Source organism: Sminthopsis crassicaudata, chromosome 5, assembly GCF_048593235.1.
Source record: "Sminthopsis crassicaudata isolate SCR6 chromosome 5, ASM4859323v1, whole genome shotgun sequence".
NCBI lineage: Eukaryota > Metazoa > Chordata > Mammalia > Dasyuromorphia > Dasyuridae > Sminthopsis > Sminthopsis crassicaudata.
The window spans coordinates 44,136,459-44,188,312 of NC_133621.1; the positions used below are offsets into that span (position 1 = coordinate 44,136,459).

Consider the following 51,854-nt stretch of genomic DNA (forward strand, 5'->3'; position numbering starts at 1 on the left):
CAGAAAAAACTAATCACCAAACATCAATCAGATTTGATCATAACCTTCGTTTCCCCAAGCATCATTCCCTACCTCTACAAAGAAGTGAGGGAGGAACATTTTCAAATCTCTTCTTTAAGGTCATTATAATTACACAGTATCCAGTTTCCATTTTTGTTTTTGTTATCCTTTCAGTTTACATTGTTGCAGTTATTGGGAATATTGCTTTTCTGGTTCTGCTTACTTCATTTGTTATCAGTTTATATATGTCTTACCATGCTTCTCAGCAAACTTCATATTCATTGTTCCATGTGGCACAGCAATATTCTACTTCATTCTTGTACTACCTTGTTTGATCAATCTCCCCCCAATAGAATCTCTTTGCATCCAGATCTGGGCTATTTCCCCTTGGATTTTAGCCAAGACTGGTCTCAGTTTAGCATTAATCTCAGGCATTAGTCTGGGAACTACTTCTCTCCCTACAGGCCTCTGATCTCCACTATGAACAGAATGTCCCCAGGTGACGTGTGTCCTTGATTGCACACACAGTACCTTGGAGCCCCATTCCTCTAGGATCACACACAAAACATCTCTGGGCCAATTCAGGCCCTGATCATGAGGTAAAAGAACATGAAATTCTCAAAAGTCAGCTGCAAGGGAGAGAGCAGACCGGTCCAGGAGATTTGCCAAAACCCGACTCAGTCAAAAGTACAGTCAACCAATCAGCAAATATTTATCAAGTGCCTATTTTGTACCAAGCATTGTCTTAGCCTGAGGCTGTCAGTACAAAGAAGTAATATCAATTCATCTTCAATGAACCCCTAAGTTCAGTTCTGCAGACTCTAGTGCCAGGAAATATTAAACTGGTATTCAGTAGAGAATGAACATACTCCTGGATCTTATTGCAAGTGGATAAGCAGATCTCCGTTGTTCCCTCCTCCACCCATTAATAAGGGGAACTCTCTTCCAGAAATGGCAGAAATGGCACACTTCAGGCAGAATTCAAATAGTACCATATGGGCAAGCCAAGGCTTCTAGAGGCTAGCTGCTTGCAAGTGCCTCTAAAGTAGAGTGTACACCCATCAGAACTACTAGTATTGCATCAGGACCCAATGCACGCTAACTGCAGAGAAAGAAGGAAGAAGGGCTCTGAGATGAGTTGTCAGTTCTGAACAGTTATTTTTGAGTTGCGGTTTCACTTGGGATGTGGGCATTTAAGTGTATTTAAACTTCTAATAAGTGCTTTGTACTAGACAATAAGCTGTCATTTTTTTTTTTAAATTTTGGGGGGGGATTTATGCTGGGAAGTGATTTCAGACTTTAAAGATATTTTAAAATGAAAATTTATTTTCACTGTAGACTTCTGAAAGGTTTTTTGAATGTAAAAATTAATTTATGTTTTAGAGTGGCAGGGGAGGTAGAGAATTGTGGATAAAGAGGTGGCTTCTAAGTCAGGAAGTCTGATTCTAGTTGACTATAGGTCCAGGATGGGCAGATCATTTAACCTCTTAGTGCCTCTCCCCCTGCAACTGTCTAAAACTAGAATCTCAGTAAATAATGTGTGTGTGTGTGTGTGTGTGTGTGTGTGTGTGTGTGTGTGTGTGTGTGTGGCAAATGGGATTAAGTGACTTGTCCAGAGTCACACAGCTAGTAAATGTTAAGTACCTGAAGTCACATTTGAACTGAGGTTCCCCTAACTTCAGAGTTGGTACTCTATCCATCAATAAAATAAATATCAAGTGCTGGGTACCACAAAGAAAGTCAAAGGACAATCTCCGACATCAAGGAATTTATAATCTAATGGATTAGCATTCTTAACAAAAGAACCAAAAAATCCTTTGAAACTGTAAAAGTACCTGATAGCTAGTACAAGATCAAAGGGAAAATGTATTGGATGTTCAGTGCTTTCAAATGGTGTAACAGAGAGGAGAGTGTAGGTAGAGACCATCTAAGTTCAACTTAGAACTGCCCATTGTGGTTCAGGTTGACCTTGTGGGAGCTTCTGGGGCTTCCCGCTGGCCATTCAGTGGTTCTGCAAGTGGTTCCAGTCAAGTGGAACACTTGATGTTGTTCTGTCATATAGCAAGCCCTAAGTGGTTTCTTGGTCCTCCCTGTGCTAGCAGGGAGTAAATGGGTTGGGGGGATACCAGGTCAGACTGTTCCATCAATTAAGGGAAGACACATTTGCTTCAGCTCTTGCTTTGACTCATGTCAGGGAGAGTATTTAGTCTCTGGATGCCTCATGAAGGGATGTGGAGATTGGGTGGGCAGCATGGAACACTGGCTCAACTAGGTGAGCTTGTGCTTGGTCCCCTGGCTACTTTGTTTGCTTTTGTTTCCTGAGAAGGTGTTGGATTCTTGGAGTGCACTCGGTCTTGGAAGTGTCTTTGTAAGTACGAGAGATCCTGGCTTTCAAATCCCAGATGAATCCTCTTATCACCAAGCACTTGCTATTCTGAGCAAAGTTTGGTTATAAGACAGAAATCTGAACATTTTTTAAAAGGTTCTGGATGCTCTCTGTAGCCAGGGAAAGAAGTGATAAATAGAAGTTTGTACAGAATAATCTTACATACACACACACACACACACACACACACACACACAATATCTGATGGTGGCTATCTCTGGGAGAGAGAAGGAAAAAAGGGGGAAAGAAATTTACTTGATAATTTTGTTGTATATTTCAAGGAAACAATAAATTGTATATGGTAGATTTGCAGTTTCATGTGCAATCATCTTTTTATTGTATGATATGGAAGTGCTTGTTTTGTTCTGTGAATCGAAAATAAAACAAATTTTAAATATAAAAATAAAAGGCTTTACTGGTTTTTGCTCTTTCCTTTCCTCCATCCTAAATAATTTCAAGGGGAAAGAAGGGAAATGGTCTCTTCCAGATCACACCTCTCTCTTTCTTCTCCCACTATTTAGGAGTCTGGAGTGTTTTCTCTAGGTGCACCTTATATTCTAAACCATACCCAACCTTGGTTATAACTATGACTTGTTTTATCCTATGGGTAAATTAGTCCTGTTCCACATGAATCATTTCTCTTTACTATTGTAGATAAATACGATCAATAATCAATAAACATCAATTGTTTATAAACATGGTTTATCAATTTTTCTCACAAATAACAAATACAGCTCACAGACTACAAACTAGGTAAATACTAGTTCTGAACTCAGAAAACCCTAGCTATTCCAAACCCAGTTCCTTGTTTTGATTATATTTCGTATATTTTCAGTAGTCACAGACATTCTCCATCCTCCTCCTACCTACACAAATCCATATACAGACATATATCACAAAGAAATTTTCATCATAAGGTATTTTTTAAAAATCAACAAATAAAAACTGCATATAGACAGAAAAACATTTAGATGCTCATCAGAGAGGAAATTAAGTCTTTAATGTCCTTGAGTTGATCTCCAAGAAGTAGCCATCCTTTGAAGCATTAAACCTTTCCATCCAACTCCATCATTGTTCTGTAGCGTGAAGGCCTAGCCTGCTTGTTTAGACTTTGTTCTCAAAATTCAAAAAATAAAATCCCTGCAGGGGCTTCCTTCTGTCCTGTCCCTTAATCATTGCCAGCTTCTCCTTGTTCCCTCAGTTTGGGAGAACTCCACCCCCAACTAGATCAGTTCTGACACATGGTCGTCTCCAGGACTTTCACAATTTTCAGGACACAGAGTTGGGCTTTGAATGCCTTCCCCTCTGACTGTACAGGGATGGGTTTCCTTCAAAGCCCTCTGAAGCATTCAGATTAAACTTGCTTTTTATGCCACAATGATGGGTAGTTCTGAAAAACCCATATTCTCCAATCAATTCAGTTCTATTCAATACTTTTTTTTAAAGTGCTCTGTTTTTGCAAAAGAAAGTGTAGGGAGCTGTATCTGGGGTTATGAACACAAAGGAAACCATCCCCTACCCCCCACAGGAAGTATACATTGTCCAAGTGGCTTCAACATTTACATGTATGAGTAAATACAAAGTTGTTTCAAGAACAAGACCGAATATTAACACCTTGGTGGGGAGGGGACAGAGTGGATCAAGAAAAGCCATATGAAGAAAGTGGTCCATGACCTGTTCTTGGAAGGAAGTTGGAGATTATTCCATAAAGGGGAATAAAGCAGGAGGTGCAATCCAGATAGGGATGCATCTTGCGTAAAAGCAGGGAGGTGGGAGGAAACTATTGTCCACAAAGAAGTGAACTGATTTATTCACAGTCTCACACTTGGTTAGCAGCAGAACCAAGCTTAGAAGGCAGCTTCTTCTGAGGCACATTCTAATGTGTTTACATTATATATGCCTCTTGATACTTGCAATGCAGGTCAGATGAAATTAAAATCAATGGTTAGATCCCCAACTTAAGGACTTTTATACACACCCTTGGGACACTCTGGTTTATGCAATCAGCATTTAGTTTGGGCTAACTCTTCTACCTCCAAAGAAAACATCAGTCAGGGAATGTAGCCAAAAAATTGCAAATGGCCTCATGTGAAGTGAAGGATGGAAGGAAGATAGTATTTAATCCGTATTAGAAGAGACTTGAAAATTGCAAACATCTGTCCTCCTTGTAAACAAAGCATCTTCCCCCTGCTTCCTTCTCCAATCCCTGAAACCCATACAAATATTTTCTTCTGGGTTTTCAGGACCAGTCCACTTCACAAAATATAGTCTGTGGTGGAGGAACGTGAGTGGGGTTGATGTACGGATAATCTGTCCATGTGGTCTTGGGATAAATAGCTATCTTTGCATACCCAGAAATAACTCTTGCATTTCCGAAAGATTTCAGAGAGGTGCTTCTTGAACTTTTCCCCCACAAAAGCATAAATTATAGGGTTGACACAGCAGTGGGTGAAGGAGATGACCTCCGTTATCTGGGTGGCCTGGGTGAGTTTCTGACTCAGGTCACAGCCATCCAGGATGTGCAGGTTGTGTAGGGAATTCAGGAAGAGCATCAAGTTAAAGGGAACCCAGAAAAGGAAAAATGCTACTACTACGATGAGCACCAGCCTGATGGCCTTGATCTTGTGGTGGTTCTGACAGCCCTTCAGGTGCCTCAGGATGTTGGTGTAACAGTAAACAAGGATGCTGAGTGGAATGACAAGGCCCAGGATGTTGATTTCAAAGTAGGTGATGAGTTTCCACTCACTAGTCCTGTCTCCATAGAAGGAGTAGCATTTGAGGGTACCCTCCTCTGAAGATACCTGGTAAAACACCAGCACAGGGGCAGAGACTAAAACAGCCGCCAGCCACACCAGGAGGCTGACGGCCATGCCCTTCTTGGTTGTCCTCACCTTCAAGGCGTAGACTGCATGGACGATGGCCAGATACCGATCCATGCTCATGATGGTGATGAAAAAGATGCTGCTGAAGAAACCAATGTAATAGACCCCCGAGATGATCTTACACATGGTGTTCCCAAAGACCCACTGGTCCAGAGTGTAGTGTGTCAGGAAGGGGAAGGAGAACACGAAGAGCAGGTCAGAGATGGCCAAGTTCAGCAGGTACATGTCAGTCATGCTTCTCAGCTTCTTACAGGATACCAGCACTAGAATGACCAGGATGTTCCCCAGCAGGCCAAAGACAAAGAGGAGGCAGTAGAGCAAAGCAAGAAGCAGAGAGCTGGACTTCTGGGTGAATGCAGTGTGGCAGGGGCTAGCTGGCTCATCGGGATAATAGTCTTCTGTGGTCATGGACACATTTGGCTCCAGGGTGTAATCCATCCCTGCTCAGTCACCTGATCAGACAACACATAATCTTCTTATTAGTTTTCACAAAATACCTCTTTGTCAAATATTTGAAGAATCCCTAGTGGTAGGGTACTTAGAGTTGGGAGCTTTGGATTTGGGCCCCTACCTTAGATATTTAACTATGTGATCCTGGGTAAGGCACTTAACTTTTAAAAATCTCAATTTCCTGATCACAAAAAAATAATTTGCATGATGGCGGTTGGAAGAAAAATGCTTTGTAAACTTTAAAAGTGGTGATGGTGATGATGTAAGAGTACAAGACCTAGCCAGAGGAGCAGAAATAAGCAAAAACATCAGAAGTCCCTTCTGGTATTATTGTCTCTTTTAGGTATACAAAATCCTTAAGGAAATTTGTGTGAACTTGCCCTTAGCTCCTGTAAGAGATTGTAATCTCTCCTTTATAAGATTGTTCATGCCTAGGGCTGATCAACACCTTTTTCACCTCTTTGGTGAGTCAATCCATGGATGGCAGACAAACCCTATTCCCCCATCTATCAGGACCTCCTTTGCTGGTAATTTTCTAAGCATCCTCTTACCTGTCCCCTCACCCCATACCTACACAATAGTTATGTAGAAAAGAGAAAATGTCTTCTAAATCCTTTCATAATTCCTGGCTGATAGCCCATTTGTTCTAAGGCCAGGAAAATTAACCTTGAAGCTTTGATAAATCTCAAAATAGCACTTAGCAATACTGGAAATAAGATTTGAGTTGGTACTATGTATCATGTATTTCTACCATGCTGTCTCAGGCCCCTTAAAACTATTAAAAAAATTCTTCCTGTTAATAAATTGAAAAATTATCAAAATACAATTCAATCCCTATGTTTCCGAAACATCTTTAACTGACTCATATGGGAGGGAATCAGTAGAGTTTGCCGGGAACTATATCTCAAAACCACAATAGATCTTATTGGTGTTCTGTCTTTGTCTTCTCCTTTTCTATAACTGCCGTTGCTAAAGTTTCCTTCTTTGTTATTCCCCTAGAACAAGTGTTTCCCTACTTTTGAGGGCACCCTAATCACTTCTATGCAGTCTTTTCATAAGAGGAGTTTCTTAACATTCAGCAACTTGGTTTTGAAAATTTACTAATTAAATCCATTGTCTGCCACAGAAATAGCAAAATCAGGAACTTGATTACACCATACTAGTAAGAAGCAAACAAATATTCCAAATATTTCCATGGCAGGCTTGGTTCCCAGTTTAACTACTCCCATGATACCTATGATTCTCTAGGATGGTCATGGAATACAGTGGGCAGCTTGAAGTCAGCCAACCAGTCAATTAGGAATCATTTAAACAACTGCTATGTTCTGGATTATGTGCTGGGGTTACAAAAACAAAAGGGAAAGTGGTCCTTTTCCTCCAAGAGTATGTAGAAATACTAAATATATAACAAAATGAATTCAAAGTAGCTTTGGAAAATAGGTTGCTAACAACTGTGATGTATCATGAAAGGTTTCATGGAAAAAGAGTTGAGTTTTGAAGAGTTTTGTAGATTTTGAAAGATAGCTGTGAGAAGGGAGAGCATCTTAGGGATGGGAGCACCACTGGAAAAGAGCTACAGAAAGAGAAGATGGAGAATCAATAATATGGAATAGCAAGTTTGTCAGTATGGCTGGCCCATAGAATGGGTAAAAAGACATAATGTGTAAAAAAAACTGGTAAGGAGTCAAATTTTGAAGAACTTTAAATGCTGGATAAAAGTTTCTGCTTAGTTCTAGAATTAGTAAAGTATCAGTGGAGTTTATTGAATAGGGAGTTGATGTTGTTAGACTTAAACTTTAGGAAAATCCTTTGAAATGGGGAAAGATTGAATCAGGAGGACCAAATATAAAAATTTACTGTAATAGTCTAAATCAGAGATAATGAAGTCCTAAATTAGGGAAGTGGCTATATAAGTGCAGAGAAGGGTACATATCCAAGGGATCTGTTTAGGTAAAAACAAGATTTGGCAACTATATGAGGTGAAGAAGAATGAGCAGTCAATGTCTCCTAGATTATAAATTTTGGTGACAGGAAGGATAATAGTGCCTTTGAAAGTAACAAGGAAGTTTGGAAGAATAGTGAGTTTTGGGAAAAAGGTAATGAGATCTATTTTGGATGAGTTAAGTTTCAGGTATTTATGAGATATCTGGTTAGAAATGGAAATAGAAATACAGTGTCTAGAGTCACTGTACATTTCAATTTACAGCCTCAGATATTTACTGGTTGTGTGACCTTGGGCCAGTCACTTTATTCTTAGTTTCCTCATTTGTAAAATGATCTGGAGAAAGAAATAGCAAATAACTATTATCTTTGCCAAGAAAAAGCCAAATGGGGTTACAAAGAATTAGGCAGCACTAAAACAATGGAACAATAACAATAAGCAGCAGTGGGTATGACCATTCATTTAGACTAAAGATCATTGGATTTTGAGTTGGAAAGGTCTTTGGGATGACAAAGAAAAGCTAGCTTCAGAGTAATAAGCTGTTCAGAACAGTCAGGACCTGGTGGCGGCAACGTATCCTGTCTCTTCAATACTTTGAGTCAGTATTTCCTTTTCTTTTTAGATAATTTATTATATAAAGTATTACACTTTAATACATTTAATCCAACTTGCTCTGCAACAATTCACTTAAATCAATTTAAATGCATTCCCTCAAAATTATCTAACATATTTTCAAAAGAAATCAATGGAAAAAACAGAATATGTAAAGAGACAATACTAAAAAAATTACAAGTCATCATCATTGGGATATAGCCAAAGCATTTTGGGGAGATACATTGTCACCATGTCTTCTTTTGGAGAGAAAGGGAAGAAATGAATTCAATTTATATCTAAAGAAATGGGATAAAGAACAAGGCAAAAGTCAATCTTGTCATCTGAGTTGGGGAGAACCTCAGAAACCATTTAGTTCTATTGTCTCAAGAAGAGTAATGTTCTTTCCAGCATACCAAGATGCTTTTACATGAAGACTGAACGTGAGGGACAATTTATTTGTTTTGTTTTGTTTTTTGTTTGTTTTTTAAGAAAAAAGAAATCATGGAGTTAATACCAGGAATAAATAGAATAGGAAGTAAAACAACAATTTAATAAAATCCTGAATAAATGGTGACTAAAAGCAGGAGATGGTTTAAGGAAAAGACCAACAACTTAACAAACTATTAGCAAACCAAAACAATAGGTGAGGAAAACACACATTAACAAAATTACAAATGAAAAGGAGAGATTGCAACCAACACTAAAGAAAGCACTCCTCTAGAAGTGAGTGGACTTAAAGCATCTAAATGATTATCTATAAAATTTTTGAATTACCAAAACTTATCAACAGGAAATTAATTTAAATAGACCAATCTGACAGAAATCAAGCAAGTTATGAATGATCTTATGCAAAAACAAACAAGCCAAGATGCTGAAGAGAAGCCAAGAAGTTGCTTGAGTTTTCCCCACTTGCTCTAGGAAACAATCAAATCTCTCAAAAAATCTGAAGTGACAGACTTCATGTCAGAAGTAACATCTTCCAAAAAGATGGAGTGAACTTTCCAATCCAAGATAACTTAAAGAGAGTTCAAGAAAGGTCTGTCTTTTTTGCGTAAACAAGAAGCACAGCCTAATACAGAATGTGTCTGGGTAAACCAGTGGGGGCCTTTTAGCCACTCCACAGATCACTGACTGAATAGGCCAGTGGTATAACAGGCTAGCTATAAGGCATCCAGTTTCAGTGCAGCAAGCAAACTTCCAGCCCTCAAGTTCAGGGCACAGCAAGCATGACAAGACCAGGCCATTCTTACACAGGGGGCAAACAAACTATCAGCCTTGGAGACCAGTGACCATATTCCCTAGCTCCCATTTCAAGAATCTTGGAAAAGTACCCCCTATATAGCATGAGCAGAGCTCAACATTTTAAATGAGCCAAAAAAAAAATAGAGCTCGTGCTGATCATAGAAAGCTATTATGGCTATTTGGGAAATCAAAAAACAAACTCAGAAAAGAACAACATTGTCAAAATGCTTATATGCAAAACCTCAAAAAAGAATATGAATTGCTCTTAAGCTCAAAAAATTTTCTTTAACGACTTCAAAAAAGATTTTAAAAATCAAGCAAGAGAAGTAGAGTAAAAATTGGGGAAAGAAATGTGAGTTAAGTAAAAAAAAAATATGAAAAAAAGGAAACAGCTTGGGAAAGGAAGCACAAAAACTGACTGAAGAAAATGACTCTTTACAAACAATTGGGCAAATGGGGAGAAAATATCCATTAAAGAAAACAATTCTTTTAAAAGTAGAATTGGCCAAATGGAGAAGGAGGTGCAAAAGTTAATTGAAAATAATTCCTTAATGATTAGAATTGGTCAAATGGAAGCTAATGACTTTATGAGACATTAAAAATCAGTCAAACAAAATTTTTTAAATGAAAAAATATAAAATACCTCATTGAAAAGAAACTTAACCTGGAAAATAGATCCAGGAGAGATAATTTAAGAATTATTTTACTATCTAAAGCCATAATCAAAAAACAAAACAAACAAACAAAAAAAAAAGAACCTGGATAGTATCTTTCAAGAAATTAATAAGGAAAAGTGCCCTGATATCCTAGAACCAGAGAGTAAAATAGTCACTGATTTCCTGAAAAGACCCCAAAATAAAAACTTCAAGGAATATTTAATCAGTTCTGAAACTATCAAGTTAAGGAGACAATATTTCAAGCAGCCAGAAAGAAACAATTTAAATATATAAAATATAATATAATATATATAAGTATAAAAATAAATATAAAAAAAGGCATTCATTAAGGTTAAGTCTGTTTACATCCCTTCATGGGAAAATGATATTTGTAACTTTTAAAATGATATCTCTAATAAGGCAGTTAAAAGGAGTATACTTGGACAGAGAGGTGATGATTAAAAAAATTAAGGCATGAAAAAAGGATTGTATTGGGAGAAAAGGAAAGGGGGCAAAATGGAGTAATTATATCATATGAAGAGGTATGAAAGACCTATTATAGTAGAGGAAAAGAAAAGAGGGATGTTTGAACCTTACTTTCATTGTATTTGATTCAAAGAGGGAATAATATACACCCTCAGATGAATAGAGAAATCTATCTTACCACATAGGAAAGAATAAAGGGGGAGGGGAAAGAAAAGGAAGGGAGAACTAATAGAAAGGAGAACAGAAATAGGAGGAGAAATAGGAACAAAAAGAAGAGAGAGACTGATAGAAGAGAGGACAGATTAGGGGAGCCATTGGTCAGAAGTAAACTACTGGTGAAAAGAGACAGTGTGGCAAAAACAGAAAAAAGTATAAAAGGGGGCAAAATAGGATGAAGGGAAAACAATAATTATATTCTGAATTTTAATTGGATGAACTCCTCCATAAAACAAAAGTGAATAGCAGAATAGATTAAAAAAAAAACAGACAATACATTGTTTACAAGAAATATATTTGAAGAAATAGTGAGACATACATAGAGTAAAGGTAAAAGCCTGGAGCAGAATATATTATGTTTCAGAAGGAAAAGAAAAAAAGCAGGAGTAGCAATCCTGATCTTACACCAGCAAAAGCAAAAACAAGCCTAATTAAAAGAAAGAAGGAAGGAATCTGCATCTTGCTAAAAAGTACCATAGACAATGAACTAAGATCAGTCCTAAACATAGATGCACCAAGTGGCATAACACTCAAACTCTTAAAAGAGAAATTAAGTAAGTTATAGGAAAAAACACACAGGAAATTATATTAATAGGGGATTGCAACTTTCTCCTCTCAAAACTAGATAAATCTAACTGCAAAACAAACAAGATATAGGTTAAAGAAATAAATAGAATTTTAGGAAAGTTAGATTTGATAGACCTCTGGAGAAAAATCAATGAAGAAATGTATCCTTTCTCAATGGTACATGGCATCTCCACAAAAATTGACTACATATTAAGGCAGAAAAACCTCACAATCAAATACAGAAAGACAGAAATGTCAAATGCATCCTTTTCAGATCATGGGGCAATAAAAATTAAGTATAATAAAGGGTCATGGAAAAATAGATCAAACATTAATTAGAAATCAAATAATCTAATTCTAAATAATGAGTCAGCCAAACAACAAATCATAGAAATAATAATTTTATCCAAGAGAATGACAATAATGAGACAACATACGAAAACTTAAGGAATGCAGCCAAAGTAGTACTTAGGGGAAATTTTACATTTCTAAAAGCTTACATGAATAAAATAGAGAAAGAGCAGATCAATTATTTGAGCATGCAATTTAAAAAGTTAGTAAAAGAACAAATTAAAAATCCCCAATTAAATGCCAAATTAGAAATTCTGAAAATCAAGGGAAAGATTAATAAAATTGAAAGTAAGAAAACTATTGAAAACTAATAAATAAAACTAAGAGCTGGTTTATGGGGGGAAACTCCAATAAAATAGATAAACCTTTGCTTAACTTAATTTAATTTAATTTTATTCTTTGCTGAAGCAATTGGGGTTAAATGACTTGCCCAGGTTCACACAGCTAGGAAGTGTTAAGTGTCTAAGGTCTGATTTGAACTCAGGTCTTCCTGACTTGAGGGCTGCTCCTTTATCCACTGTGCCACCTAGCTGCCCCTGCTTAATTTCATTAAAAAGGAAAAGAAAAGAAAAGAAAAAACAAATTTCTAGTATCAAAAAAGAAAATGGTGAATTCATCACCAATCAAGAGGAAATTAAAGCAATAGTTAGGAACTATTTTGCCCAACTGAATATCAATAAATCTGACAATCTAAGTGAAATGGATGAATATCTATAAAAATATAGGTTGGCCAGATTAACAGAAGAGGAAATAGAATATTTAAATAATCCCATTTTATAAATAAATGAACAAGCCATTAATGAACTCCCTAAGAAAGAATCTTCATGGCCAGATGGATTTACAAGTGAATTCTACCAAACATTTAAAGAACAATTAATTTTAATACCTTAGAAACTATTTGAAAAATAGTAGAGTCCTATCAAATTCCTTTTATGACACAAGCATGATGCTAATGCCTCAACCTGGAAGAGCCCAAACAAAAGAAATTATATACCAATTTTCCCTAATGGATATTGATGCAAATATTTTAAATAAAATATCAGCAAAGAGATTTTAGCAATTTATCATGAGGATCATATACTGTGACAAGGTAGGATTTATACCAGGAATACAGGACTGGTTTAATTTTAAGAAATCTATCAGCATAAATAACCACATGAATAACCAAGCTAATAGAAATCATATGATTATCTCAATAGATGTTGAAAAACCTTTTGACAAAATACAACACCCATTCCTATTAGAAACACTAAGGAACAAAGGAATAATTGAAGTTTTCTTAAAAATGATAAATAATATCTATCTAAAACCATTAGCAAGCATTATCTGTAATGGGGATAAGGTAGAAGCTTTCCCAAAAAGCTCAGGGGTGAAACAAATATGCCCATTGTCACCACTATTATTTAATATCGTACTGGAAATGTTAGCATTAGCTAGCATTAGAAGAAAAAGAAATTGAAGAAATTAGAACAGGCAATAAAGAAACAAAACTATCATTCTTTGCAGATGATATGATGGTATACTTAGAGAATCAAGTAAAAAAAACTATTTAAAAAATTAGTACTTTAGCAAATTTACATTATATAAAATAAACTCACATAAATCATCAACATTTCTATATATTTCCAACAAAGTCAAGCATCAAAATATATAAAGAGAAATTCTATTTAAAATAACTATCAATGATATAAAGTATTTGTGAGTCTACCTGCCAAGATAAATTCAGGAATTATATGAACAAACTCATAAGGATATGTCATTCCCCAATTGTTAAATAATAAAATGATATAAACAAACAATTTTCAGATGGAGAAATTTCATGGATTTATAAGTCATATAAAAAGATACTCCAAATTATTATTGATTAGAGAAATGGAAATCAAAACTGTTCTGAAGGACCACCTTATACCTATCATATTGGCTATGATAGAAAAGAGAAATGATAAATGTTGGAGGGGATGTGGGAAAATTGGTACACATTGTTAGTGGAGTTGTAAACTGACTCAACTACTTTGGAGACCGATTTGAAACTCTGCCCAAAGGAAAATCAAACTGTGCATATCCTTTGATCCAGCAATGTCACTGCTAGATTTGTGTTCCAAAAAAAGATCATAAAAAAGGGAAAAGGACGGAAAAATATTTATGGAAGCTTTTTTGTGGTGGCAAAGAATTAGAAACTGAGGGAATTGACTGAACCAGTTGTGATATATGAATGTAATGAAAATACTAATGTGATATAAGAAATGATGAACAAACAGATTTCAGAAAAACCTGGAAAGGCATATAAACTGAGGCTGAGTGAAGTGATAGAACCAGGAGAACATTGTACGCAGTAATAGCAACATTGTTCAATGATCAACTATGACAGAATTAGCTCTTTTTAATAATGCAGTGATCCAAAACAATTCCAAAAGACTCAGCATGGAAAATGCCATCTGTAATCAGAGAAAGGACTATGGAATCCGAATACAGATTGAAGCAGGCTATTTTCTTGTGTGTGTGTGTGTGTGTGTGTGTGTGTGTGTGTGTGTGTGTGTGTGTGTATTTTGTGGCTTTTTCCTTTTTTACCATCTCTTCACAATATAACTAATGTGGAAATATGTTTACATGATTGTGCATTTATAACTTATATCAGATTTCTTGCTTTCTTGGGGAGAAGGATGGGAGAGCAAGGGGAAGAAAAAATATGAAAATCAAAGTCTTATACCAAAAAAAGAATGTTAAAAGTTATTTTTACATGTAATGAAAAAAAATAAAATACTATTTACCAAAAACTAACAAATAAACACATTAGCGAGATGGTTTTAGAGGAGGAAATTTTTAAACATTATCAGAAGAAATAAGTTCTTTTTCATGGATTATTTATTTAAAAAGAGAGTGATATAGACTAATTAGATAAGAAAAAAGATAACCCAGAAAAAGAAGAGTAAAACAAGTAGATAAAGCCAGTTAGAATCACTTCTAAATAATCCTGGGTATAGTTCCTGAAATCTGGAAGTCTTCCCAATTCTTATATTTAGATTTTTTTTCTAACCTACTCATTGCTGTTGTTTTCAAAAGTATTTGAAATTTTAGTTCAACTGTTTTTTTCAGACATGTCCACTTTTTGGGACCTCATTTGATGTTTTCTTGGCAAAGATGCTAGATTGGTTTATTTCCTTTTCCAACTCATTTTACAGATGAGGAAACTGAGGAAAACAGAATAAAGTGACTTGGCCAGGGTTACACAGCCATAAGTGTCTAGGATAAGATCTGAAATTAGAAAGATGAATCTTACTGACTTGTGGCCCAGCACTCTATCCATTCTACCATCTGCCCCCATACTTGAGATTTGGCTTACCTTAATGGTAGATATCAAAGAAAATTCAGTTCCTTTTATCAACCTCAGTTGAAAACCATGGATCAGTCAGAGATTAAGCTATGTCTGAAAAAAGCCATCTTCCTTAGTAGCAATTGTATAGCTTCATTTCCTTGAAACTAACAGAGACCAGGGACCTAGCAGGTGGAAGTAAAGTAGAATACATTACTCATTGAACCCTTTCTCAAAAGTATGGACATTAACAATTTGGATATCCTCATTAAATCCTGTAGTTAGAACCAATGAGCATGAAACTTTGAAATTCTAGGCCAGATGAGTATCTGGGAAAAAAAGGAAAGCTACATACAATCTCTGATGAGGGAAATATGGTGTTCTCCTAAAACTAAACAAAGAAAACTCTCATAAAGAATCATAGTGAATATAGATGCAAAATACTAAGTAGCAGCTAGCAAACATAGTAATCTATTAAAAGGTGTCATTATGACTAAGTAGAATTTATATACCAGATATATAAGTCTGGCTCAACATCAGGAAAATTATTAACATAAAAACAAAAAATTATATTGATCATTATAGGAAAAAAAGTCTTAAAGGTAGCATCTAATATCTACAAAGACTCTAAAAACAAATAGCAATTGAAATTTTTTTCCTCAACTCAGTAAAACATGTCTATATTAAGTTAACAGCTAATACTATGTACAATGAAGAAATCTATCAAGTATTCTCATAAAAATTAGGTACCAAATAAGGATGGTCACTTTTAATATTTTCATTGACAAAGTATTGAACATGTTGTTCATTTATAGTTAGACAGGAAAAAGATACAGGAAGACAACAGTAGAAATGATGAGGTCAAGTTATCATTATTTGCAGATGACATGATGGGATATATATATATATATATATATATAATTGAACTGATTCAACCCAAAATGAAATGAAATAAATAAATTTAATAATGTTATATATACAAGATTTACCTATATAATTTTATGTTACTTATAACAATGCAGACTTCAAAAACAATTTTAAAAACCCTGACTTATAGTGTTTTTTTTTAAAAAACCAATTATAACCTAAATATTGCCTCAGTTACAAAGAAGGCAATATGCACCTCCCTTATTCAAGGTCAGTGTGTTGTCATGAAATTTAAACACAGAAAATCTGAGCAACTTTGTGGGAATGCTTCTAAAAGTAAGTTCTTTTGATTGTGTTTAGAAGGATTGTATCTTTAATAAGAATGAATGTTGGATTTCTATCAGATATTTTTCTTGCATCTGTTAAATTAAGAAAAAAACACATTTATTCCTCTCACTAAAGGAAAATTACTCCTGACTCTACTATCACAACCTGTGTAATCTGACACAAATCGCTCAACCCACCTGGCCCTCAGTTTCTTCATCTGTAAAAATGAGAGTATTGAACCAGATGATCTCAAAAGTTCATTCTAGTCATTGATCCTCTTATACAGCAAAACCTGAGGCAGACAGACTTATTTCACATACCCACATCATTCTTATAAAAAAAACAAAAAAAAAACAAAACTACTTACCTCCCAAAGGGACACTGTTAATTTCAGCGAGTGACACAGCTGCAGGAGTGATATATCATATATATATATATACATATATATATATGTATGGGACTATTTGCATATATACACCCACAGACAGCTGTCTGTCACATCAAAAAGATAAAAATTAAGTCATTTCCTTTTTTTTTCTTGAACTACAAAAAGTAAGCTTAAAGTACTGAGTTGAGTCTGTGGGCTTGTTTTTCAAGATCTTTTCACACTTTAAAATTCTCTGAATAATGAATTTTCACATGGCTGATTTGAAATATAGTTCACTTACCATGCAAATCAGTGATTCAATTATTTTCAATAAGCTCTGTTAGACTGAATATAAAACTTTATTTACTAAAGTGTTCCCATTCCTATGAACCTAATAAAAGTAAAGAAACTTGTTAGAGATATTGAGAACAATTTTTAATAGTAGGAAAGAAAGTTCAATGATGATGCTATTTTTAGGATATTTACTGTCATTCTCATATTTAAAAAGATCTATTTTAAGTAGCTTCACATACAGTGGTCTGTATTACACTACTAGGGAAATTACTTTATAAAGAAATATAAAAAATAATGCTCTTCAAGACTAGTATAGCAATTCAGACGAGCAAGCCAGTACAAAATCCAGCTAAATCTTCTCTACAACAGTTGAGTCATGAAGAGAACTTCTTCCTCAAGATTTGTGAAGCCCAGTTTCTTAGATTAACAGTTAGAAAGAGGAAAAAGCCCCATTTGTACAAACATTTATAACAGCTTTTCTGTGTGTGGCAGCAACGAACTAGATATTAAGGGAGTTCCCTATCAAGTGGGAAATGATTAAGCAAAATTAATAAGAAATTAAATGAAGGATAAAATTTCAGAGAACCTTGGAAAGATTTGTATGAACTGATGTGGAATGACATGAAGAGATCCTGTGAGACAGTTTGTATAATCATAGAAATATTGCAAAAGTGAAGAACATTAAAGAATGACGGCAATATTAGAGGAAAGAGGAGGATGTTCTCGAGAGATGTTCCTAGGATAAAAATGAGAGAGAGGGAGGAGTTAAGGCTGGGTCCCTAGAGGATACAGTGCCCTAGAAAGTGAGAGGAAAGTCTGGCAGGAGAAAGAGTTTTGGACAAAAGGTGATGAGTTCAATTTAAGATGTATTGAATTTAATATGTGTACAGGATATTCAATTCCAAATGTCTAATAGGTAGATGGATTTAAATTTAAATACAGAACAAGGCATATAATTTTGGACATGCCTTGTTTGACTATACATATTTGATAGAAGGGTTTTTACTTTTACTTTTCTTTTTTCCTCTGGAAAAGGAGAGAGAGAGAGAAAGAGAGAGAGAGAGAGAGAGAGAGAGAGAGAGAGAGAGAGAGAGAGAGAGAGAGAGAGAGAGAGAGAGAGAAGAAATAATTTTTTAAAAATTCTTTGTAATCCTCATCATGCTATAGAGGAAAAAAATTAACTTTTAGCTTTCCTCTTCCTCTTCTCAACTTCCTGATAGAACGTAGACTTTCTGGAAAGCAATCTTCACTTCCTTAAGAGACTCTTATAAGAGAAATTTCTTATCTCAAAAGGACAGCTCGAACCTTTTATATCACTTTCTTAAGATCTAAATGCTTACCACCCTTGAATTTAGAATATCATTTTATTGCAAAACTTTATGGAAGTGTTATGGAAGATTAGGAGCAGTAATGGGGCAGCTTAGTGGCGTCACGGGAGTCAAGAAGAACTCATCTTTCTGAGTTCAAATCTGTCTTCAGACACTTAACTAGCTCTGTGACTTTCAGCAAATCCTATTTGCTTCAGTTTCTTCGTCTGTAAAATAAGCTGGAAAAAGAAATGGCAAACCATTTGATTATCTTTGCCAAGAAAACTCCAAATGAGATCACAAAAAGTCAGTCACAACTGAAAATGATCAAACAAGAGCAGTGTAATGATAAAGAGAGAAGATGGAGGGGAAATGAATTTGACATTTGAATCCTCTAAGCCTGAAAATCTCAATATTGTCTACATATTACTCTGGGAGGAGAATAACAAATGGACCAAAAAATGTGAAAGACTGCATTTCCACATGCACCGATTTTCATCATCTGTGATAGAGTAAACATTATATTTGGACTTTAATATCTAGATCCTGATGGAAAAATGAAAACAGAAATTAGGTAAATGAAGCAAAGAAGAGCAACTGAATCAAATCCGTACATTTATAGGAGAATACCTATATGCCTATACCTGTTATAGAAGAACAGTGCTGGAGGCTGCACAATGTGAAAGCTTAAAGACATTTTTAAAAATTTTGTCATCATTTTTTAAAGTATTTGAAAAAAAGGAAAGATTTGTGACAATTAAAAAATGATGGACAATTGGGAATGCAGCAGTGGTTGTTGATCTATATGCCAGTTTCTTATCCAAACTCTATATGAGAATTATCTATATACAAGTCAATATTCTTGATGAAAGTCTGAGAAGAGAATAGACAGATTTTCCCAACTAACTCTCTACAACAGACCATAGTCATGCAACAGACTGAAAAGTACAAAAAATATGATATTCTACTGTGTCTATTGCATATTAATTATTTTAAGTATTCAATTCAATAGGCAAAATATAGCTGGAAGGGCTCTCCTTCAACAAGACATCTCTCCTATGTAGGTGAAGATCATATGTAATTTGTTAATAGATATTGTAAGAGATAAATTTGTTCAACAATCTTCTGATTGTTTCTGTATAATGATACAGCAGAATCTCTACTATGTCTAAGTAAAAAATCTCAATAGGCTGTCTTTTTTGTATCATGGAATCCTTAGACAGACTGATGAAGCTTATTCATTCCTTCTTGGAATCATGTTTTCAAATGTATGAAATAAAATACATAGTATTGATAAGGAAACTAATTCTATTGAAATAAAGATGTAAATTTTTCTTATCCAAGTTCATGGATCCAAAGTTTATGGAATCTGGGGTTCAAGGTTGAGGATCCTTGCTATAGAAAGGGAAGCTTCCCCATTGCTTGGGGGGGATTATATTGTGATGGCATCAAGCCCCAGAATACTGCTGGGATCAATTAAACAACTCATCCTGGAAAAAAAAATACTAGGTTTTATCTACTCATCTGCCAACTAGATGGACAGTTCACTAATTAGATACATAAGTACATCTATGTTAGGCAAGTCCTGTAGATGAATAATTAGTTGGGCCCAGAATTGAACATGAGTAAAAAACAAGTTTTATTGTCCAGTTGTATTCGACTCTTTGTGATATCATTTTGGACATGACCCCCCCCCTTTTTTTTTTTTTGCTGAGGCAATTGGGATCAAGTGACTTGCCCAGGGTCACACAGCCAGGAAGTGCTAACTGTCGTAGGTCAGATTTTAACTCAGGTTCTCCTGACTTCATGGCTGGTGCTCTATCCACTGCACCACTAGCTGTCCCTCTTTCTTCTTTTTTTTTTAAATTATAGCTTTTTATTTTCAAAATACATACGTGGATAATTTTTGACATTCACCCCTACAAAACTCTATGTTCTCATTTTTTCCCTCCCTTCCCACCACTCCCTCCCCCAGTCAGCAAGTGATCCAATATATGTTAAACAAGTACAATTCCTCTATACATATATCCACAAATATCCTGCTGCACAAGAACAATCAGATCCAAAAAAATGAGAAAGAAAACAAAATGCAAACAACAAAAAGAGTGAAAATGCTATATTGTGATCCACATTCAGTTCCCAGTATACTCTCTCTGTGACCCCTTCTTTCTTGACAAAGATAGTAGAGTCATTGGCCATTTACTTCTCCAGGCTACTTTACAGAAGAGGAAACTGAGACAAACAGGGCTAAGTGACTTGCCTAGGGTCACATAGTAAATGTCTGAGGTCAAATTTGAACTCAGGACTTTCTGACTCCAAGTTCTGTATTCTATCCATGTGCTTCCTAGTTATTCACGAAACAGGGCTACAGCACATTTGGGAAATTAAAAAAATGTTTACAGCGATCCCAATCTGTTTCAACTCAAAAATCCCAATGTCTTAATGCTAGCAATCTTTGGGAGATGCTATATCATTGCAAACTCATGGGGTACCACAATTTCTAAAGAATTAAAATCACAAATTAAATTAAAAGAATTAAATCATAAATTAAACTCAAAGAACAATGAGGTTGTGTAAGATGAGGATACTGCACAAAGTAATAATAAGGAGCAAGTGGCAAGAAATAAAAGAGGAGGCATAGCTTAGTGTGCAGAGCTCAGGACTTGGGGTTGAAGTTCTAGGTTCAAATTCTACTCACTTAAAGTAGAAGAAGATTACAGATTTAGACCCAGAAGAGATCTTAGAAGCTGTCCACTTCCTAATTTTGCAAATTAGACAAGTCAGGTTATTTCTCAACATCACACAAACAGCAAATGTAAAAAGTAGATTTTGAACTCAGATCCTCTGACTCAATTCAGAATTCTTTTCTATTTTTTCATTAGTTGTGCTACCCTGGGCAAGTTATTTAACCGTGAAGATCCTCCATTTCCTCCTGTGTAATGATAGTGTCTTGCAAACAATGAACATGACCTTGAACAGATATTGGGAGATTATGAAGGATAATGTCAGGAAGCAATGCACATGAACTTGAACAGATTGGATGATAATGAAGGATAGTATTAGGGAAGCAATGAACAGGAGTTTAGACAGACTTAGGGAGGTAATGAAGGATAGAATCATGGAAGCAATGAACATGAGCATGGATAGGCATTGGGAAATAATGGAGGATGGTGTCAGGGAAGCAATGAGCATGAGTTTGAACAGACTTTGTGAGATAACGAAGGATAGTATCATGGAAATAATGAACATGAATTTAGACAGACTGGGAAATAATGAAGGATAATTTTAGGGAAACAATGAACACAAACTTAGACAGACTTAGGGAGGTAATGAAGGGTAGAATCATGGAAGCAATGAACATGAATTTGGACAGATTTTGGTAGATAATGAAGGGTAGTGTCATGAAAGCAGTGAACATGAGTCTAGAAAGACTTTGGGAGATAATGAAGGATAGAAACATGGAAGCAATAAGCATAAGCTTGGACAGATTTTGGGAGATAATTAAGAATAGTGTCATGGAAGCAATGAACATGAGTTTGAACATACTTTGCGAGATAATGAAGGTTGGTGTCAGGAAAGCAATGAACATGAGCTTAGGCAGACTTTGGGAGATCGTGAAGGATGGCAGAGCCTGGCGTTCTATGGCCTCTGTGGTCACAAGGTGCGAGATATCACTAATAACAACAACCACTAAGTAGGTGCAATGATACTTGCACTTCCTGGGGTTGTTGTGAAGATTACAAGAGATAATGCATCTGATATGTTTTGTGGATTTTACCATATAACTTAAAAATAAATTAATAATTCGGTGATGTTTTAAAAATCCAAGAGACATGGTTTCTGAAGAATTAATAATTTTATTAATAATGCTAGAATTTTATGGTCAGTGACACTCTTGAATATCAAAAGTTCTCATGGCTTACCACTTATATGCTTCTGGAAAAGTGGGTATTCCTGAGGGTGGCAATCAACTGTGACTGGTTAACAATTAATGAGAGAATGAATATTAGGATGTGACTTGGATTATATTCCAGTCAGGGTCATGAACACTCAAATCTTAGTCAAAGAGGCTTAGCAATTTCCATATCATTTTCCTGATAAGAAGAATCCACATTTTCCCAGACCTGTCTGAGTAAAGACAGTGAGCAGGAAATGTACATAGTGCTTAAACTTAGAATTTTTGTGGTCTTTGATTAGAACGTAGCCATTTTGGCTGGATAACTATTTGAGAAAGATTTTCCATACTGTTTGATTATCTGGATGAGGAAAAAGAAAAGAGTAAACACTTTGATCTTAATTAAATAATTGGTTATTGATTATAAAATCAATAATCATTTCTCTCAATCAGCATAGCAGATAATCATTCTTGAAATGATCAACCAGAAGAGGAGGTTTTGCAGTGAGGGCAGAGGATAGCAGATGTGAAAAACCTTCCAGAAGGCAGTTATGCTGAATTATAGGAATAATGATATAAAAGCTAACATTTATATAGTACCCACTACCTTCCAGATACTATACTAAGTACTTTACAAATTTTATTTTATTTAATCCTCAAAACAGCCTTGGAAGATAGCTAGCATTATCCCCATTTTTCAGATGAGGAAACTGAGGTTACATGACTTAGCCAGAGTCCTCTATCTGCAAAGATTATGAGGCTAGTTTGGAACCCAGGTCTTTTTGGTTCCAAGTCCTGAACTCTATCTATTTCAATACCCGGCATTCTCATAGCTAGATAACTGTGGGTAGCTCTTCAAGGTTTTATGGGATGAAAAGTCAGAATCTGCCACAGATTGAGAGGGCACGATTGGATTGCGATCAGGGATTGTATCTTTGCAGGAAGTAGCTCTATTAATGATATCTTAGAACCACTGAAGTTTTTATTTTCCAAAACAAGAATTAATTCTTTTTTTAAAAATATTTACAAAGATCTTTGCTGTTTATTTTTTAAATTAAAGCTTTTTATTTTCAAAACATATGCATGGATAAATTTTTAACATTGACCCTTACAAAATCTTGTGTTCCATATTTTCCCCTCCTTCCCCCCACCTCCTCCCCTAGATGGCAAGTAATCCAAACATGTTAAATATATGTTAAATTCAATATATGTATACATATTTTTACGATAATCTTGTATTCTCAAGAAATCAGATCAAAAAGAAAAAAAATGAGAAAGAAAACAAAATGCAAGCAAACAACAACAAAAAGAGTGAAAATGCTACGTTGTGATCCCCACTCAGTTCCTACAGTCCTTTCTCTGGATGTAGTTGGCTCTCTTCATCACAAGATCATTAGAACTGGCCTGAATCATCTCACTGTTGAGAAGAGCCACGTCCATCAGAGTCGATCATCGTATAATCTTGTTGCTGTGTACAATGATCTCTTGGTTCTGCTCATTTCACTCAGCATCAGTTCATGTAAGTCTTTCCAGGTTTCTCTGAACCAGCCTATTCATCATTTCTTAAAGAATAATAATATTCCATAACATTCATATACCATAACTTATTCAGTCATTCGCCAAGGGCGTCCACTCAGTTTCCAATTCAAGAATCAATTCTGAATCAGGGATTGGGGAAGAAAATATGAGTAACTAAGATAAAGAAGAATTCAAAAGTCATTTATATTTGACATTGGGAAGCTGTCAAGATACACAGACTTCCTTTATTTGTTTCCGATGCCTGTGACTCTCCTAGACCCTCCTCCCATTTTAGCAGTGCCCAGCTCCCAACAATCATTTCATTAAACAGTCTACAAGCATTTATTCTTATAATGACTTTTTATTTTTCCAAATACATGCAAAGATAGTTTTCAACATTCACCCTTGCAAAATCTTGTGTTCCTAATTTTCCTCCCTCCCAATGTCTCCTCCCCTCTCAATAGCAAGTAATCCAATATAGGTTAAAAACATTTTTCCACATTTATCATGCTGCACAAGAAAAATCAGATCAAAGAGGAAAAAAAAAAGTAAGCAAACAGCAACAAGGTCAAATTGCTATGTTGTGATTCACATTCAGTCCCCATAATCCTCTCTCTGGATGCATATGGCTCTCTCCATTATAAGTTTATTGGAATTGCCTTGAATCACCTCATTCCACAAGCATTTATTGAGCTCTTACTATGAAACTTGCAAGTATTTCTAAAGATGGGCAAAGAAGGTCTCTTTCCTTCAATGAACTTAATGTTCCATGGGGGAATGCACATGTAAAGAAAAAGATATAAATGATACATACAAAGTATGTGGCCTGTCACCTTAGAAGGGAAGACTCAAGCAGCTGAGGAACAGTGAATGCAGTCAGTCTCAAATCTGTTTAGATGGCCCAGGAGTAGAAATTCCAGATAAGTAGAGATAAATTGATCCAGGGATTCTTTACTTGTGTATGTGTGTCATGGATCCCTTATAGGGAATAAATAAGGCAGTGCAGTGGACAAAGTACCAAGCCTGCAATCAGGAAGACTCATCTTCATGAGTTCAAATCTGACTTCAGACTCTAAGTAGGTGGGTGACCCTGGGCAAGTCACTTAACCCTGTTTGCCTCAGTTTCCTCATATGTAAAATGAACTGAAGAAGGAAATGGCAAACCATTCTAGTATTTTGCCAAGAAAATCCCAAATGGGGTCATGAAGAGTCAAACATAATTGAAAAATGACTGAAGAACAGCAAGGGACCTCTTTGACCATCCCTATGGAATCTTTCTCAGAACATCACTTTTATATCAGAAAACAGAATACATGGCATTACAAAGAAACTAAATATTGAAATATAGTTCTTGCAATTTTTGAAAAAAGTACTCAGATTCCAGAAAAAGAACTTCCTTTAATAGATGAGGAAAATGTCACTTGGTTAGGGAACTTAAGTAATTTATTCCTAGATAATACAAATAGCAGAATAAGAATTGAACTCATGACCTTTGAGTGCAAATTTAGGTGGTGTAGTCAATAGAATAATTGGCCTTGAGTCAGAAACACCTGATTTCCAATCTAATGAGATACTTACTAGACGTGTGATCCCTGGGCAAGACATTTGACTTCAGTTTCCTTAACTACAAAATAGGTAAAATCACAATACTTGCCTTTCAGAACTGCTATGAGTCCCAAATGTGATAGGTGAAGCACTAAGCACAGTGTCCAGCACATAATAGACCTTATCTAACTGTTTATTCCTTCCTCTTTATTACCTCCTCAAGGTGGTACCTTATACCACATAGTGCAAGCTATTCTGACTTTCTCTTTCCAGGACACCCAGCTACCTAAAAATATAGTCTAATGAGACATGAATTTGAATTTAAAATAACCTGGGGCTTTAATTCCCAACCCTGGTAGTTACTGATCATTTAACTTGGTTTTCTGATTTGTAATACAAGGGATTTGGGCCAAATTATTTCAAAGGCCCATTCCAGCTTTAAATTTATGACTCTGATACTTGGGATCTAAATACAGCATCCTAAATAGACTATTGGGTGACCTGAAAATAAAGAAGGAAAAACCAGTGGGATACATGCAGTATCATTGGGTTTGAATTCTGGTTCTGCTTGAAGTTGGGAAAGTAGATTCATTTCTCTGGGCCTCGGTTTCTCCTTCTGTGAAATGATGGGGCCGGACCAGATGGTCTATAAGATCCTTTCCAGAGCTGACTCATTTAGCTTAGGGTTCCATGATTCTAATAGCCAGGGAGGAACACTAGAGTCACCATTACTCCTGAGATCTTTGTGATAATTGGAGAAAATTTAATCAATAAAAGGAAAGAATGTGGGAGTGAAGAAAAATCTGTGGGGACAGGAAATGGGAGAGAGCAACAGGAAATCCTGTGTGATAAATTCAGAGTCTAACTATCATTGCTGTCATCTTCCACTAAAACCTCAGCTCTCCTAACTGATGAGTAAACAAATCATAACTTTGTGACTATGCTAAGAAATTCAGGGTTTTCCCTCCAGATCAGTTTTAATGAAAGGCTGAACATCTGCTATGATGAGGTCACTAGGGTGTAGAAAGCACCTAAATTCATGACTGGCTTAAATCTTGAGCAGAGGCCGGAAGACAATATGGAGTGGTGGAAAGAGTGTGGGCTTTGGCACTAAAGTACCTGGATTTCCTTATTTCTATATATGTGACTGGGAAAATTTTCTCCGGGTCTCAGTTTCTCTTCCTGTAAAATGTGGGGGTCAGGCAACAGGGCCTCTGAGGCTCCTCCCAGCTGTAAATCTATAACCAGTCAGTCAATTGATAAGAGCCGATGATCAAGGGGACTGTGATTTAGAAAGGCTAATAATACTTATTCTATTTCAACAGCTAGAAACAACTGAGCTTAACCGAGCTAAAAAGAATACTTAGTTAAAATAGGAGACTTTCTCCTTCTAGCCCACTCCCAAAGAAAGCTCTTCTCAATTTTATCCTGTCCCATTCTGTACCTGTAGCCAAATTTGAGTGTCTTCCCTACTCTTTTTTTTAATTGAAGCATTTTATTTTCAAAACATATGCAAAGATAATTTTTCCACATCGATCCTCACAAAACCTTGTGTTCCAAATTTTCCCTTCTTCCCCCAACCCCTCCCCTAGATGGCAAGTAATCCAATATATGTGTTAAAATTTATGTAAATCACATATAGGTATCCATATGTATACACTCATCTTGCTGTACATGAAAAATCAGATCAAAAAGGAAAAACTACTTAATATGGCAAACTGACAATCTAGAATCTCTTTATCCATGACTGGGTAGTGTCTCAGAGTCTGCCTGAATGGAACAATGTGTCCCTTAGGTGAGGAGGTCTCTCCTTATCCCCGTTGAATTTACCTTTTAAAGCTGATTGGAGGGTATATTTCTTACCTAGGTCTCCAAATGGCCAGTTTTAAACTCTGGTCTTTGGTAACCTATCAGCCTGCTGGTACTAGAATATGGTGGTCCACAAAAATTGTCAGAGCTTTCACACCACCTGTGGAAGCTAAAAAGTCTCCAGAGGTCATTTTTTAGAAGCAAGGCAAGGTTTCTTTATTGTTGTTGTTGTTAAGTTGTATCTACCCCCTCCGTCCTCCCCAGTGGACCATGCACTTCATGGGGTTGTCTTGGCAGAGATACTGGAGTGGTTTGTCATTTCTTTCTCCAGTAAATTAAGGCCAAGAAAGATTAAGCTAAAGAGCTAAAAAGTGTCTGAGGCCACATTTGAATTCTGGTCTTCCTGTCTTTAGGCTCAGTGCTTTATCCACTAAATCACCTCCGTGCCTCCCAATGCTTCCTTCTAACCTTCAAATTAGCCAGACTCTCTAGCTAGATTGGGAAGCCACAGATCGTTTCCCCACACTGTTCCAAGAACCCCTGAGGTAGGACCTGACCCTGACCCCAAAATTTATTTCTAGTAAAAGCCCCAAACTCAGTTTTCTGATTTCTTTCTCCTTTTTCCTTATATTCCTTATATCATTTTCCCTGATGTTCATATAGAGGAGAAAATAATTAGAGGAGGGAAGGAACATTTAAAACATTAAAAAGGAAATTTATAGAGAGCCTACTTTATTTCAGGCATTATACTAAGTCCTTTACAAATATAATCTCATCTGATCCTCCCAACAACTCTGTGAGTTAGGAACTATTATTGTTTCCATTTTACAGATGATAAAACTGAGGCAGACAGAGGTTAATTTGTCCAGAGTCACTTAGCTAAGAAGTCTGTGAAGTTGGATTTGAATTCAGGTCTTTCTGACTCCAGATCCATTGATTAGTCACTGCACATCTAATTGTCCTATTTAGGAAGGAACACGAAGGGCTGTCATATGGGACACATATGCAATACTTTCCCAATATACTTTCAAATTTTTTTCTATAAAGATTACCTCAATTCACAATTCTATTAAATGCATTAGAATGCCTGTCTTCCCACAATCCCTTCAACATTTACCATTTTTGTCTTGTCATTCTTTTCCAATCTAATGGGTATGAGGCAGGACCTTATAGTTGTTTTAATTTATATTTCTTTTATTTTTAGTAATTTAAAATATTCTTTCATATGGTTATTTGTGGTTCTTTTGAAAATTGCCACTAGACCCAGATGGCTGTGGAGGGGAAAGTGAGGCAGTGATCTTGCTCAGCCCTCCCTCACTTAAATCCAATTCACTTGTATATAATGGCATTACCTTCCTGAAGTCATGGTCCTCTTTGGGAATGAAAGGCAAACGAAATGATCATATCACTTGAATAGTTATCTACTAAAGAATGGTTCTTGTTCTTACATATTTATCTTAATTCTGAGTGTTTACATACATATATGTGTGTATATGAATATATACAAATATATGCATATATGTTCATATTGAGATACTTACATCTATTGAAAGACCTATAATTGCAGGCATATATTTACATATATCTATGTCTATCATATCTTTAATATTGATAGATGATATCTATGCATTTATTTATATTAGATGAGAACTTTGTCAGAGATCTCTGATGCAAAAATTTTCTGTAGATTTTCTTCTTATCCTAGATGCATTAATAAAACCTTTTACATTTTGTATAAGCAAAAATTGTCATAATTGTGAAAGATGTTTCCTTCTATTTTCAGACTATTTTGTATTTAAGCTTTATTCTTTTGCTACTTATCATGGTTTGTAACTTGGATTTAAATCTAATTTTCCCCAAACTACTTTCTAATTTCTCAGCAGTTCTTATCACAAAGAGGATTCTTAGTTCAGTTATTTGTATTCTTGTCTCAACCTCAACCTGGTTTCATGTCATTTATTGAAAGTTCCACACAAGCCACTTCCCCTCTCCTTTTCCAGCTCCTTGTTAGATATTATCTTTCCCTACAAGAATGTATGTAAATTCCTAAAGGGCAAAGACTATCTTGCTTGTTTGTATTTGTGTCTCCAGAGCTTAGCATAGTATCTGGCGCATAAGTATTTAATAAATGCTCTATCTTGTTCTTTCTGACTTTTGCTTACATAGTTTTTCTATCGATCAATTTTTTCTATTTTTTTAACCAATACCAAATGTTCTTGATGATTATTGCTTTGTAACACAGTTTGATAACTTTATTCCCTTTTCCCCCATCCCCTTTCCCTTGACATTGTTGACTTTTTTGTTCTTCTATATTAGTTTTATTATGTATGGGATTGCCTGTCATCTAGGGGAGGGAGTGGAAAATTTGGAAAAATGAATACAAGGGATAATGTTATAAAAAATTACTCATTCATATATACTGTCAAAAAATTTATAATTATAAAATTAATTTTTAAAAATAAAATTCCCTCAGATAAATAAATAAATAAACAAACAAACAGGTAAATAAATAAATAAATAGATTAGTTTTGTTATTAGTTTGTTTAGTTCTAGAAAGTTTTTCCAGGATAATTTGATTGATATGTCAATAAATCTATGAATCAATTTAGGAATTTATTATATCCGTGTAACTCAACCAAGAAAATAAATATCTTTCAAATAATTTATCTTCTTTTCTTTTTTTTTTTGTTTTGAAACCAGTGGAAAAATAATTTATTGCCATTTTTACACATAAATATGAAATACTTATACATATATTTTGGTGTTAATACAATGTACTAAATATAAAGACAAGCTTTTTTTTTTTTACACAAAATTAATTGCACTGTACTGTTCTGTATTATTTTATAAAGACATATTGAGAAAATATAAGGGAGAAAATTAAGAATACAGGCAGAACACTGTACACAGAAACCACAACACTGTGAGAAGATCAGTAATGATTGGCTTGATTCTTCTCAGCAATAGAATGATCCAAGATAATTCCAAAAGACTCATGATGAAAAATGCTACTTACATTCAGAGAAGAATGATGAAGTCTGAATAAGGTCGAGGCATATTTTCATTTTTTTGAGTTTCTCATGACTTTTCCCTTTTGTTCTGATTCTTCTTTCACAATACGACTAATGTGGAAATATGATTGTACATGAATAACCTATATCAGATTGCTTGCCATCTTTGGGTAGGGTGATAGGAGGAAGGAATAAAAATTTGGAACTCAAAACCTTCTAAATAATTAATTTTGAAAATTATCTTTACATGTAATTGGAAAAAAATAATATCCACTTAAAAAATAAAGATTTGTCACTAGGAAGTATAATGCTTGGACTAGCTTTCTGGAGGTCCTCAAGATCAGCCTGAGTCCTTAGTGTTAGTGGAGAACTGATGAAGGCAGGACAGCCACCACGAGGCTGATCAAAGATGGAATGTCTCATTTCCAGTCCTTCTCATCCCTTAAATATCTTGGTATGATTACATCATTATAGCACATTATGTATGTGTGAACTAGAGATCTATTAGATCATCATGCTAAGTTTTCAGTATATGTGAACTAAAGAACCATTATCTCACATTGCTTAACTATAAGGACCATGCTAACTTAGATTCAAGTACACCTTTTCAGAGTTCTAGTTCTCTACAAGGAAGATCACCTTAGGGGTCTCCTTCCCCATTTCTAAGGAAGTAGAGAAGAGCAGCTAAAGGACATTATAGCAAGGGATAAAGCTACCATGAAAACAAATTAGGGAGACATCCTCCCTCTTTGGGATAGTGAGGGAAGAAGAAAGATCATCAGGAAGATCACCTGAGGGGTCTCTCTAGATGTCTTAATGGAGATTCATTGGTTCTTAGAGTCTATTTATAAGAGGGCATTATTTTGACTTCCATAGAAATAAGACATTAGACAAACTAACCCCACCTTGGGATTTGGGGTGTAGGGAGGTCACTAAAATAGCCAATCCCTGAAGAATAGTCTGTTTTCTCATACTCATTACTGTAGAGAGTGTTTGCCAACAATGGAAACTCACCAAGAGAAGGTTAGTCTCAAAAATGAAAAGGGAGAACCTTCCACCAATGAAGAGGAAATTAGCAATAATTAGAAGTTATTTTGCCCAACTATATGCCAATAAATTTGATAATCTAAATTAAACGGAGGAATATCTACAAAAATACAGATTGCCCAGTTTAACAGAAGAGGAAATAAATTATTTAAATAACCCCATTTTAGAAAAAGAAATAGAACAAACTATTAATCAACTCCCTAAAATAATCTCCAAAACAGGTGGATTTACATGTAAATTCTACCAAACATTTAAAGAACAATTAACCCCAATATTATATAAACTATTTGAAAAAATAGGGAATGAAGGACTCCTACCAAATTCCATTTATGACACACTCATAGTACTGATACCTAAACCAGGTAGGAAGAAAACAGAGAAAGAAAATTATAGACCAATTTCCCTTTATTTTTTGAAAAGGCATATTGTACTTGAATCTAACAGCCCCTCCCCATATTGCATTTGAGTAAATTGGGACCTGAAGCAATCAAGTGATTTGTCCATCCATGTAATAAGATCAGTGAGTGAGAGAACCAAGATTGAAATCCATCCCTTTTGATTCCCATTTAGAAAGTGAAATAAATGGCATAAGATCATTTCTAATGCTCCTTTCATCTCTAAATCCATACCACACTGCTAGTCAGATGATTTTTTTTGGAAACATATTTGTTGTTTACCTACAACAATAAACACAGGTTTTGCCAGACACCAAAATGAATAAATCAATCCATTTCCTGCCTATAATAAAGCTAGTCTTTTGATCTATGTAAAATGCATAGTTTCCTTTGTGACTAAGGGTAATCGCTGCTGCTGACATGGTGACCACTGATTCAAATGCTGTTAAGAGCATTGCACTTCAATTTTAAAAGCAATATTTCTATGAAATTTAAGCCACATTGTGTGCAAACTCTGTGAGCAGAGTGGGAAAGCAGCAGAGATAAACAACAGAAGTGGGAGGAAGCAATGTAGCATTGATACATCAGAAGAGTATGTTGGTATTTCCAAGACCAAGATTATATACAGTTTGCATTGTTAAGCAAAGAGGTATAAACAAATCCTTATGACATGTAGACTCAGAGTGGCAAAAACAAGTTTAGTAAAGGAAATATAATCATAAAAGCTAGCTTACTATGTGCCCTGCGCAGTGCTAATAAGCGCCTTACAAACATTATCTCATTTAATCCTTTAACAACTTTGGGAGATAGGTACCATTATTATTCCCAAAACTCAAGCAAATAGAGGTAGTGACTTACCACAGCTGCTAAGTACCTGAGTTTGGATTGAACTCGTCTTTCTGACTCCAGACCCAGCATGCCATTCATTGTGTTCCATAGCTACATCAGTCAGCTGGGACATTTAAAATCACTGGACATATTCTTTCATATATTGATTACTTGGGATCTTTTGAGATAACTCTTTCTTAAGAGGGAATCAGGAAGGTTTTTTTTCCATCTGTGTAAGAATTTTGGCCTAGGGTCCTTAATTCCTGAGCTCTCTTGAGGTCCAGGCAAATAATGCACCCACAGGAAATTAGTCCATGATGAATCCCTGCTAAGACAAAACTCTATCCCTGATGGTATGTTCTGAGATTATTATCTTTCCTTAAGACATATTCCTGATAAGTAGAATTTATCTGTCTTTTCATACTCCTGTGGCTTTTTTACTTCTTCATCTCGAAGCAGGATTCATATGCATGATATAATGGGAAAAGGGAACAAGCTCTGTCTTTAACTATCTATATATGACATCTATATCTATATAGATGATATCTATAAGTTCTTAATGTTTATATGCTTCAATTGGCTTTTATTTTGTTTTTGTTTTTATGGAATGAGAATGAAGCACATACCTGTAAGCTCTGCTACAAGTGGGGTTGGTGGATGGGGTGTTCTGAGAAGTAGTATTAAGCAGTTTAAAGACAACTGGGTAGCCTCACCCCATCCTGCCCCTATGTGATGAGTTCTGGAGGGGCAAGGAATCACCCTGCTGTATCCAGATAGAAAACTGAGCAGGTCAAAGCTCCTGTTCTGATCCCAATAGGAAGAGCACTGCAAGGCCAGAGAAGGCCATATGGTATGGATTTAAAAAAAAAAAAAAAAAAAAGGCAACTCTAATGAGCTTTGCTTTGGTTCCTGGAAAAAGACTAGAACAGATTAATAAGGAGATGATTTTTGAACATCTAGAAAGGGAAATCGATAGCCAGGATGACTAACAAGAAAAGATCATTCCAGTCTGATCTTATTTCGTCTTTTTGACAGGCTCATACCTTGAATCTCCAAATCAAAGAATTTGAGAGTTTAAAAAATCTCAGCAGCCACTTAGTACTACTCAGACACAAATGGAATCCCCCTATAACTTACCTTGCAAGTATTCATTCAGTCTCTGCTCAAAGATCTCCAGAGATCCAGAACTTCTCCAAGGCTTCTCATGTAATTTTGAGAAAGTTCTCATTGTTATGAAGTCTTTCTGGACATCAAGCTTAAAATTGTCTCTTTAGAACTTTCTTTCATTGTTTCTGGTTCTGGATAATTTTTGTGGTTATTGTGGCAATCAAGGCTAAGTGGCTTACCCAGGATCACACAGCTAGTAAGTGTCTGAGGCTAAATTTGAACTCAGAACTTCTGACTCCAGGGTCAATGTTTTCTACACTGTGCAACCTGGATACCCCCAAACAGAATAATTTTTAATCCTACTTGCACATAGTAAAGTTACAATAGCTCCCCAGAATCTTTTCCTCTTCAAATTAAGCAATCACATTTCCTTTCCATATGGACACATATGAGTTGGATTCAAGGCTCTTCTCCTTCTTGCTTGTCCCTTTGTGGACATGCTCCAGCTTACCAATGTCTAATCTTCAACGTGTCACCCAGAACTGAACATGATATTCTGAAGAAGGATTGACAAGGGCAGGCAGAGTATAGTGGAATCTCCTTATTTCTGGAAGCTCTGACTCCTTTAATCCAGCTCAAGATCCCCCTAGCTCTGATGACAGTCTCATTAAACCATTGTTTCATAATGGTCTTGCAGCCCTTAGATCTTTTATAGACAAATATCCATGCTTCTTCTATCTTGCACTGAGAAAATTAAATTTTTAAGATTTTTACCTTTCTCTCCATTGCATTTCATTTAATTAGATTCAGCCCAAAGCTCTAGCCTGTCAAAATCCCTTAGGCTTCTGTGTCTCTCATTCTCTGAATTAGCTATCTCTCTGAGTTCCATGTTATTTGCATTACTGATGAACATGCTACCTATGCCTTTATTCAAGTCATTGATAGAAATGTTAAATACAGGATCAAGCAGATATCAGAAGCAATCCACTAAGACTTAATGCCATGTTTTCATTGAAGTAACAACTTTTCTTTGGGTTTAACTCTCTAATCAGCTCTAAATCCACCTAATTTGAATTGTCTAATGCACATTTCTCCATATTCTCCACAAGAATAATGTGAAATATTTTATCAAAATATTTGCTAAAATCTAAGTAAACCATACATGGTGTACGCCTTTATATCAAAACTATGATAAGATGTTTCAGACCACAAACTCCAAAAGCAAAAAATGATAATGAATCTCATATCAGTAAGTCTGGTTTCCTAGTTTAAAAAAAACAAACTGACCTGCTTTCAGACTATCTAGGCTGGCATCTGTGTGTAATACAAAGAGTTTATTTGCGTTGGCAAACACTATTGTTGATATGTGAATATGGCAGGTAATCAGGTCATAAATCCTTGATCATATTAATCCCAAGGATTTCCAAATGATATCAAGGGATTAGTTCTGTAGTTCTCTCTTTGTCTGGAGAATAATTCTGAACTTTGTACACTTTGATTTTTTTTTCTCCATCCCGGGAAAGCTCTACAGACAAGATCAATCATTCAATGAACCAATAAATATGTATCAAAAGGCCACTAAGTACTAGGCATTTTGGAATGTGCAGAGATACAAAGATAAATCCTTCTGACCCTGGTTAGTTAATCCCGGGTTAGGAGGAAGAGCAATCCCAGTCTGGGATTGGGAAGACAGTGTTTAAACTGAGAAAAGAACAAATGAAAACCAAACCACACCAGTACAACTGGAGAGAAAAGGGACGAGAGTTAAGAAGGGAAGGCAAACTGGTTGCTGGACAGTTTCTGGGTGGAGAAGGGCAGAAAGATTAATTCCTAAGGAAAGCCCTCGCCATTTAACATAATTAATGCCTTAACTTGATACCTGAATTCATCTTTTTATTATGGCATCTGGAGCCATCTACTCTTACTCAGCACTAATATATGCTAACACAGTCATGAATCAGGTTCCCCAAGCCTCCCTCTGACCTAGTTGTATTCACCAAGTCACAGGCAGGTATAAGTATTTAATTCAACCCTCTGATCCAAGAAACACTCATTCCTCAAGCGTAGAGAGGAAACTCTTCTGATCATTTGTTTAGTTTTATTACTGACTTGCATATAAGAATATACAGAGGTCCAAATAGGTAACGGCAATTTCTGGACATAAGAAAAAGCCTGGGACCTTAAGGTATTGAGCACTCATATCTTACCTACCTGCTGTGTTGATTTCTCCCCTATTATAACTATAGTTTCTCTATGTCTGATTCTAATTTCCTTCAAGGTTTTCTGGATCTACCTTAAGGACTGAGTTGTATTTTTTCTTAGAAAAGAGAAGATTTGGGGAAAATGACTACTTGTGTTTTAAGTATTTGAAAGATTGTGGAGTGAAAGAGTAAGTTAGACTTATTTTACTTGAATCTAGACGGCTAAACTTGAAGTAATGGGAGTTTCAGAAAAGTAGATTTAAGTTTGATGTCAGAGAGAACTTTCTAAATAACTAGAGGAGCCCAGGAGAAGGCAGATTTGATTCAAAAATACTTTTTGTTGCTTTGCAAACTGGGTATCTCAAGACATTGAAATATTGAACCAAATTCTAAGAGACTATTTTGGGTCAAAATTAATTTTTTGGTGGTGTAAGAAAAAAATTATCTTACCAAGAACTCCACTGACTCGCTGATGAATTCAGGAAAGATTTATTTTATGTTCTTGCAAGAATGGGTGCCTAGGTTAATAGACAACTCTGATCTATCTCAACCAAAAAACCAAAACAAAACAAAACAAAAAAAACCTGCATTATTCCTTGCTTTTCTCCAGAAAGATCTCTTTATATAAGTCACTAGGGGGGATAGAAATATCTTTGTTTTCCTCGAGTTTATTTACTAAGAAATTAAATGAAAAAAATTAAAAATCCTTGAAAAAAGAAATCTACAAAAATATAGATGTAAAAGAATAGCCACAGATGGTGCTACTTGGCTTAATTTACTGTGGGATGAGAGAGAGGAAAGAACAAAGGATGGACCAACCCGAGTCCTGTTTTTCTTCCTTCCTTCCTTCCTTCCTTCCTTCCTTCCTTCCTTCCTTCCTTCCTTCCTTCCTTCCTTCCTTCCTTCCTTCCTTCCTTTCTTCCTTTCTTTTTCTCTCTCTCTTTTTCTTTCTTCTTCCTTCCTTCCTTCCTTCCTTCCTTCCTTCCTTTCTTTCTTCCTTCCTTCCTTTCTTTCTTTCTTCCTTTCTTTTTCTCTCTCTCTTTTTCTTTCTTCTTCCTTCCTTCCTTTCTTTCTTTCTTCCTTTCTTTTTCTCTCTCTCTTTTTCTTTCTTCTTCCTTCCTTCCTTTCTTTCTTTCTCCCTCTTTTATTTAAAGTGTTTTCCTCTTTCCTTTTCTCTTTTGGTGCTCCTCTAACCACATTCCCTCTGTGTCCTACACCCTACCTAATTCACAAAAAGGCAGATGGCTAATTTTACTTCTGAGGAAATTGTTACCCAGAGAGGTTAAGTTTTTATCAAAAGTCAGATTCTGATCATTAGTGGCCAAGCTGGTCAGATGGGTTGATGTCTTACTAAAGTAACCCACATGCTGGGACTAAATAGATGGTTAAAGACTAAAGAGTTATCTCTGAACATCTCTGAGCAGAGAAGTAACCAGAACATTAGGCACATCATAAAATTATACCATGTTTCTTCCATGCCTTTCATCTGAGCCCCATGTAATGGGTAAAGATTATCAATCGAGACCAGTTTTTGGAACATGTACAGAGAGCTCTTGCCCAGCCTTCAGGGTCAGGGAGAGCATGGAAGCATGGATTGTAGTAACTTTGAGTCATGGTGACTCAGTTGCTCACACCATGAGATGCTGAAGAATTCTCTAATTGGCTACTGAAGCAAAAGAATTGATGACTTAAGTATCTCTGGTTGGAATTCAATGGGTACATCAAAGGGATGATCAGTTCCTTCAACACTCTTTTACAGCTAGAAGGAGACAGGATTACTTTGAGTTGCCTCTAAAGGCCAGGAGAAAGAAAACCATAGCTGCTCTCTCTCCCACCATGGTGGCCACAAAAAAAACAGTCATTTAATCATTTAGACAGATAGGAATTATGGTAGCTGTTTGGACCATCACATGACACTAAATTACCAGCCAATTGGTAAGGTCAAGAACACATCTAATGCATTCATCTAGTTTCTTAATACCTATGAGTACCCCTATTTTTTAGCAGGAGGACCTCATCTACATACTCTATCTTTTCCCATCTCGCATTTAGGAAACCTCTTGCTTATCAAATTTATCCACAGAGTTGGACATCTGACTATTTATTAAAACACAAAACTTCACAGAAGTGAATAACCCTAACTGTTGCAATAGAAAAACAGCAAAAATCCTTTGCCTAAATTATCTCTGCTGCAGATCATCCTCTCTTATGGCTCCTGGGAGGAAGGATTAGGAGCTTGGCAGAGGATCTCTGCAATCAGATAAAATAGGAAAAGAACTCTGGAGCCAGAAACAAATCCCACCAGAGGGTAACATTTTCATGACATTCCCTTCCTAGTCTCTCCTAGAACAATGATCCTGTATATCACTGCTGATCTGTTTCTCCAAAGCAACTCTCATCTTCAAACTGGGTTTTCTGCATTGCTCTCCAGTCACTACAATTTTCTAAGATGTCTTGTTTTGTTCTTTGCTCTACCCAATTTGGGCCACCGAGGCAGCAGCAGCAAGCAGCAAGATAATGAGCAATAAGCATCCAATAAGTGGTCACTTGCTCCACTGTCAGCCAGGAAAGCGTGGCTCACAATGGCAGATGGGACACTCTTCAAAAGCAAAAGATACAGGAAACTTGGAGATATGTAGACTTTGCATGCCCTCACACAGCTTCCCGTGTCTCACTGACTTCTTTTGTCTCTTCAAGGAGAAGGAGGAGGAAGGACCATTAGAAGTCAAAAAAGAATTAGTCACCAAAACTTCTATAATTAAGGTACTTCCTTAAGAAAGACATGCAACAATGTTCAGCCTTGTAGTTTAAAAACCAATAAGTTTTGTGGATAGAAGGCTAGGTTCAGAGTCAAGAAAACCTGAGTTTTAATTCTGCCTTAAACATTTAACTGTCCTCAGTCTCTTCATCTGTTAAATGGGGATAATTATTGCAATTCCATAACAAGGATGTTATGAAAGTCAAATGAGATAGTATATGTAGAGTTTTGTAAACTTTAAAATGTTATGTAAATTATAGATATTTACATAACATTATATAATATTACATATTATTATTCAGTTATTTCAGTCATCTGACTCTTCGTGACCCTATTTGAGATTTTCTTGGCAAAGATATTGGAGTTGTTTGCATTACCTTCTCCTTACAAATGAAGGAGGCAAACAAGGTTAAATGGCTTGCTCAGGGTCATACAGCTAATGTCTACAGCCAGATTTGAACTCAGGCCTGAGTTCAGGTAGACCAAGCAGTCTATCCACCACGTCACCCAGATGCCCCAAAATCATATCATATTGTTGTTGGTCCTTTGTTCTCGAAGAAAACCATGACATCATGGAGGTGATGCCATAACCTGCAAGTGTTGCAACTTGAATGGATATCTTTTCTTTTTAGGGATCCTCTCTACATTCCTTGTGAAGATTCAGGAAGCTCTTTATTTATTTTTATTACAGCTTTTTATTTACCAGATATAAGCATGGGTAATTTTTCAGCATTGACAATTGCAAAACCTTTTGTTCCAATTTTTCCCTTCCCCCCACCCCCTTCCCCCAGATGGCAGGTTGACCAATACATGTTAAAAATGTTAAAGTATAAGTTAAATACAATATATGTATACATTTCCAAACAGTTATTTTGCTGAACAAAAAGAATCTGACTTTGAAACAGTGTACAATTAGCCTATGAAGGAAATCCAAAATGTAGGCGGACAAAAATATAGGGATTGGGAATTCTATGTAGTGGTTCATAGTCATCTCCCAGAGTTCTTTTGCTGGGTATAGCTGATTCAATTCATTACTGTTCTATTAGAGCTGATTTGGTTCATCTCATTGTTGAAGAGAGCCACGTCCATCAGAAGTGATCATCATATAGTACTGTTGTTGAAGTATCTCCTGGTCCTGCTCATTTCACTCAGCATCAGTTCATGTCAGTCTCTCCAGGCCTCTCTGAGATCATCCTGCTGGTCATTTCTTACAGAACAATAATATTCCATAACATTCATATACCACAATTTATTCAGCCAATCTCCAATTGATGGGCATCCACGTAGTTTCCAGTTTCTGGCCACTACAAAGAGGGCTGCCACAAACATTCTTGCACATACATGTCCCTTTCCCTTCTTTAAAATCTCTTTGGGATATAAGCCCTGTAGTAACACTGCTGGATCAAAGGGTATGCACAGTTTGATAACTTTTTGAGCATAGTTCCTAATTGCTCTCCAGAATGGCTGGATGTATTCACAATTCAGGAAGCTCTTTAACAACACATCTGGGAGAGCTCTCTCCTTTACTTTTGTGTTTGACTGATCTTATTCATTTTTTTTTTTTTTTTTACTTCTGTTTTGGGAGGCGATCTCTTCTCTCTCCCCAAATTCTGCAGATGACCCCTATTTAGACTCTACAGCTTCCTATGCATTGAGGACAAACATATCTTTGTTAAATAAAATGTGACAATCGTTAGACTACAAAAAGCCATTTTTCTGCTGGCTCATCATTAGCAATACTTTCATAGGACATGGTTTGTAGGAGACACTGGACAGAGACAAGAAAGGGAAGTAAGAGGAACGGAAGAGAGATTGTGGACCAGAGTGGGTGTAGGAAGAAAGGAGTAAGACTCATGCATTTATGGAGGTAAATGATAAAAAGTCAATCTTAATCTTTGTATTTATTTTGATAAGGGGGGGAGATCAAGATTGACTTGTATTTAGCTTGTAATCACTCATGGAAATCAGTTTCTTGGGAATCAATTCTCAGCGATAAGATTAATTACGTAACACTTCCTGTGACTACATTCCCCCATCCTCAAATTGGGTCTCCTAGGGGAAAATGGACCAAGGTTCAAGACACTTTGTGAATTCCTATTGGGAATATTTCATATTTCCATATAAATACTATAGTTCATGAGCCTCCATGGATTGCTTCAAAATATCTCTCTGATAAATCTGGGATACAATTTGTCACAATCCCATCAGCAGGGAGAAAAGTGTGTATGTATATACACAAGAGTTCACTAGTAGAGACACACATTTAAGGATTCAAAGCTATCACTCATCTATCTGATTCTTCAAGGCTCTAAGGCCTTTCCAGTTCTCCTGATACCCTCATACTCCTCCTTATTGGGAACATATCAGTACTGAGCATGTTATTCTGATGTTAGTCTTGGTTTGCTCATTATAAGGTAGCCATAGTTTCCTCCTTCTAATTCTGGCTTAGCAGCAGTCTCTAGCTGGGGATATTGCTATGTTCTTTCCGCACAGGACAGAAAATCTCACCAAAAAAACAACAGAAACCTTCCTGTATTCTATCCCCTGAAGGCTATAGCCTTGATGCCTGAACTTCCAGGACAAGATATTTGAACTATGGGTTATCTTGGTGAACAAATGCCTTTTAGGTTAGTCTTGTCTTTGGGTAATTCTAGGGCTATATTCCTTTGGTTTGAGAGCTTATTTGAATTTGTGATGACTATTTAATATCTAATACATTTTCAAAATGCTCACCTCTCATTCATAATTAATGTATGACCATAAGACCATAATCACCAATCACTTCTGGAGTTCAGGGTTCCAATTTTTCAAACCTCCAAATCTCTCTCCATGTAAATGAGAAGAAGGAGGAAATGGAATCAGTCTAAGTCCAGAGATAAGTTGATTATTTTTGCAGGCTGCTCTTTTTCTGGTTTTTTATATGCTGATGAACATCTCAGTATCTTCCCTTTCATTTTTCACAGTTAGGATAGCTAACTATATTTCTCTCCATCCTATTCCCTCCTTGCTTAGTCTATTCTCTCTCTCTCTTCTTTCACCCAGTCCCTCCTCAATGGTGTTTTACTTCTGACTACCTCCCCATTCAGCCCTCCCTTCTCTCATTACTACCCCTTATTTTTCCCCCTTCTATTTTCCTGTAGGGTAAAATAGATTTCTATACCTAACTGAATTTGTTATCTTACCTTTTATTAGGACAACTGAACTTATTAAAAATTTCCCATCTTTTTTCAAGGTGTAAATTGGACTGTTGCCAATATGAATGAGATGTATTATTTTTTGGTTGTTGAAAGCACCATATTGCATTTATTATGCACATTTTTATAATAATAGCTTTTTAATTTATTTTTTCCTAAGACAGGGGTTAAGTGACTTGCCCAGGGTCACACATCTAGGAAGTGTTAAGTGTCTGAGACCAGATTTGAACAGGGTCCTCCTGAATTCAGGGCTGGTGCTCTATTCACTGCTCCACCTAGCTGCCCCCCTAGCTTTTTACTTTTCAAAATACATGCCAAGATAGTTTTTTACATTCACTCTTGCAAAAACTTGTGTTTCAAATTTTTCTCCCTCCATCTCTACCTCCCCTAGATATCAAGTTATCTGATACAATTTTTCTAAACATATTTTCACATTTAGAATGAGAAGGAAGGAAGGAAGGAAGGAAGGAAGGAAGGAAGGAAGGAAGGAAGGAAGGAAGGAAGGAAGGAAGGAAGGAAGGAAGGAAGGAAGGAAGGAAGGAAGGAAGGAAGGAAGGAAGGGAGGAAGGAAGGAAAGGAGGGAGGGAGGGAGGGAGGGAGGGAGAGAGGGAGGGAGAGAGAGAGAGAGAGAGAGAGAGAGAGAGAGAGAGAGAGAGAGAGAGAGAGAGAGAGAGAGAGAGAGAGAAATCTTGCCAGAATCTGAAAGAAGACTATATCTATATAGAAAGAAGACTTATACCAATAAGCCACTTTTGTAAACATTTGTATTCTGGGAAAAGATGTTTACCTTTAATGAGAGCAGTGGGGGCTAAAGATAAAGGAAGCTTTCTTTGCTTTTCTAGAAGGCAATTTTTAGTTCATGCTCTTAAAGGTAAATTTGTATCGTTTTTCCACTGTACTAAATAAATTCTTCATAATATGAGATTAGGGGCATAGTCATAAATTTATGTCATGTATGTTGGGAGTGAATATTCTAATTTCTACTCCCACTGGAAAACTGGATCCTCAGGAGGAGGTTTCTGGGTCTCTTCAGGATTCTTGAGCTAACAGTGAGAGGTTGGAGTAATCTTTTTACTGTCATGTAGCATGATTCTCCATGAGTGTGCTTCCCTTTGTGATTATTAGCTTTTAGAAATTTGTATTTTGACTTCTTATGACAAACTAAATGGAAAACTAGACATTTCTCTGATCCTCCCAAATTGTCAAAACTCCCCCAAATAAGAATTGTAACAAAATAAATTTGAAGTACAATAAAACATAGATAAGCTATTATGATGACAAATAGACTTATGATGCACTGGGAGTGATACCCTGACACCTGGGAATGAAGTCCTTGAGCTGGCAGTCTTATATTTGGCCAATTGGCTCCTTGGCTTCTCCTAGGGGTTGCTCTTTGGCAAAGGCAGAAGATGGCTCTGTACTCTGGGCCAGTGACTATGTTGTTTTTTCAGTTTACACTGACTAGAGTCAATGAGCTTGACTTTACATGGAATTCCTTCACAAAAGGTTTGCTGAGGCTCAGAAATAGATCCTACTTTCCACTAGACAGATGGTCATGGTCCCAGTCTTTGTGGCACTAGGAGGCTAGGAGAGAAAAAAAGTCCTAACAGACTCTTTAAGTGGCAAAGGATATATTCCATGGGTAAGTGAGGCTTTGATAGCATTGTAGAACAGAATACTGCTGTCAGTTTAATCCAAATATATGTCAATTATAGTAACAGGGACTTTATTTGCTGGGAAATGAATCCAGATTGAGTGGTCAGGTAGAAATCATCTCCTCTCTTTTTGTAGCAAAGCATATACAGATACTCAGTTGAGTACCGGATAGTCTTCCTCTTCCTGTGGTACTTTAGTAGAGATCCTCCATGCCCACTGAGGTTGCTTACTTACAGACACCTCCCAGTACTGTCTCCAGAGATGAAGGTCTGCTGACCAAGGACAAAATAAAGGTTTTTTTTCAGTTACTTCTGGGATGAGATGGACAGTCCTCTCCATGTCTTACACTCTTAAGAGTTTCAGATACAATGACATAAGGACTAGCATCCATAGTGATAGTCACTCTGAATTTCTTTAGCACATCCTTCATCGTTGTAGTGGTATATTCTTTGAATTCTGGGGTAAAAGCCTTAGGCCTTTCAGAAAGCAGTGACTCATACCTCTGCAACAAATCTTTACTCTTATCCAAATCAGGTCTGCATTTTGCTTCATTCATCTCTTATCATTTATTTTTTCTTCATTCATATCTCTTTCCCTCTCCTCCTTTTCCCTCTCTCCCTCCATCTCCCTCCTTTTCTTTCCTTCCTTCTCCTTCTTTTCCTTTCTTTCTCCCTCCTCCTCTATTTCTCTTTGTGTCTCTCTGTCTCTGTTTTTCAACATGTTGATATATTGTATTATATTGATGTATTGTATTAACAATAATGTGGAATGGTGGATGGCACTGAAATCCTGGGGGCGTTGGAAGCTTATCTTTTACTCTTCCCTCTGTTGGAATAGGTGTGGTCTCCATGATAGTATGGTACATCTGCTGATGGTTCAAGACTCCTTAGAAAGTGCTGACAATCTCCAGGTCAAACACTTCAGAAGAAAGATTAGTAATCTCTTGATCAAGTGATTGGCTCATACCTGTATGCCAGTTAACAACTATTCTTTTTTTAGAAAAAAATTATTTCAATTTCTAAAAAAACTGATTAGCAAATTTTTCTCTCCTGCCCACATCCCATCATCCTCCCTAATAGAAAAACTACCCCCTTGTAACAAATATACATATTCAATAAAAAAAAATTCCTGAATTGGCCATGTCTGAAAGTATATGGGGCAGCTAAGTAGTACAGAAGATGGAGTACTGGATCCAGAGTCAGGAACATCTGGCCTCAGATATTGACCTGTATTATGACCTTGGACAAGTCAAATAACCCCTATTTGCTTCAATTCCTTATCTATAAAATGAGAACACACTGAAGAAGGTAATGACAAAACATTCCAGTATATTTGCCAAGAAAATCCTATGGAATAAAGTCCACAGGATCACATAGAGTCAGAACAACAGAATAACCAATGAAAACAACATCAAATATATGTCTTGAGTCCAACATCTGTCAAGAGATAAGGACTACTGCCTTGATTGTTGGTCCTTTGGAATTGGTTATTGCATTGATCTTGATCTTTAAAGTTGTTTATCTTTACAATATTATTATATAAATGGCTCTCCTGGTTCTGCTTATATCATTCTATATCAGTTTATTCCAGGTTTTTCTTTTTTTTCTTTTTAATAGTATTTTATTTTTCCAAAACCATGTAAAGATAGTTTTCAACATTCATTTTTGTAAAACTTTGTGTTCTAATTTTTTCTCCCTCCCTCCCTTAACTTCCCCCTCCCCAAGTCAGCAAGTAATCTGATAGAGATTAAATATGTGCAATCCTCTTAAACCTATTTCTATATTTGTCATGTTGTGCATGAAAAATCAGACCAAAAGGGGAAAAACATGAGAAAGAATAAAACAAACAAACAAAACGGTGAAAACACTATGCCTTGATCCACATTAGTCTCCATAGTTTGTTCTCTGGGTGTGACTGGCATTTCCATCCCAAGTCCATTGGAATTGCCTTGAATCTAAAACCAACCTCATCATTTTTACAGCAATATAAATTTCTGTCACATTCACATACCATAACTTGTTCAGTCATTACCAAGTTAATGGTCATCCTATTAGTTTCCTTTGTCCCTCTTAAGAAGTATTGCTATAAATTTTATATACATGGCTTCTTTTCTTCTTTGAAACCTTTGTGGTATTAGCCTATTAGGAGTACAGCTGGGTTAAAAAGTATGCAGTTTACTGCCTTTCTGAGCATAATTCTTTCCAAAATGACTGTACCAATATACAACAACTGTGTAATATGCACCTTTTCTTTTTTGGGGGGATAGCTTGAGATTTTTTTTTAATTAAAGCTTTTTATTTTTCAAAACATTCTTTAACATTAGCCCTTGCAAAACCTTGTGTTCCAATTTTCCCTCCCTTCCCCTACACTCTCTCCTAGATGGCAAATAGTCCAATAGAAAGAGGTGGCAGCTAAGTGGCGCAGTGGAAAGAGCTCCAACCCTAAAGTCAGGAGGACCTGAGTTCAAATCTGGCCTTAGAGACTTAATACTTTGTAGCTGTGTGAGCCTGGGCAAGTCACTTAACCCCAAATGCGTCAGCAAAAAGGAAAAAAAAAAGAAAAAGATGGTAGAAAAAATGTTAAATCCAATATATGCATGCATATTTATACAATTATTGTATGCACCTGTTTTCTTGTAGCCTCTCCAACATTTATCATTTTCTCTTGTCAACTTTGCAAATCTTTTTTGCTTTTTTTATTTTTATTTTATTTTTTAACTTTGCAAGTCTTATGGGAATCTTAGAATTGCTTCACAATTCTGTTCATATTCTTTGACTATTTTTGAATTGGAAAAGAAATAGTTTTTCTAGACTGTCTCATTGCACTCTGAGAAGAGACATGGACAATCTTGTCTGGACTAATTGATCAGCTCGGCAAAACTCCACTCTAACTCTCTGAATTCCCATTAGTTGGAAACTTTAAGGTTTTCTATTCTTAAAGTGGAATAAAGTGATCAGATACTGATGAAATTTCCAAAAGCAAATGGTGGCTTTGAGGACCCATTCATCTCTGAAGAAAGAGGAAGGTTTCTGCATGTTGTACAGCACATTATAACCTCCCTGAGGACTGAATTTTTTGTTTTTGTTTTTGCCTCTTTTTATATTCCCAACATTTATGATATAGTACCTGGAAATAGGAGATAACTTGATAAATATTGATTGATGAATTGATATGCAAAGATTTGAAAAGTTTGGCTAACATTTAACCTCCCTCTGGCAAATGATGACTTTGGAAAGATGTTGCTTCATGGGACTTAGCACTCAGAATCAATTAGAGAAATTTGGACCCATACTCAGAAGGAGGAGATCCTCTAGAGGATACATTCTGGAACTTAGTAGAAACAATACATGGAGAGCTGGATCTGTACAGAACATGGACTATTCCTGGTTGGATTCCCTAAATATGCTAAATATGTTGATGATAGTGTTAGAAAATAATTCAGAAATGTCTTATTCTTTTCTTAGACCCTAGTAAGTAGACCCCTTTGCGCACAAGTGGTACCTAAGTATCAGCACCTTAGTTTTTCTGTAAGAAGCTTAGTATGGGGAAGTTGGTTTGTGTGTGCATGCGTCACAACTCGAAGGGAAACTCCTACACTCTGTGAGAAAGCCCAGTGATTAACCTTTTATTTCCAGTTTGAGTATTAATAGTTTAGGTACGAGAATCCAGTTAGAAATTACAATTGAAGAACTGGTCCTGAATTGCTAGAAGTCATGCTTTGGGAACTATTCTTATTCGTCTTGGGGACATCTGTGTTGGGTATTGTTCGTTGGTTTGAATACTTCCTTTTTTATTGTTTGTTGGGTATAGAAGAAAGGGTATCCTAATCCTGGGTTTTGTAGCTAATATAAGGAGGGAAAACTGAAATCTTGGGGATTCACAGAGACCACCATAGTGGACAGGAGTTTATGTAACTATTATTTAAAATGGACTCATGGACACCATAATTGATAGAATAAAATGTTGGGGAGTCTTCCAAGTAAATTAGGCTTTCATCACACGGCTAGCTTTAGGATTAAGATAGAGAAAGGTCCCAAAACTCTAGGCAATCTGTGGAGTGTTAGTAGAGGACACTGAAGAACCAAAAGCAGGTAAGAGAACAGTAAACAAAAACACCAACTGCTTATACAAGTTAGGGAAGGTATGGTGGCCCACACATAATTCCTGATACAAACTAAGGTTTGTGGATCACTAGAGCTCAGGAGTTTGAAGCTGCAGTAAGCTAAGTCAATTAGGTCTTCACACTAAATCCAGCATCATTATGGTGAGTTCTGCCAGGAATAAGGATGTGGCACCAGGCTACCTAAGAAGCACCCTATGTATATTATTTTATTTAATCCTCATAATAGGAGGTAGGTGTTGTTATTACTCATTTTATAGAACAAGAAAGTGAGATAGATGGAGTCTAAGTGACATGCCTAGAGTCACATAATTAGTGAGCATCTGAAGCTGGATTTGAAGTCAGGTCTAACATTATATAAACACACCAAAGTAGATTCAGGGTTATAATTTTTCATTTTTGTTTTTGATCTTTTTTTAAATAATAACTTTTTATTTTCAAAATACATGGCAAAAATAATTTTAACATTCGTTGTGTTCCAAATTTGTCTCCCATCTTTCCTTTATTCCCTCCCCCAGAAGCAGATAATTAAGTAAGTTAAATATGTGCAATTCTTCTATACATATTTCCTCATTTATCATGATGCACAAGAAAAATTAGATCAAAAAGGAAAAGAATGAGAAAGAAAAAAAAGCAAGTAAACAACAACAAAAAAGGTGAAAATACTATACTCTACTGTGATCTACACTCAGTTCCCACAGCCCTCTCTCTGGGTACACATAGCTCTCTTCATCACAAGTCTATTGGAATTGTCCTAGATTACCTCATTGTTGAAAAGAGCCACATCTATCAGAATTGATCATTGCATAATCTTGCTGTTCCTGTGTACAATAACCTCCTTTTTCCACTCACTTCACTCAACATCAGTCCATGTAAGTCTCTCCAAGCTTCTCTGAAATCATCTTGCTGATCATTTCTTATAGAACAATAATATTCCATAACATTCATATACCATAATTTATTCAGCCATTCTCCAACTAGTGGGCATCTGCTCAGTTTCCAGTTTCTGCCACAAACATTTTTGCACATGTGGGTCCCTTTCCCTCCTTTAAGATCTCTTAGGGATAAAGGACCTGTTGGATAAAGGGTATGCACATTTTGATAGCCCTTTGGGCATAGTTTCTAATAGCTCTCCATAATGGTTGGATTAGTTCACAATTTCACCAACAGTGGATTAATGTCTCATTTTCCCACATGCTCCTCAATATTTGTCATTATACAATGTATATTATGCATTATAATCCTGTCACATACAGGAAAAGTCCTGTCATTTTAGCAAATCTGAGAGGTGTAGTGATACCTTAGATTTATCTTAATTTGCATTTCTCTAATCAGTAGAGCATTTTTATATCATTAGAAATGATTTTAATTTATTCATCTGAAAATTTTCCATTCATATCCTTTGACCATTTATTAATTGGAGAATGGATTGATTTCTTATAAATTTGAGTCAATTCTCTACATATTTTAGAAATGAGGCCTTTATTAGAATCCTTGGATATACAAATTTTTCCCCAATTTTCTGCCTCCCTCCTACTTTTGGCTGCATTGGTTTTGTTTGTACAAAATGTTTTAAATTTAATATAATCAAAATTATCCATTTTATATTTCATAATGTTCTCTAGTTCTTCTTTGGCAGGGACTATAATTTGGAGAAGAATCCAGTGGAGCTAGAGGAGCTTGCTGGGCAGGGAAGAGCACATTTAAAGGAGTTTCTGGTGTCATAACACCATTAGCTTTTTCATAAGAATTCCCTTTTACTATCATATGATTTACAATACATGCATATATATATACCCAGAGAGAGACAGAAAGGCATAAACTATAAGACATAAAAAGGGGATCCTGATTAGACAATAGAGAGGTCAAACCAGAGCTTTAAAACATGGCTCTGCTTGAATGTCAATAAGAAAACTATAACATTTTAACAATCATTATCATTAGAAAATGCTCCTGCCCACTTACAAATACAAAGTAGGAGGAAAATTCAAAGAATTAGAATGAAATTTCAAGTACATTATCATAAATTTTTTCCAGTTTCTGTAGACAAAAGAAAATGTGTGAGCTTTTGATTAAAAAAAATAATTGGAAACCCAGAAATGCAAGTGGGTTTTTTTCAGAATGGTTCACAGTAATCTTAATGGAATATTATTCTCAATATACATTTCTAAATGTAAAATTAAACAGTAATTTGGCAAATAGGGAAAAACACATAAAGTAACACTGAGGGAGTAACTTTGGACCAAAAAGGGCTATTTCTTCATAACCTCAAAATTTTTATGCATAGGTTAACACAATCTCTAGAAGGCAGGCTAGATAAAAGAGCACAACTTCATGGATTCATGGATCATTAGAAATAGGCAGAGAATCTAGGTTCTATTCTTTCTTGTTCACTCTTGGAAAACAGGTTTTTCTCCTAAGGGCCTCTCCTAGAAATAGTGTCCAGATGAAAGAATTGACAATACCACTATCCTTTGCTTTAGTCAGACCACAGGTGGAATATCATGGTCGACATTGGGAACTTCATTTTGAGAAGGTCTGATGCTAACAATGTGAAAAATTTAAACTGCAGCTACAGTTTTTCATCAAAGCCTCTGAAATGTGGCCTTTGATGATGGGGCTAAATCTAAGAATAATATCAGATATGTGGTCTGAATTACCTTGTCATCAGATAGGTCTTTCCTCTACATTGACGCTTTTCTTGAGGGAGAGTACCAAACACTAATTGAATATACACAACTCTTGAGGAAAGGAGATAAAAATATACTTGCATAGATCAGCACACCTTTGAAATTACCAACGCAAAGGGAAATTCCACCATTGAATCATATAGTGCAGGAACATCATTGAGTCCCAAGTGCTTACCTGGGCCAGAACCTCCCTGCTGATTACTATATCTGCCAAGAAAAACAAGATGTGAGCTGCCCTCATAACTTACCTACAATAGATATAACCACTTTTCTTATTTAAATATCCAAGCCAGACATTAGCCTTGCTTACCAGTGACTGCTGGAATGGTCCTGAAAAATCAATATGGAGTCCTGAGCACGACTTCTTAGTGCTTCTCATGGAAAATGTTGTATTCCTGGTTTATTCAAGGATTCTGGTAGGATTGAAATTGACAGATGATATGGTCCAATGGAAGAGCTCTGGACTTCAAGTTAGAGTATCTTGCTTAAAATGCTGATTCTTCCATTTACTACTGAGTGATCCAAGCAGATCATCTAACTTATTTGGCTTCAGTTTTCTATAGAACCAGAGGCTTGGTCTTCATGAGGTGCTCTTAACCTGAAGTCTGTGAACTTAAAAAAAATTGAACTATTTTGATATAATTGTTTTCTATTATAATCCTATGCATTTTGTTTTCCATATTTAATTTTTTTCCTAAAAAGGAGTCTATAGGCATCTATGGATGCTAAGAGGATCATGAGACAAAAAAGAATAAAAATCTTTGTTCTAGATCCCAACTTCTTAAGTTGTGGGTCATGACTCCATATCGGGTCTCATAAATGAATGAGAGGGACACAAAATTATGATTTGTTATCAATAAGTGTTCGATTTGTTTATCTAATTTATATATCTATATACCCAGAGTCATATAAACATTTCTTAGGCAAAAAGGGGTCATGACTGGAAAAAGTTTATCTTTAAAGATTCTTCTAGGTCTAAATTCCTGGTTTTTCTAAAAGTTTTTCCAATATTAGATTCAATTCAAGGCCATCAGAAGTCAAACAATAATAAAAGTCAGTTGTACAAATTAATGTTTATCACCAATAATATGATAACCATAATGGTACCATCTGTGGTTATGTAACATATCAATGATTTATGAGTAGCAGCTTCTCTATCAATCACCCCTAGCTCCAGAAATTTCATCTTGAGACCTATTAATAATTAATTATTATAGTTAATTAATAATAATAACTAATAATTAATTGACAGGGAGGTTCAGCCTGAAGAGGTGGGTCAAAGTTTTACTACCATTGAAATTTCCAAAGGTAGGGCTAAACATAATTTGGACTCTGTCATGGCAGATGATTCAGGGCATCGGTATTCAAGATTGTTCTTCCAAGTTTTTCGACAGTCATACAGTGGTAAAGACTAAGAAAACACACAAGCATTGCCTACGTGATGGTATCATTAAAGATTTAGGCTTATCCTTAAAATGAGACACATGATAAGTATAAGGTGTAAGAACATGGAATTTTGTGAATTAACCCAATCAACTTCTTGACTCCCATGATACCAGTCAGACTGTCTTGGCCATTTGTTTGTAGTTCTCTTTTATAAATGACATCATTCTAGAACAGGAATCAGCATCTCGGAGCCATCTGCCATAATGTGCTAAGTACTCCTGTACCACCCAAAATGAAGCATTAATGGTAAGAACAATGGCTACTGGTGAGAAGTTCAAAAATCCCTCAGAACACATCAGCTCAGATCCAGATACCAGCATATCCTTTACATTCCAAAAACCATCATTGTTCAGCTCCATGTCACTTTGCAGCCCCAGTGTCATCTGTGTC

The 51,854-nt window shown here is 36.0% G+C and overlaps 1 protein-coding gene across 1 annotated transcript; it reads right to left on the reverse strand.

Moving 5' to 3' along the window:
- Nucleotides 1-2,783: 2,783 nt before the first annotated feature.
- LOC141543332 (C-C chemokine receptor type 8-like) lies at nucleotides 2,784-15,263 on the reverse strand. Its single transcript, XM_074268398.1, has 2 exons — nucleotides 15,113-15,263; nucleotides 2,784-5,720 (listed from the first exon to the last, which is right to left on the reverse strand). The coding sequence occupies exon 2, from the start codon at nucleotides 5,704-5,706 to the stop codon at nucleotides 4,642-4,644; it is 1,065 nt and encodes a 354-aa protein (XP_074124499.1). The 5' UTR covers nucleotides 5,707-5,720; nucleotides 15,113-15,263; the 3' UTR covers nucleotides 2,784-4,641.
- Nucleotides 15,264-51,854: the final 36,591 nt, after the last annotated feature.

What these genes read in the sequence shown, in the direction of transcription:
- LOC141543332 (XM_074268398.1), bottom strand. Translation starts at nt 5,706, where the DNA reads ATGGATTACACCCTGGAGCCAAATGTGTCCATGACCACAGAAGACTAT.